The sequence below is a fragment of the Triticum aestivum genome, chromosome 1D, assembly GCF_018294505.1.
Source record: "Triticum aestivum cultivar Chinese Spring chromosome 1D, IWGSC CS RefSeq v2.1, whole genome shotgun sequence".
Taxonomy (NCBI): Eukaryota; Viridiplantae; Streptophyta; class Magnoliopsida; order Poales; family Poaceae; genus Triticum; species Triticum aestivum.
This window is the reverse complement of record NC_057796.1, coordinates 86,259,336-86,331,424: the sequence shown is the minus strand read 5'-3', so window position 1 is coordinate 86,331,424 and position 72,089 is coordinate 86,259,336. Positions and strand designations below refer to the sequence as shown.

At 43.2% G+C, this 72,089-nt stretch overlaps 1 protein-coding gene across 3 annotated transcripts; it reads right to left on the bottom strand.

The window, feature by feature from the left end:
* Positions 1 to 24,075: 24,075 nt before the first annotated feature.
* LOC123180487 (uncharacterized) lies at positions 24,076 to 57,683 on the bottom strand. Of its 3 annotated transcripts, XM_044592561.1 has the most exons (6): positions 57,165 to 57,683; positions 56,519 to 56,593; positions 53,177 to 53,248; positions 52,985 to 53,087; positions 24,788 to 24,920; positions 24,076 to 24,529 (listed from the first exon to the last, which is right to left on the bottom strand). In XM_044592561.1, exons 1-5 carry the CDS (start codon positions 57,275 to 57,277, stop codon positions 24,792 to 24,794), a joined length of 492 nt encoding a protein of 163 aa, XP_044448496.1. In that variant the 5' UTR covers positions 57,278 to 57,683; the 3' UTR covers positions 24,076 to 24,529; positions 24,788 to 24,791. The 3 variants fall into 3 exon arrangements, with proteins under 3 accessions (XP_044448496.1, XP_044448495.1, XP_044448497.1); XM_044592560.1 differs by lacking the exon at positions 24,076 to 24,529 and having other exon boundaries at positions 24,587 to 24,920; positions 57,165 to 57,682; XM_044592562.1 differs by lacking the exons at positions 24,076 to 24,529; positions 56,519 to 56,593 and having other exon boundaries at positions 24,587 to 24,920; positions 57,165 to 57,677.
* Positions 57,684 to 72,089: the final 14,406 nt, after the last annotated feature.

The window sequence follows — 72,089 nt, the reverse complement described above, 5'->3', positions numbered from 1 at the left end:
TGCGCCGGGGTCGCCGACCGACGCCGTGACCTGATTCACTTGCAGCCCATGGTTAGCGTAAGCCTGCTCCTGAGAGATTAGTGGTACCATGTAGTCGTTGTCGCTGGCGCGATCGTTGCGGTTCTCCGTCGGTTCTTGGAAGGCTTCAACTTCCAGCGTCCCTTCTTCCCACTCTTCTCCGAGGAACGAGCCAGGGTCGTCCTCCGGTGCGTACCCCTGGTCCATCATGGGGGCACGTAGGCTTCCGGGGCTGCCACCCCGAACACCTCGCCATAGTGCCCCACACTCCATGTTGCCCGGCCCTGCGCGTCGTCCTAAGGATGGTAACGCGGCATCCCACTGGAACCATGGGAGGCGACGCTTGTACTCATGCTCGTCGCGGGCGACATGGGGGCGGTGGATCCCCCAGCGCCGCCGGCCGTGCTGGTGTTGACGAAGCTCCCAGGCGCACCTGATGGCGCGTGGTTGTGGCGAGGCCCGCCGTGAGACCCCGGCGTGGCTTGAGAAGGAAGCTGATAGCAAAAGGGCGGCGCTCCAGATGCCGCCGCATCCAGCAGCTCGGCAACGCGCTCCAGCAGTGCATCCCGGCCGCTCTCCATCAGCTGGCACCGCAGCAGCTCTCGCGCCACCGTGAGCGCTGCTCGCTGCTACCTCTTGAGCACTGCGTTGGTTTTCCCTTGAAGAGGAAAGGGTGATGCAGTAAAGCAGTGTAAGTATTTCCCTCAGTTTTTGAGAACCAAGGTATCAATCCAGTAGGAGACCACGCACGAGTCCCTCGCACCTACACAAACAAATAAATCCTCGCAACCAACGCAATAAAGGGGTTGTCAATCCCTTCACAGTCACTTACGAGAGTGAGATCTGATAGATACGATAAGATAATATTTTTGGTATTTTTATGATAAAGATGCAAAGTAAAATAAAAGGAAATAAAAATAGCTAAGTGTTGGAAGATTAATATGATGGAAGATAGACCCGGGGGCCATAGGTTTCACTAGTGGCTTCTCTCGAGAGCATAAGTATTACGGTGGGTGAACAAATTACTGTTGAGCAATTGACAGAATTGAGCATAATTACGAGAATATCTAGGTATGATCATGTATATAGGCATCACGTCTGTGACAAGTAGACCGACTCCTGCCTGCATCTACTACTATTACACCACACATCGACCGCTATCCAGCATGCATCTAGAGTATTAAGTTCATAAGAACAGAGTAACGCTTTAAGTAAAATGACATGATGTAGAGGGATAAACTCATGCAATATGATATAAACCCCATCTTGTTATCCTCGATGGCAACAATACAATACATGCCTTGCTGCCCCTACTGTCACTGGGAAAGGACACCGCAAGATTGAACCCAAAGCTAAGCACTTCTCCCATTGCAAGAAAGATCAATCTAGTAGGCCAAACCAAACTGATAATTCGAAGAGACTTGCAAAGATAACCAATCATACATAAAAGAATTCAGAGAAGATTCAAATATTGTTCATAGATAAACTTGATCATAAACCCACAATTCATCGGTCTCAACAAACACACCGCAAAACAAGATTACATCGAATAGATCTCCACGAGAATCATGGAGAACTTTGTATTGAGATCCAAAGAGAGAGAAGAAGCCATCTAGATAATAACTATGGACCCGAAGGTCTGAGGTAAACTACTCACACATCATCGGAGAGGCTATGGTGTTTATGTAGAAGCCCTCCGTGATCGATGCCCCCTCCGGCGGAGCTCTGGAAAAGGCCCCAAGATGGGATCTCACGGGTACATAAGGTTGCGGCGGTGGAATTAGGTTTTTGGCTCCCTTTATGGTAGTTTGGGGGTACGTAGGTATATATAGGAGGAAGAAGTACGTCGGTGGAGCAACATGGGGCCCACGCGAGTGGAGGGCGCGCCCAGGGGGTAGGCGCGCCCCCTACCTCGTGCCTTCCTGGTTGATGTCTTGACGTAGGGTCCAAGTCCTCTGGATCATGTTCGTTCCGAAAATCACGTTCCCGAAGGTTTCATTCCGTTTGGACTCCGTTTGATATTCTTTTTCCGCGAAACTCTGAAATAGGCAAAAAAACAGCAGTTCTGGGCTGGGCCTTCGATTAATAGGTTAGCCCAAAAATAATATAAAAGTGTATAATAAAGCCCATTAATGTCCAAAATAGAATATAATATAGCATGGAACAATCAAAAATTATAGATACGTTGGAGACGTATCAAGCATCCCCAAGCTTAATTCCTGCTCGTCCTCGAGTAGGTAAATGATAAAAACAGAATTTTTGATGTGGAATGCTAGTTGGCATAATTTCAATGTAATTCTCTTAATTGTGGTATGAATATTCAGATCCGAAAGATTCAAGATAAAAGTTTAATATTGACCTAAAAATAATAATACTTCAAGCATACTAACTAAGCAATTATGTCCTCTCAAAATAACATGGCCAAAGAAAGTTCATCCCTACAAAATCATATGGTTTAGTCATGCTCCATTTTCGTCACACAAGAATGCTCTCACCATGCACAACCCCGATGACAAGCCAAGCAATTGTTTCATACTTTAGTAATCTCAAACTTTTTCAACCTTCACGCAATACATGAGCGTGAGCCATAGATATAGCACTATGGGTGGAATAGAATATAATGATGGGGGTTATGTAGAGAAGACAAAAAAAGGAGAAAATCTCACATCAACGCGGCTAATCAATGAGCTATGGAGATGCCCATCAATTGATGTTAATGTAAGGAGTAGGGATTGCCATGCAGCGGATGCACTAGAGCTATAAATGTATGAAAGCTCAACAAAAGAAACTAAGTGGGTGTGCATCCAACTTGCTTGCTCACGAAGACCTAGGGCATTTGAGGAAGCCCATTGTTGGAATATACAAGCCAAGTTCTATAATGAAAAATTCCCACTAGTATATGAAAGTGACAAAACAAGAGACTCTCTATCATAAAGATCATGGTGCTACTTTGAAGCACAAGTGTGGAAAAAAGGATAGTAGAATTGTCCCTTTTTATTTTCTCTTTTTTTGGGCCTTCTTTTTTTTATTTGGCCTTTCTCTTTTTTTTATTTGGGACAATGCTCTATGAATGATGATCATCACACTTCTATTTATTTACAACTCAATGATTACAACTCGATACTAGAACAAAGTATGACTCTATATGAATGCCTCCAGCGATATACCGGGATAGCAATGAATCAAGAGTGACATGTATAAAAAAATTATGAACGGTGGCTTTGCCACAAATACGATGTCAACTACATGATCATGCAAAGCAATATGACAATGATGAACGTGTCATGATAAACAGAATGGTGGAAAGTTGCATGGCAATATATCTCGGAATGGCTATGGAAATGCCATAATAGGTAGGTATGGTGGCTGTTTTGAGGAGGATAATAGGAGGTTTATGTGTGAAAGGGCATATCATATCACGGGGTTTGGATGCACCGGCGAAGTTTGCACCAACTCTCAATGTGAGAAAGGGCAATGCATGGTACCGAAGAGGCTAGCAATGATGGAAAGGTAAGAGTGCGTATAATCCATGGAATCAACATTAGTCATAAAGAACTCACATACTTATTGCAAAAATCTACAAGTCCTCAAAAACCAAGCACTACGCGCATGCTCCTAGGGGGATAGATTGGTAGGAAAAGACCATCGCTCGTCCCCGACCGCCACTCATAAGGAGGACAATCAAAGAACACCTCATGTTTCAAATTTGTTACATAACGTTTACCATACATGCATGCTGCGGGACTTGCAAACTTCAACACAAGTATTTCTCAAATTCACAACTACTCAACTAGCACAACTTTGATATCACTACCTCCATATCTCAAAACAATCATCAAGCATCAAACTTCTCTTAGCATTCAGCACACTCATAAGAAAGTTTTTTACTAGTCTTGAATACCTAACATATTAAGATCAATTCCTAATTTAAACAAATTACCATGCTGTTTAAGACTCTCAAAATAATATAAGTGAATCATGAGAGAATAATAGTTTCTATAAAGCAAAACCACCGCCGTCCTCTAAAAGATATAAGTGAAACACTAGAGCAAAAACTATATAGCTCAAAAGATATAAGTGAAGCGCATAGAGTATTCTAATAAACTCCGAATCATGTGTGTCTCTCTCAAAAGGTGTTTACAGCAAAGATGATTGTGGTAAACTAAAAGGCAAAGACTCAAATAATACAAGACGCTCCAAGCGAAACACATATCATGTGGTGAATAAAAATATAGCCCCAAGTAAAGTTACCGATGGAAGTAGACGAAAGAGGGGATGCCTTCCGGGGCATCCCCAAGCTTTGGCTTTTTGGTGTCCTTACATTATCTTGGGGTGCCATGGGCATCCCCCAGCTTAGGCTCTTGTCACTCCTTGTTCCATAATCCATCAAATCTTTTACCCAAAACTTGAAAACTTCACAACACAAAACTTAACAGAAAATCTCGTGAGCTCCGTTAGCGAAAGAAAAAAAAACACCACTTCAAGGTACTGTAATGAACTCATTCTTTATTTATATTGGTGTTAAACCTACTGTATTCCAACTTCTCTATGGTTTATAAACTATTTTACTAGCCATAGATTCATCAAAATAAGCAAACAACACACGAAAAACAGAATCTGTCAAAAACAGAACAGTCTGTAGTAATCTGTAACTAACGCAAACTTCTGGAACTCCAAAAATTCAGCAAAAATAGGACGACGTAGAAAATTTATTTATTGATCATCAGAAATTGGAATCAATATTTTATCAATTTCTGGTGATTTTTAACAATTATTTTCGTGAACAGAAAGTTTCTGGAATTTTCAGCAAGATCAAATAACTATCACCCAAGAAGATCCTATAGGTTTAACTTGGCACAAACACTAATTAAAACATTAAAAAAAACATCTAACCAGAGGCTAGATCAAATATTTATTCCTCAACAGAAGCAAAAAAGCAAAAAAACTAGAAATAAAATTGGGTTGCCTCCCAACAAGCGCTATCGTTTAACGCCCCTCGCTAGGCATAAAAGCAAGGATAAATCTAGGTATTGCCATCTTTGGTAGGCAATCCTTCAATGAGACATCTATCACCCTTAGGAGTTTATTTCTTTTTATTAATTATCAAACTTCTAGGCACATATCCGCAAAATTCATTTGTAGCAAATGGTTCCTTAATGATAGCAAAAAGATTGGGATGAATACTTATAGATTTGAGATCCGCAGTTTCCTTACTAGAGGATTCACCCTTATTTTTAGGAACATACATAAGCTTGGCAATTTTAGCTGGTGGACTTGGAGTATTCCTTATGGAAGAAAAAGCGGTTCCTAAGTTGGTAATGATACCCTCTAGTTTATCGATTCTAGTGGAATCCTGATTTATTCTTTCATTAACTATGGGTTCCTTCTCCTTAATATTTTTCAAAGTGACTCCTACCTTAGATCCATATTGGGTAATTCGGTTGTGGATCTTTTTATCCAAATTTTCAATTAACTCTACGATAGCAACTTTATTTTCAATAATTTCAAGTCTTTGCATTACATGCTCCAAAGTTAACATAGTTCCATTAACCAAAAGAGGTGGTGAGCCAAACAAATCTATCATAGCATTATAAGAATCAGAAGTATGGCTACCCAAGAAATTCCCTCCGGTAATGGTGTCAAGGATATATCTGTACCAAGGAGTAGCGCCTACATAAAAATTGCGGAGAAGAACGGAAGTAGATTGCTTCCTAGTAGATCTATTTTGAGCATTGCAAATTCTATACCAAGCGTCTTTTAGATTTTCTCCCTCCGTTTGCTTAAAATTAAGAACTTCATTCTCGGGAGACAACGGAGAAGATAGGGGACTAGCCATAACGACAAGCAAGCGAAAAAAAGGCAAACGAAAAAGAGAGGGAGAATAAAACGGCAAGGGTGAAGTGGGGGAGAGGAAAATGAGAGGCAAATGGCAAATAATGTAATTCGGGAGATAAGGGTTTGTGATGGGTACTTGGTATGTTGACTTTTGGGTAGACTCCCCGGCAACGGCGCTAGAAATGGCCCGTTGTCGGGAGTCCAAATCTTGACTTGACTTTGCGTAAGCCTCCCCGGCAACGGCGCCAGAAATCCTTCTTGCTACCTCTTGAGCACTGCGTTGGTTTTCCCTTGAAGAGGAAAGGGTGATGCAGTAAAGCAGTGTAAGTATTTCCCTCAGTTTTTGAGAACCAAGGTATCAATCCAGTAGGAGACCACGCACGAGTCCCTCGCACCTACACAAACAAATAAATCCTCGCAACCAACGCAATAAAGGGGTTGTCAATCCCTTCACAGTCACTTACGAGAGTGAGATCTGATAGATACGATAAGATAATATTTTTGGTATTTTTATGATAAAGATGCAAAGTAAAATAAAAGGAAATAAAAATAGCTAAGTGTTGGAAGATTAATATGATGGAAGATAGACCCGGGGGCCATAGGTTTCACTAGTGGCTTCTCTCGAGAGCATAAGTATTACGGTGGGTGAACAAATTACTGTTGAGCAATTGACAGAATTGAGCATAATTACGAGAATATCTAGGTATGATCATGTATATAGGCATCACGTCTGTGACAAGTAGACCGACTCCTGCCTGCATCTACTACTATTACACCACACATCGACCGCTATCCAGCATGCATCTAGAGTATTAAGTTCATAAGAACAGAGTAACGCTTTAAGTAAAATGACATGATGTAGAGGGATAAACTCATGCAATATGATATAAACCCCATCTTGTTATCCTCGATGGCAACAATAATATACGTGCCTTGCTGCCCCTACTGTCACTGGGAAAGGACACCGCAAGATTGAACCCAAAGCTAAGCACTTCTCCCATTGCAAGAAAGATCAATCTAGTAGGCCAAACCAAACTGATAATTCGAAGAGACTTGCAAAGATAACCAATCATACATAAAAGAATTCAGAGAAGATTCAAATATTGTTCATAGATAAACTTGATCATAAACCCACAATTCATCGGTCTCAACAAACACACCGCAAAACAAGATTACATCGAATAGATCTCCACGAGAATCATGGAGAACTTTGTATTGAGATCCAAAGAGAGTGAAGAAGCCATCTAGATAATAACTATGGATCCGAAGGTCTGAGGTAAACTACTCACACATCATCGGAGAGGCTATGGTGTTGATGTAGAAGCCCTCCGTGATCGATGCCCCCTCCGGCGGAGCTCTGGAAAAGGCCCCAAGATGGGATCTCATGGGTACAGAAGGTTGCGGCGGTGGAATTAGGTTTTTGGCTCCCTTTCTGGTAGTTTGAGGGTACGTAGGTATATATAGGAGGAAGAAGTACGTCGGTGGAGCAACGTGGGGCCCACGCGGGTGGAGGGCGCGCCCCCTACCTCGTGCCTTCCTGGTTGATGTCTTGACATAGGGTCCAAGTCCTCTGGATCACGTTCGTTCCGAAAATCACGTTCCCGAAGGTTTCATTCCGTTTGGACTCCGTTTGATATTCTTTTTCTGCGAAACTCTGAAATAGGCAAAAAACAGCAATTCTGGGCTGCCTTCGGTTAATAGGTTAGTCCCAAAAATAATATAAAAGTGTATAATAAATCCCATTAATGTCCAAAACAGAATATAATATAGCATGGAACAATCAAAAATTATAGATACGTTGGAGAAGTATCACCCGCATGTTTGCCTGCTCCCGCAGTGAATGCGGCGTTCTTGCTGTGGCGTGGGTTGCTGCCCTTGCAGCGGCTCGCACTTGCCGTGGAGTGAGGGTGGACGACGCCTGGCCGCGCCGCCCGTGCCCCGCAGCGTTGGACGGCGCTCGCGGCGCCTAGAGCGCGGGGTCGAGGTCTTCATGGGCAGGTGCCACCGCCCGGGCTGGCCAAGCTGCCCAGCGGTCGGAGTCAGCCCTTGGGTCGCCGGACATCGTGGCCACGGAGCGTCGGCAAGTTGATTGGAGGAGAAGAAGCTCTGGCGCACCCCTACCTGGCGCACCAAATGTCGGATGTGGGGTTCTGGCAAAACCCTTAAAGTTCGAACTCTGGGGTGCGCGCGAAGTTCTTTCCCTCCTACCGATCCACGCCTTAGCTCGCTAAGATCTCACTGATGAACTCGACGCGCTCGCAACCACAGAAAGACACGAGATTTATACTGGTTCGGGCCACCATTGTGGTGTAATACCCTACTCCAGTGTGTGGTGGTGGATTGCCTCTTGGGCTGATGAAGAACAGTACAAGGGGAAGAACAACCTCCTGAGGTTGAGGTGTTCTTGTGCTCTGTGGACTTGTGGATGAGAACTCGACTAGTTCAACCTCTCTCTACTGTGGTGGTTAGCTCTACTTATATAGGCCCTGGTCCTCTCCCCAAATATTGAGCGGGAAGGGAGCCAACAACGGCGGGCGAATTTGAAAGGGGATAGCCAGTACAAGCTATCCTGACAAAAGCGGTCTTCGCCTGCAAAAGGCTCTGGTGGTGACGCCGTCTTGGGCTCCATGGTGACCTCCGTCTTGCCGTCCTGTTGGTCTTGGTCTTGTTGCACCGATATGTAAACCTTTTCTTGATGCCTCGGTACTCCGCGCCTGCGCTTGCTTCCTTAGCACCAAAGAGGAAACAAGGACGCTGTGCGCGCTGGCGCCTGCCTGGCGCCCTCCTGGTGCCGATCGTCACGGCTCACGTCACGTGAGCCTCGTGAGGTTTGCTCTGCCTTGATATCTCCGCTCCTCGCGAGGCAGCCTGGTGAGGCCGCTCCCGAGGAGGTCTTGCACCGTCCGCCTCGCGAGGCTTGGCCCCTCGCGAGGGTCTTGAATGCTTTGTTGATGAAGATGGGCCGCACGGGCTCGCTAGCATAGCCACACCGTGGGCCGCAGGCAGGCAAGTCTGGGGACCCCCGTTCCCAGGACGCCGACATTATTGATAGTGGATGTACCGATCACATGACCGGAGATAAGGATATGTTTCGTGAGCTTGCTGAAAACGACGACCCTCGAAAGTATGTCACTTTTGGTGATAACTCAAAGGGTAAGGTGGTTGGCCTTGGTAAGGTTGCCATCTCACATGATAGCTCCATACAAAATGTTATGCTCGTTGAATCTCTTGGCTACAATTTACTTTCCGTATCTAGACTTGCTGACTTTGGCTTCAATGTCCTATTTACTGAAGTAGATTGCCAAGTGTTTCGTAGAGATAATCATAAAATGGTCTTTACCGGTATACGTAGAGGTGATATATACATTGTTGATTTCACTAAAAATGCTCAACCTAGAACTTGCTTAATTGCTAAATCCTCTAAAGTTGGTTGTGGCATAGAAGGTTAGGTCATGTGGGCATGCGAAATCTTGATAAGCTTATTAAAGGTGATCATATCCTTGGAGTAAAAGATGTTATATTTGACAAGGATAGATTGTGCAGTGCTTGTCAAGCAGGAAAACAAGTTGGAGGAAGTCACCCCAAGAAGAACATCATGACCACGAGAAGACCGCTCGAGCTACTTCATATGGATCTCTTTGGTCCCAATGCCTACAAGAGTCTCGGTGGAAACTCATTTGGTCTAGTTATAGTCGATGATTTTTCAAGATTTACGTGGGTGTTCTTTCTTGATGATAAATCGCAGGTCCAAAAGATCTTCAAGAACTTCGCTAGGAAGGCCCAAAATCAATTTGAAGTGAAGATCAAGAAGGTTTGTAGCGACAACGGAACGGAGTTCAAGAACGCAAATGTGGATACCTTTCTCGACGAAGAAGGGATTTCACACGAGTTCTCAGCTACGTACATGCCTTAACAAAATGGAGTTGTTGAGAGGAAGAACCGGACTCTTATTGAGATGGCAAGAACGATGCTCGATGAGTACAAGACGCCAAAACACTTTTGGGCAGAAGCGGTTGAGACGGCTTGTCATGTAACAAATTGCTTGTTTCTTCACAAGCTACTCGGCAAGATGGCATACGAGCTCCTCACCAGTAACAAACCCCAAGTTGGATACTTTCGAGTATTCGGCTCAAAGTGTTACATTCTTGATAAGCATCGTCGCTCTAAATTTGCTCCTAAGTCTCATGAAGGTTTCCTACTTGGTTATGGCTCAAACTCTCACACTTACCGTGTCTACAACAATTTCACCCGAAAGGTTGAAGAGATGGTAGATGTGAAGTTTGATGAATCTAACGGCTCGCAAGTAGAGCAATTGCCAATTGATGTAGGAGATAAAGACCCTTCGAAAGCAATCCAAGACTTGTCTATTGGCAAGATCCGTCCAACGGAGGTGAAGGAGAGTACCTCATCCGTCCAAGTGGAAGCTTCTACATCACGATAAGGTGAACCAAGAGTTGACATGGAAGCATCCACGAGTGGGACACACCAAGATGAAGAAAACGAGGAAGTATACCAAGATGAACCTCATCAACCTCCTTCTCCACCACGACAAGAGAACGACAACGTCAACAATGAAGAAGGCCAAGAGGAAGAACAAGATGATGAAGAAGATGGTCCACCCCGACCCAAGCAAAAGCTCTCACGAGTTCGAGCAAGAGTCTCAAGAGACCATCCCGTCAAGCAAATCTTCAATGATATCCAAACCGGGAGAATCACTCGCTCTAAAACTCGTTCGGCTAATTTTTGTGAACATTATTCATTCATCTCTAGCATTGAACCTATGAAGGTTGAAGAAGCATTGGAAGATCCGGATTAGATAAATGCTATGCACGAAGAGCTACACAACTTTGAGAGAAACCAAGTGTGGACATTGGTCGAGAAGCCCGACAACAACCACAACATCATCGGTACCAAATGGGTGTTTCGCAACAAGCAAGACGAAGATGGACAAGTCGTTCGCAACAAAGCACATCTAGTCGCCCAAGGCTACACTCAAGTGGAAGGTATGGACTATGGTGAGACATATGCCCCCGTTGCTAGACTTGAGTCCATCTGCATCTTACTTGCCTATGCAAATCACCATGATATTACTTTGTACCAAATGGACATTAAAAGTGCTTTTCTAAACGGTGAAATTGAGGAGGAAGTTTATGTTAAACAACCTCCCGGCTTTGTCAATCCTAAGAAACTCAACCATGTTTACAAACTTCATAAAGCTCTTTATAGTCTTAAACAAGCTCCTAGAGTGTGGTATAAATGCTTGACTAAGTTTCTTATTAAAAAGGATTTGAGATTGGAAAGATATATTCTACTCATTTTACAAAAAGGGTTAATGGTGAATTATTTGTGTGCCAAATTTATGTTTATGATATCATATTTGGTTCGACTAACCCTCATTTTAGTGAAAAGTTTGGGAAGCTAATGTCGAAGAAGTTTGAGATGTCTATGATGAGCGAACTAAAGTTCTTTCTTGGTTTGCAAATCAAGCAAACTAAGGAAGGCACCTTTGTTTCTCAAACAAAGTACACCAAGGACTTATTCAAGAAGTTCAACATGCAAGAAAGCAAAGGTATGAAAACACCCATGCCTACTAGTGGACATCTTGACTTGACCAAGGATGGCAAATCGGTTGACCAAAAGGTTTACCGTTCTATGATTGGTTCATTGTTATATCTATGTGCCTCTCGTCCCGTTATTATGCTAAGCGTGTGCATGTGTGCATGATATCAAGCGGCCCCCAAAGAATGTCATCTTAAGGCTGTGAAAAGGATAGTGAGATACTTGATTCACACACCAAATTTTGGCATTTGGTATCCTAAGAGGTCTTCTTTTGATCTTGTTGGCTACTCCGACTCGGACTATGCCGGAGATAAGGTTGATAGAAAGTCCACTTCGGGTACTTGTCAATTTCTTGGTAGATCTCTTGTGTCTTGGTCCTCCAAGAAACAAAACTCGGTATCCTTATCCACTGCCGAAGCGGAATACATTGCCGCCGGTTCATGTTGTGCTCAATTACTTTGGATGACCCAAACTCTTAAAGATTATGGGATCTATGTGAAACATGTTCCATTGCTCTGTGACAATGAAAGTGCTATTAAGATTGCTCATAATCCCGTGCAACACTCTCGAACTAAGCATATTGAAGTTCGTCATCATTTCATTCGAGATCATGTTGCTAAAGGAGACATTGATCTTAAGCATGTTCGTACCGATAAGCAATTGGCGGATATATTCACCAAACCGCTTGATGAGAAAGTATTTTGCCGTTTAAGAGGTGAATTGAACATCATTGATGCCTCAAACTTGGAGTAAGAACTCCATTTGGATACATGCAAGGCATGAGCCTATGACTAATCCTTGACTTCTCTCTTATGATGATGATCATGTGCCTTGGATATATTTGTACCCTTGCATGCTATCTAACCCTTGTAGGTACTTGGATGAATCTAAATCCATGAGATTGCAACTCACTCACATCTTGAGCAATCTCTACATCACCAAGTCTCTACACCAAGGTGGTTGAAAATAAGGAAGCATGAAACCCTTCAACATATCCTTTGACAAATTCTATATATCAAATTTCATGATTGTCATTTTGGATACACAAGTGCTATTCCTTGCAAAACTAACCCATGTAGGTAGATGAACTCAAACTACAAGAGGTGCTCCAAGCCAATGATGCGCTACATCAACCTTGAGCATCCCACACAAGTTCAACTACATGATCAAGTTCAACACCAGCACCCAAGGTATGCTATTCCATCTTAGAGAAGTTTTACCCCAAGTTATTGGTCAAAGCAGCTCAACAGGATGTGAATACATCAAAATGCTTAAACGAGAAATGGTAACCCCATTTTGAGCTTAAACGATGAGTATGACTTATGATCAAGTGTTCTCACTTGACTCCTCGGTCAATATACTCTAACATAGGTGACTTTGTCGCCGCCCAATTCTAGATGAAGTTCTCTAGTGTTTCTCTAAGTTCTTGCATTTGTTCCTTGCATATTTGTTTCCCTTCTCTTTCAAAAAAAACTTCATCTAGATTTTCTCTTCTTTTCTCTATTTTGTTCTACATTTCCTGCATCAAATTCATTGCAAATCCTTTAGTTAATTCCTTGCAAATCTTTGTGAGATCTTATCTGCCTAGTGAGCTGAGGTGACAAACGTTCTCTCTGTGCTGAACTCAGTCACACCGGTCTGTTACTTTCGGTCAAACCGAACCATTTCGGTGCAACCGAAGAATACAACTCGGTGTCACCGATTTCATTGCACAGAAGACAATTTGCCACTTGTTCCTGCATATTTGTTCCAGCTCCACTCAATGATTCTTGTCCTCTACCTGCCTCACATTCTACATGCTGCTCTGTTATGTGACTCAAGGACCAAACCTATTTTGACTCACACTCTAGAAGAACCCTTCTTGGAAATTGATGTCAAAGAGGGAGAGAGAGCTCACATCAAAGCTTAATCACATCGAAAGGGGGAGAGAGGTAATCACATCAAAGGCTCAGATGCTTGGTGTTCAAGAGGAGAGAACTCACATGTCTTTAGAGGGGATAGACATGTTAATTTGTGTTATGTTTCTGTGATCTGATCTGCTTTGCTCTGATTTTGTTTCCCTAGTTTCTCCCATTATCCAATATAAGATTCAGGGGGAGAAAGACTTCTAGGGAAGGAAATATTTGAATTCATTGCATATCTTTTACCTTTGGGGACATGTCTATATCCAATAGGAGTACCTGGTACTCATTCTCTACATGTCACCCCAATCTTGGTACTCTTGTGGCTCTTTCGTTTGCTTTGTCTAGTAGATGTATCTGTGTTATCTAACCTTGTTTACTCAGGTTCATCTCTTCCTAAGCCAGCTCAAGACCATGAGGTAAGTATATGCATCACACTCATGTGCATGAAGATCTCTTGCTAATCTACATATTTTTTGCAAGAAGGACCCATGAACATGAAGGTACAATTCCCATATTCACATCATTTGCTCTGATGCATATAGCCAAGATACATGTAACTCACTGCTTGCTCTGTCATGCTTATGCATTCACATGCCCTTACATTCTATATTTACATGATTGCATACATGTAGGGGGAGCCTATGCATGTTACATGTCTTTCCAAAGCTTTACTTGCTATTCCTTATATCTTTATCTAAGGCCTTGATGTATGTTGTCATCAATTACCAAAAAGTGGGAGATTGAAAGCACAAGTGCTCCCTGGGTGATTTTGGTAATTAATGTCAACATATCTCTTGTTGGACTAATGCTTTTATCTAGTATATTTTAGATAAGTTCAACAGATGGAGTGGCGTGGATAAGAGGATGTGGAACCCCTGCAAGATGCTAAGGACAAAGGATTGGCTCAAGCTCTAAAGCTCAAGACTCTGCATTTTCATTTTAGTGATCCAAGATCACATTGAGTCCTTAGGAAAGTCAATACTATTAAAAGGGGATGAGGTGTTGCTTAATGCTTGCTCAAAGTTCTTAGTGATATGCTCCAAAGCCCTCAACCACTTTCTCATATCCACATTTGTCCCAAACCAAAAGTCAAACTCGTCCCCACCGATTTGATCTATCCGGCGCCACCGAGTTCATTTGGCATAGCCACTGCCAGAAACCCTAATCAGTTCGGTCTCACCGATGGGATCTCGGTCTCACCGAGATGGGCTTGCAAACTCTCTGTTACATGTTGCAATTATTTCGGTCCCACTGAGATAAGCAATCGGTCCCACCGAGTTTGCCTGACCAACTCTCTTTTCGCTTATTACCAAAATCGGTCCCACCGAGTTTGTGTAATCGATAAAACCGAGTTGAGGTTTTACCCTAACCCTAGCACATCGGTCCCACCGAGTTGATCATATCGGTCCCACCGAAATGCCTAACGGTTACATTATGAACTAAATCGGTCCGACCGAGTTTTTTGATTCGGTCCCACCGAGTTTGGTGAATTGTGTGTAATGGTTAGATTTTGTGTGGAGGCTATATATACCCCTCCACCCACTCTTCATTCATGGAGAGAGCCATCAGAACGTGCCTACACTTCCAGCATACATTTTCTTAGAGAGAACCACCTACTAATGTGTTGAGACCAAGATATTCCATTCCAACCACATAAATCTTGATCTCTAGCCTTCCCCAAGTTGCTTTCCACTCAAATCATCTTTCCACCAAATCCAAATCTGTGAGAGAGAGTTGAGTGTTGGGGAGACTATCATTTGAAGCACAAGAGCAATGAGTTCATCATAAACACACCATCTATTACCTTTTGGAGAGTGGTGTCTCCTAGATTGGTTAGGTGTCACTTGGGAGCCTCCGTCAAGATTGTGGGGTTGAACCAAGGAGTTTGTACGGGCAAGGAGATCGCCTACTTCGTGAAGATCTACCCTAGTGAGGCAAGTCCTTCATGGGCGATGGCCATGGTGGGATAGACAAGGTTGCTTCTTCGTGGACCCTTCGTGGGTGGAGCCCTCCGTGGACTCGCGCAACCGTTACCCTGCGTGGGTTGGAAGTCTCCATCAACGTGGATGTACGATAGCACCACCTATCGGAACCACGCCAAAAATCTTCGTGTCTCCAATTGTGTTTGCACACTCCAATCCCATCCCTTTACATTCTCGCAAATTGCATGCTTTACTTTCCGCTGCTTATATACTCTTGTCATGCTTGCTTGATATGCATTGTGAATGTTTAAACTTGTGCTAAAACTCCACCTTAACTTGAAGAAATTAAAAACTGCCACTTTTCTTTGCTAAGAGTCTATTCACCCCCTCTAGACACCTCTTCTCGATCCTTTCACGGGTTAACTCAAGAAAATAATCAATCGAGAGCTAGATCAAGCATATTCGCTCCCTTGTAATCGAAACTCAAGCAATACAACTAGAGGCAGGACGTAGGCTTTTACCTCGTTGTGAGGGGCCGAACCTGGGTAAATCCTTTGTGTCCTTTGTCCCGTTCAACCCCTTCGAGCTAACCTACGTCGCGATGGCTCCACACCTAAGTCCTTTCATAAGGGCATCTGCCGTGACAAAACCACGACAGTTGTTGTGGCGTCGGCGATTGTCGGTGGCCAGCAAGGAAGCAGGGCAATGTCGGTGTTGATCCCCATTACCCGCAATAGGAAGATGGCCTCCGAACATCCTTCACAAGGATGCAACTATACGTTCTTCAATCATATCACCAAGTGTTGCACGAGTTTTTGGGAAATCATCCTCCACATTATAATGTCCATGCACACTCGAGTTGGATCCTGTCATGTTATGTTTCAAAAGTAGTGGACAAAGGAACAATATATGTGGAAAACACTCAGCTCACCTTCTTGCTTACCCAAATTCTAATGATTCCTTGGCGGCTGTGCGGTGGTAGCAAATCAGGAGTGGACGGGCGAATGAAAGGAAGGAAGCTGGTGGTTTCTAGGTGGATCTGGGTGGGGTAACAATGAGGAGGGCTAGTGCTGAGATCCAATCAATGCAAACCAAATGCACAAGCAAATTTTCTAGATCCTTACACCACGTTTGAGCTGCAACACTTGCCACTACAACTTCTGAAATTTCTCACCAAACTAAATATGATTTCACACTTGCTCAACACTTTCTCTTCTTTTTTTGCTTTTTTTTGCTTTTCCCCCTCTTTTTTTGCTTTTTTGCAGCACAATAGATCGAACAACCAGACTCAAAGAAAAACAGCAATAACTTTGGATAGAACTTGGTGCAAACACAAAGAGGAAAGCAAACAACTAGATCTCAGCAAACAAAGGCTTGGATTCTTTTTTTGTGGCTTTTTGGCTTTGGACTCTAGGATGGGGAAAACCAAACTAAAATGGATAGATCTAGCAACAAAGATAAAGATCCTACCGTGTAAACCTTGCTCTGAATACTAGATGATGCGACACCGTCTTCGGAGAAGAGGGTGTACAAGGGGCGATCCGATCTTCACGACGTAGGATCGATAAAGGAAGGGGATAACTAGTTGCAAGCAGCCGAAAAACGGAAAATAAGAGATTATGACCCGACGAGGAGGATGCTCACCGAAGCTTGCAATCCGAACATTCTCTGACCTACAACCCGCAATACGACCCCACACAACCACGCTCAAGTCGTGGAGCACGGGATAGGTGCAATCCGCAAGGGAAACCACGAACTCTAACCTACAAAACACGATCTAGTCATGTGATACATCCATTTTGCATCATGTTTTCCTACTGTTATTTATATTGTTTTTATGCATAATAATGCTTTATGGAGTAATTGTAATGCCTTTTCTCTCATAATATGCAAAGGTTTACACAAAGAGGGAGAATGCCGGTAGCTGGAATTCTGGACCTAAAAAAGCTACGTCAGAGATACCAATTCTGGACATCTCCAAATGATTTGAAACTTCATGGAGAATTATTTTGGAATGTATAAAAAATATTGGAGCAAATAAGTACCGGAGGGGGTCCACCTGCTGACCACAAGACACCAGGGCGCGCCAGGCCCCCAGGTGCACCCTGGTGGGTTGTGGCCAGCCCGGCCCACCTCCGGTTCCCATCTTCTAATACTTAAGGTCTTTTGACCTAAAAAATAAGGAGAGGACTTTCGGGACGGAACGTCGCCGTCTCAAGGCGGGACTTGGGCAGGAACACTTTTGCCCTCCGGCAGAGCGATTCCGCCGGTGGAACTTCCCTCCCGGAGGGGGTAATCAAAGCCATCATCATCACCAACAATCCTCTCATCTTTGGAAGGCCAATCTTCATCAACATCTTCAACAACACCCTTTCAATTATCTGTTACCGACAATTTCAGTGCTTGCAGAAACTATCTTGTTGAAAACCGCTTGTCATTTTCTTCTGCTTCTCGTTGAGTTCGACACTCTTACTTATCAACGGGACTACGATTGATCCCCTATACTTGTGGGTCATCATCGTGCAGCACGAATTAGAAGCATTTTCTCAAGGAATCACGAGAATAAGGATAATAAGAGCTCTCCAATCTCAGGAGGAGTCTATGTCTTTGGTCTTTGATAGAAATGGCAAAAGTACCCCACGAAGGGAAGGGCTAGCCTATTTATAGTAGGGACAACCCCCCTGGATAGGTGTGAAAGCAAACTAATGTAATGTACTCCCTCTCCCTCCGTTCTTAAATATTTGTCTTTCTAGAGATTTCGACAAGTGACTACATATGAAGCAACATGAGTGGATCTACACTCTAAAATATGTCTATATACATCCGTATGTGGTAGTTCATTTGAAATCTCTAAAAAGAAAATATTTAGGAACGAAGGGAGTAGACAGAATAAAACCAACCAATAAGATCAAACCCGTGAATCGACCTGTGGTTGGATGGTTAGAGGGACTGTGGTATCCCCAGCCCACCAGGGTTCAAGTCCTGGTGCTCGCATTTATTCCTGGATTTATTTCAGGATTTCCGACGATGCGCATTCAGTGGGAGGAGACGTTCCCGTCGATGACGAGGTGCCTACGGTGACTTCGTAAATTTCAAGATGATATGCCGGCTTAGTCTTTCGGAGGTGTTCATAGGGGTATGGTGTGCGTGTGTGCGTTCATAGGGGTGAGTGTATGCACGTGTATATGAGTGCTTGTGTCTGTACTGTGTAAAAAAAAAGATCAAACCCCGTCGTTTTACCCTTAGTAGCAACAATACAAATACGTGTCTCGCTACTCCTTCTGTCACAGACTGAGGACACCGCAAGATTGAAGCTACCACAAAGCACCACTCCAGCTGAAGGTAAATCAATCTAGTTGGCCAAACCAAATGGATATTTACACTACAAATCAACAACAACAAAAGTTCCTCAATGACTACAACTAATCTACATAGGCTAAATCAACACACATTATTTCAAGTTCCCATAGAAATTTTTGAATCAATTCAAAACTAGGGTTTCACCACAAACGTGAACAATGGGGAAGATTTTTGGGATAAAAAGAAGGGGATTGAAGGAGAATACCTTCTAGAAGAGGTTGGGACAGAAATCCACGAACAAAAACGTCAGATCTGCGAGATTTGGAGAGGGAATTGAGAGGGGGAGAGAAAGAGAGCCGCAACGCCGAAGCCTCTGTTTGAAGCGAATGGGTAGGATGGGGGAGGGCCTGGCGGCTGCGGTTACTAAGTCGAAGTGCAACACCTTTGGGCTAGGCGTTACACTTCGAACTATAGCGCCTTTGCTCTGGGCGCTGCACGACCAGAGCTGGGGCCAGACCTAGACCCGGGGTGCCACGCTGACCAGGTGTGCAGCGCCAGTCAGTTCGACGCTACTCGATGTAATGTAGAGCCGACCTGTCGGGCGCTACACAAAAGAGTCAGCTGGGTGAAAATGGTGAAATACTTTCACCCACGGTTCACTTTGTGAAATACTTTCGTCTTGAGGTCAATTCTGTCCATTTACCATTGTCTGATCCTAACACGGCAGCCCACATGCACGTCGTTGTAGCACAAAGAGTCCGCTCCTGGCCCTGTTGTGCATCGCTCCACCCCACCTGCAGTTCGGCACTACCTGTTGGATCCTACCGTGAAGGTCACTCGATCATGCCTCACTCGCTGCTTTGACCGCTTGGTGCTGGCTCCGCTGACTGCTTCTGATCTTCAAGTAATAAAAATAATAATAATAATAAGTACACTGTTTTCGTCCGGTACACATCTCCTTTGCTGCCCACTAACTCTTGGTGGTGTCCCTTACATAGGCTCCGCCTCGCATACACCTTTCTGCAGTGCTTGGTGCTCATCTTCTGCTGGCCGTCATGGTCGCTCTTTAACGACTCCTCTCGTGACCTCCGCACATGATGATTGTCATTTTACATCGACTGCTCTCACGACTTGCATCATTGATTGCCTCTTACATGTCAAATCTTCACTCACATCCTTCATCTCAATCTACTACTCCCTCCGTTCCTAAATATAAGTCTTTTAGAGGTTTCAATGAGAGACTACATACGGAGCAAAATGAGTGAATTTAGACTTTAAACTACGTCTACATACATCTGTATGTAGTTCATAGTGAAATCTCTAAAAAGACTTATATTTAGGAACGGCGGGAGTACATGCCACTCAATAACCAGCTACAGGAAAATAAAACTACTCCCTCCATTCCCTTATACAAGGCCACAAACTCAAATTACAGGTACCTAGGTAAAATTTAATGACTATTTTACAAGCCAACTTTTCTTCTTGTCATTTGGAATCATTAATATGTCTGCATGCATGCAACGAAGGAATGAGAAGAAAGTAGCACACTGTCATTATGACTACACGCATGCAAGTATTAAACAAGTTGCTACTATGAGAAAACATCATTAAATTTTGCTTCGGTTACTGTTAGTGGCCTTGTATAGATGCAAAATGTATTTTTCATAGTGGCCTTGTATAAGGGAATGGAGGGAGTACAACCTTTGTACCAAAATATAAGACTTTTTTTGGTTTGCATAGGGTATAAAAACGTCTTACATTTTGTTACGGTGGAAGTACAAAGCAGTATTTCAAAAATGAACACCAATGATTACTTGGGAATGCAAGACTGGACACATCTCTGAACTTTCTCCCTGTCATCAAACTCTCACCAGAATAAGATCAGCTGCAGGTAAAAATTCAAGCTAATGATTGACGTACACCAAATTTTTTTTAGTCACCCTCGCTTCACTGTAAGAAATATAGCCTAGTTCCACCATGATTATATGAAGCAAAACGACATAAACCGGCTTAGATCGAAGGAACCCAATGAGTCTTGCTGCAAAGATGGGGGAGAATGATTGGGAAAGCTGACCTTGGCATCGACCATCCCTGATGACTCCACCCGATCAGTGCTCCTCTCGTCTCCCTCCCATATTTTCTTCACCGGCGACCAATGCTCCTCCCTGATCGGTTACTCGCCGGCGTCGCCCCTGCGCTCCAGATCCGGCGAGGAAATCGGCTGGCCCGGCCTCCTTTCTCCCCTCCTGCTGCAGCCGCAAGGCTCCCCGGAGGAAGACGCGGAGGAGAGAGACGAGGAGAGGAGAGGTTGCTTGCAAGGACAGAGAGCGTGGACAAGAGAAAAGGGGTGGCGGCGGCGCTAAATCAACCGAGGCCATGAGCAGGGGTGGGGCGACGGCCGCGGTAACCCTAGCCGCCACTTAGGGAGGAGAAACGAGAGAGAGAGCGAAAATAGGAGACGAGCAGGGGATCGACGGTTCGACGCTTTTTACCTTTTTTTCTTCCTATATGGCACAGTAAATGCCAGGTGGATCACCCAGCGATCGCGCTTTGTGCGCACGTTAATGTTTTTAATATCTAAATAGTTCATCCCACTATCTCTAAACATGCAAGGTGTCCACGTTAGCATCTAGCCACGTCATCACTTCTCCATCAAGCAATGCGTCTGCATGCAGTCATGAGACATGCATACTTTGGGCCGTCATATCTGCCATGCAAAAAAAATCAAAAGAAATAGATTTCGGTGTGTTTTTTATAGTGAACACCGAAACCCAGACGTCTCATCAGCAAATCTATATCTATACCTATTAATAAAGGGCTATTGTTTCTTACCACCGTAATTTCGTCCGTTTTTGGTCCGTCCACCTTTTCCATATTATATTTTCTTTACCCGAGATGGTACTAATCTATGTAGCTGCCCATAACATCAAAAACATCACGTTCGTACCGACTTGGGCTGGCAGGCTGGGCCGTTGGCCCAACTTCAGGGTAACGCGAGAAGGAAAAAAATCAAGTGTGCGTGAGGACTCGAACTCGCCAGCCAACTGAACTAGGCCTACCTATACATTAACAGGTAGCGGTTAGTATTCTTATCAATAGTACCACCTCGCCCTTTGAAAGGCAGAACCATCAACTTATATACGTGGTCAAATTACCTATCATCAATCACCTAATAAGCCGGCTCGGAAATTGGTGATCGGAGGGTCAGGAGTTGGTACGCAGAAAGGAAGGAAGGATTCTCGAAAAAAAAAGAAAGGAAGGATTGTGTACGGAAGAAATATTGGAAGGAAGTAAGGATTCTCGAGAAAAAAAAGGAAAGGAATTATGGGCAATCAAATGGGGCAAAAAGGAATCAGTACTATTGTGGGATAATTAAGGAAGGGGATTCCTAATGCAAGCTTGAGAAATATGGTGGGTAATTAAGAGAGATTCTCCTAAGACACGCTTGCATGCGCTCTACAAAATAAAATTGAGTCCTACTATGCTATGTGGCAAGCAATAAAAGAGGAATCCTAAGAGATATACTTTTTATGGGTCCAAAAATTCTTTCGTAAAACAATTCATCTTTTTCTGGTTATTGGTTATCTCGTCCAAGCAAGCAACATACACGATGAAACATCACATTTCAATGAAAGACTGCATTAATTAATGCGAAGAAGCTCACTGTCTGGGTATACATGATGGTCCACTAAAGGCAGGAAGGAGGACCGTGGGGCTCAGGAGATTTTGATAACAAACATGGACGAGGCGACGAGAACGGGCGGAAATAGGTCAAGGGATGAGATAGGTAACAATGTCCCCCGTTGCAACGCACAAGCATTTGTGCTAGGGATAATGAGATGGGGAATGGGAAGAGAGACAGTGTGTGTAGTTCATCTCGCAACGACAATGTCTTCTTTTTCTGAGAGCGTGCGTGTTTGTGTAGGCAAATCCTTATGTTTGGTCCAAGCCCAAATAGTGCAAAAAACAATTACAAATATAATATAATTTTCAAAAATACAAAACATTCTTAAAAAAACATCTGTTAAAAAAAATTCTTTTTTAGAGAAATGTTCCAATTTAGTAAAAATGTTAACTATTCTTAAAAAAGTGTTCCAATTTTTATGTAAACGTTAAATTTTATTAAAAATAAGAAAATTTTCATGTTTAACCTTATCATCGACATTTATTAAAATTAGATATAAAAAATGATGCACAATGGCACATGAAGCAGGTTTTTTAGGCTAACCATACGCTTTATTTATTGCTCAATAATGTTGTAAGAATACACCTTTTTAGCACATGAAGCAGGTTATGTCCCTTTTCTCGCCCAGTGCAACGCACGGACATTTGTACTAGTTATTACTCATATGAAAAAAAGAAGCCCAATCGTCTCATCTAACTCTTGATGTCTATCTAAAACAAAAGGAAGCCCAACCGTCTAATGTTATTCCCACGTCCTGCTTCCGTTTCATCTTTTTCTCTTCTAAATAAAGAACGATCGATCTTTTACCCTGGCAGCTTTCACCTTGGTCTTCCACTCCTCTCTGTATCCAGTGGGATATGTACAAGAGTCATGTGATGGCATCCTTTTCAGTCTGGGGGACGAGTAGGTGGAGAGGCCGGCCAGCCGGCCAAGGTCTCGGCCGTGGCATGGATGTTCACGAAAACTGCTTCGTGTAGCGTTGATCATTCAATAGGGTGTGGCCGTGCGGCCGTGCCGGACAGGCCTTCCCTCTTCAGCCCTATGTTTGTCTCCGCGACACAATGGCAACAAAGTACTAGCATATCAGGATTCAGGATCCCTTGAATGGAATTCACATTGAAAACTTCCTGAAGGATTTCTCTGTTGATTGACACTGTGATCATAAGGTATTGTACTGTAGACAAAGATGTTCACTGTCCTTTAACTTCTGCCACTCATCCTTCCTATATTGTCATAGTGATTTTCTCTATTACTTTGGATTGTTCTTAACCTGCCTATTAATTTGATTTCAGTCAGATGCGTGTAGTTAGATTGGAGTGGGTACGTTAATTACTAGGTGTGCATGTTCATGCCACATAGGTGTTCTTTTGCATTAGTGCTTTCCTCCCATTGATTTCTTTTGCCATGCTCAGTGTATCATTCAAGTCAGTGGATCCTTTTTCATTCTTGATTCATGCATATTCGGTTGCTGCACTTAAGATCTTCTTTTAGCTTTTCACTAATCTTCATATTTGGATAATCTAAAAGGAGAACCTCTTGCAGGAAGGAGCATTGTATTTGTCGCCATGGTTGGGAATAATTACAAATGGGAAATATGGTCATATGATGAGTAACAGTTTCCACTTGCTTCCATAATGCAGTATTTTCATAACTATTAATCTTCAAGGTTAGTCAAATTTTCAATTTATACACATTATTATCTCAACCAACCTGTTTTAGCAAATTGTCCATATTTGCTTCAATTTTCAGAAAGGCAAGCTAGGAAGGTTCGAACATTCTAATATTTATTGGGATAGCCACATTACTACATATTAATCGGTAGTAATCCCAGACGACTTTTAACTGGATAATGTGATTTTTAGGACAAACATGTTAGGATTTTAGGTGCAAAAGATAAAAATAGTGAATGGCCAATACAATTGTTTATGGCTGTTTGTCAAAATTTTACATTGTTTTGCTCTATGTGCATCTCTTCAATTGGTTGAGCAAATGTTCCGCAGCAACGCGCGGGGAATTAGCTAGTCTTTACAATTCTTGGACCATCAGCACCTAAACGAGCAACTCCCATCAGTACCAACCATAGCTGCCAGCTTAACATGATTGTTGAAGTTAACTTGCCAAGGAAACTCGATGATAAGAGCTTGCATATATACAAAGGAAACAACATATAACAATAACCAAAACTACTACATATGTGGAATAGCAGAATTATACTATTTGTTTTTTTACCTGTAGTACAACCATTATCACCAGAATGGCCATGAAGAAGTGATTCCCGCTAGAAACCTTGAATATGTTCAGCGCATCTGTTTCATCGCATTGAACTCATCAAACAACTTAGAAAAGAAAGGTGACATGATATGTATACCCAACTATGTTAACAACATATACTTCTGTTCACATTCGATGAAACTATTAAATTAAACCGCTACATCAGGAGGTAGCTACTCCTGAACTATAAAATTCAGAATTTAAGCTTCTAATCCTGAATAAATGAATACAGTAAACGTGTACAGAAATTGCCAAGTTATGTTCTCTATTGGCCAAACACACGCCAAGACCACCTTATCAAAGGATCAAGGAGATACTAGTAACTAGCCAAGTTAGGAGGAAAGACAGCCATATCTTGCTTTGTTTCTTCAGATCCAAACGCACGCTAAAGGCCTTTCTTCCGGATAAAAACTGGTCTGTCAAGCCCTGAAATAGTTACGCTGTACATCAGATGTAGAAATACACATGTCACAATTGCAAGGACAAACATAACTGCTCCCCTCCTCAGTTTATCGCAAAAGATAAATTCCCTCTTTAATACATAATTAATTAATGGAGGCGGTATCCCAGAATAATCTCATACATAATGAAGATGCACGTGTGATGATTTATAAAATGGATTATGTTAACCTTTGAGTCCTTCATTTTCCATGCACGTGGGATTTCCCACAATTTATGCAGGGGCTAAAATATCATACTGTTGAGCACCAGAATCAGCTCTTTCAGTCCTCAGTTTCACAGAAACAATTTCATCTTATGACTGCCGTAAAATTCAGTACATACTACTAACGCAAATTTCACTCTCCAACTAAGATTTTTAATGAGGCACTCTTCGCTGCTAATATTATCAAGCATAATCAAATATCTCACAATATCAGCAGGCAATCAACAAGGTGGACCATCAACATGCATTTTTGGAACTAGAATGTGGCACAGAGAAATATGATCAACAACTAGGGAGTGGAAATTATGCTCTTCTATTACAAAGGGATAACAGATAGTACTTGGTACTCCCTCCGTAGTGATCTAAACACTTATATTTCTTTACAGAGGGAGTAGCATCTAAGGCCTAATATAAACAAAGGCTTGTGTGACTGACAGGCAAACAACAACCAATTAAAACAATATTTTTCTGCAGAACCTAAATATTGTACAAGGAACATCTTTACCTCTCGTGTGAAAGAAACCCTATGCACTCAAGGTTAGACAATTAAAAATACATAGTTTATATTACCGGAAGTAAAAGGAATGCACCTTTAGTTTGAAATGGAATATCTGAAAAGCCTACCTTACAGGGAGATTCAAAAGAATTATCATGGAACCTTGATTTAAATCTTTTCAACTTGCTGATTGCTGGACTATCAAGGAGATCAAGGAGAAGAGGGTTAAGTCCTCTTGGTTTGTGGGTTGAGTCGACCAAAAATTCAGCAAATATTGACAGTCTCTCATTGCAATGGAAATAAATCCATCTGGAAACTGCTAGGAGCCAAGCATTGCTCCAGACAACATGAAACACAGAACAAAGTTAAATTATTCATGTCATCAGATGGATAATCACAATAATTTTACTTGTGACATTGGGGTAGAGGTGAGATGCAAATCCTCACAATGGCAAAGTGTTGGTATGGCGCTAGCTAAGCTTGTAATTACTGTTGCTCCCCAAAAGCTCGAGACATTGCCGTTCAAATAAATCCAACTTGAATTCTGTGAAGTTGGCTAATGGCAACTAAACAAGAAAATTACGTGATGCACTGTATCTGGACTTCTGGAGTGAGCAGAGATTTGGGAGCATTACTAAAGAACATACGTGATTCTAAAGAATACACATGCAATGAAAAAGGGCCGAGAAACTCTGTCCTTGCCAGAATCTGTACCAGCCTCGAGGGGACGCAGGCCTTCCACCGGCAGGAAGATGCGATGCCCCAGGCCCTAATCCTCTGCAGTCGATTTCACACGCTGATGCCCACCCCCGAATCAACCGAGAGCAGAAGCACAACAGTAGGGACGCTGTAATGTGTTGCCGCGAAGCCGAGGCGCCGATTCTTCCGCGGCTGAAGCCAAGCGCCGACAAGGACACCCAACGCAAAACCGCCCGCTCGCGGCCGAAACGATCGACCCTCACCTCCGACCTCGATGCTGCTGGTAGTGGAGCCCGCGCTTCCCAGAAACTGCGGGGAGGCTAGCTCGCAATACCCACGACCAAATTTTCTTTTCCTCGCTACAACAACAACTAAGCCTTTAGTCCCAAACAAGTTGGGGTAGGCTACAGGTCAAACCCACAAGATCTCGCAACCAACTCATGGCTCTGGCACATGGATAGCAAGCTTCCACGCACCCCTATTCATAGCTAGTTCTTTGGTGATACTCCAATCCTTCAGGTCTCTCTTAACGGACTCCTCCCATATCAAATTCGGTCTACCCCGACCTCTCTTGACATTCTCCGCACGCTTAAGCCCCAACGAAAATCTTTTGGGTTTCATCTCCATAAGAGTGGCTGAGTTTTTACATTGGCTCGCCAAGCCTATCACAACCCTCCTCCTTTACCCGGCTTGGGACCGGCTATGTTGAGACAACATAGCTGGAGTTTTCTTTTCCTCGCTAACATAAAAAAAATCATTGTCTGCCAGCCGTGGTGGGAATTGTTTTTTTCTTTTGGTGGGGCAACCGAGCGGATACGAAGGGAGTCCGGCTCGGTGGGTCGTTTGACCGGGATGAAGAATAAGTTATTCTTCACCCAGGGTAATATATATTAAAGAGAGAGAGAGAGAGGCGGCTACGCCATTTGCTCGCTTCTCTGCACTTCCGCGGCTGCCGGGGTTCTGGTCCAAGCCAGAGGGGAGCAGCTGCCGTTTGAGGCGCCCTGACTTCCCTTCATATCTTCACCAGCCTGTGCTAGACAAGGGGAGATAAAGACCCACAGTTCCGCACCTGCTGCTCCTTGCGCCCCACGCTGACCGTTCCTCCACCCGCGATGCATGCATCGCCTAGAGCTCGGGCCTCGATGCTCCCTCCGCCGCTAGCCTAATGACCGTCCCTACGACCCTGAGCGTCTCCGCCAACCCTGAGTATGCTAACGACATGATCATCAATGGCGACGACCCTCAGTATATTGCCTTTGTGAAGGCACGTCTTAGTGAGCAGTTTCTTATGTTTGATTTTGGCCTACTTTCTTGGGATAGAGGTCTCTTCTACCTCTGATGGCTTTTTTATTTTTCAAGAAAAATATATCCAGAATCTTCTTGCTCATGCTGCTCTTACTGATGAGTGCACTGTTGAGACTCCCATGGAGCTCAATGTTCACCTTCGTGCTAGTGATGGTGACCCTTGTCTAATCCGACGTGTTATCGTCATCTTGTTGGGAGTCTTGTTTATCTAGATGTTACTCATCCAGATATCTCCTATCCCGTGCATAGTTTGAGTCAGTTTGTCTTTGCACCCACATTGGTTCACTATAGTCACCTCCTTCTCCTTCGTGTTCTCTGATATCTTTGTGGCACGATCTCTCACCGTATGTTCTTTCCCTGCTCTAGTTCATTATAGCGTCAGGCCTATTCAAATGCTACGTGGACTAATGATCCATGGGATCGTCGTTCACTTTTTGCTTACTATGTTTTTCTTGGTGGTTCTCTCACTGCCTCGAAGACAAAGAAACAGGCTACAATTTCACGTTTGAGTGCAGAGGTTGAGCCTCGAGCTATGGCTCTTTTGACGGCAGGGGTGACTTGGTTACACTGGTTAGTTCATAAGTTTGGTATTTCTGTCACTACACCTACTTTGCTCTTATTTGACCATACAGGTGCTCATAGTGTTGCGCGCGACCCAACGAAGAATGAGCTCACCAAGCATATTGGCGTTGATGCTTTTTTGTGTGTGCTGGTGTGCAAAATTCGGATTATTGCTCCTCAGTATGTGCCTTCGGAGTTTGGCACATTTCTTTAGGAATGCCCAAACTAGAGCACAACACGACTTCTATATCTATCTCTCCAAGCTCGGTGTTGTTGATCCACCATGAGTTTGAGGGAGGGGGAGTTAAGAGTTATATATTTAGTCGTGTACCCCTTTGTATTTTCCCCGCTCTATAAAGGTTTTTTTTGCATATTGTAAAACACTTGTACGTGTATACAATGGCATATGGCCACCTGGAAATACAGTTGCATATTTCCTAACAGGTACCTCCCTCCTTGTTAATGGCCAAAGACTTCTTAGCACTTTGTCCTTTCATGTTCCTCAACATACCATGCAGCTCATTTCTGGTGGTCAGATTGTTGACACTTGTTGTTGGGTAATTCTCGACTTTGACTCATGCTCTGTTTCGGACCGTCACACTGGTGTTGTCCTTGGTGCTGGCCCCCAATGTCATAACTCCCAGGGCCTCTGGGAGCTTGACTGGCTTCACTTTCCCTCCATTGCCACCGCCGCCAGTCTCTCCACCTCCATTGCCTTGTCTACCAGCTCTTTTCAGCAGTGGGGTCAACGCCTTGGTCACTTGTGCTACTCTCGTCTCTCATCCTTAGTTCGGTGTGGTCTTCTTGAAACGTGTGAGGCCTTAATGCACTGACTCGAACCTTTGCCCTCTGTGTTCGCCTTAGGCACCCCCTTGGTGATTGTCAACCGTATGTGGTCCTTTAGCTGATGCAAATCACTTTGCTTTCCTCCAAAAGCTGCGTTGCGCTCCTCGCAACCTGGTCATTGGGTCGTTACCGGTGACTTCAACTTGATCTAGCAGGTGGGGGCGGGTAAGAATAAAGCTAACCTAGAAAGAAGATAGATGGGCAGATTTCACCGTTTCCTTGACCTTGGGCTTTGCGAGATCAACCTCATCGGGCGACGCTACAGTTCGAGCAACAAGCGACGGTCACCAACGTTGGTGCAGCCAGACCGCTTGTTCTGCTCAACGAATCGGGGGTAATGACATCCTAGTTGCTTTTCCGCGCGGATACTCCATGGCAGTAGATTTAGCCTGTACACCAAGATTTTCATGCCTAGGGCTCACCAGTCCCACTTCAAGGATATCTGGCCGAATTTTGATGGCTTCCGCCAGGTGGTTGCTGATGCCTAGCATGTGTCGCCGCACCTTCACCAACTCTAGTGTTTGGGTGTCCTGCTGAAGCATATGGACAACACATTGCAGCTGTGGAGCAACCAGCATATTGGCAGCATCAAGCTACAACAGCTCATGTCTAAGGTAATCATTTTTCAGCTCAACGTGTTGCAAGACAACTGTCCCAAAAGCAGTTTAATCTACGCAAAGAGTTGAAGCTTAAGTTGCTTGGTTTGGCCTCCCTCAAGTGCATCATCCCCCGCCAGCCCTCCGCTTCCACTAGCTAGCCGAGGGAGACGCAAACACGTGCTACTTCTACATCCATGCGTGCCACTGCCACTGCAAAAATCACATGGTTACCATTGCCCGTGACAGTATTGTCGCCTTGACCCATGAGGATAAGGAGTAGACACTGGCAGACTACTCGTCCATCATGGGTTGCGCCATCCCTCGTAGAGTTGTTTTACCAACTCGCTTTGGAGATCATCAAAGATGAGCTTGCCGTAGTCGTCCACAAGCTCTATTTGCTTATACCGGGTTGCCTCGTCGAGCCTAATGATGCCCTCATCGTCTTGGTGGCAGAGAAGAAAAACTCGAATAAGGTCGCACAATTCCACCTGATTTGTTTGCTGCATACCTTTGGTAGGCTTTTCTCGAAGCTGCTTGCTCTTCACATCATGCCTCGGCTCCCAGAACTGATGAAGGAAAACTAGAGCTCCTTCATGCTCACCACTAAGGGCTTGCACATTAGACACATCGCAACCCTTATGCTCAAGGTTGACACTGCGAAGGCATTCGATTCAGTCTCATGGCCCTTCCGCCTATGGTCTCACGGCACGCCGGCACTGGCAACAGATTCAACGAGTTGGTGTGGATGATTCTACCGTAGACACCCTCAACAGGGTGCCCAGGAGGCATATTCTTCACCGTCATGGTGCTCATGCTCAGAAGGGTGTTGTTGAGCGCAAGCAGCGTCACCTTCTTGAGGCGGTTCGTGCGTTGATGATTGTCGCCTCTCTTCCACCTCACTTTTGGATTGAGGTAGTTTCTACTTCTACCTATCTCATCAACATTAATCCTTCCTCTGCTCTACAGACTGACATTCCTCTCGAGCATCTTTTTGGTTGTTCTCTTGACTACTCAACGCTTCATTTGTTTGGTTGCATTTGCTACATTCTTCTTGCCCCCCGTGAATGCACCAAACTAACTACTTAGTCTGTTGAATGTGTCTTCTTAGGTTACAATGATGAGCAAGGGCTATCTATGTTGGGATCCAGCCAGTCGTCAGATGCACATTTCTCGAGATGTGACTTTTGATTATTCTCGTCATTTATATCCACGTCCATCCTCTCCTTTGACCTCCCCCATTGAGGATATTTATTTCCTCACTTTTTCAAATACACCTATCACTCAAGGATTGCCCTCGTCCACCCATCCCATCGTGTCTTCCCATACTACTGTTGTAGACCCCACACCGTCACTTGCGGCTTCCCCACCTCGTTCATTACCTGAGGCTTCCCCATTGACCCCCCTCATCATCTTCTTTACTACACTGGTCATCCGCGTGTTGTGAATTCTTCTGATGAGCCATTTCCCTCGACTACTGTCTTCTTCTGTTGACAACGCACCGCCTCCAACTTAGCCTACTTATGTCTTCCGAGCTCGCCTACTTCCGCCTACTGACCGCTATGGTTATTCTAGCACCGCTCTTCTCGAGACGACTTATCATGGCGTTGTTGCTCATCCCGAATGGCAGCATGTGATGGAATCGGAGATTGATGCTCTTTCGCGCATTGGCGCGTGGGATCTCATTTCCCTTCCTCCTAGTGCTCGTCTCATCACTTGTATGTGGGTCTACAAGGTTAAGACTCTGATGGTTCTCTTGAGCATTACAAAGCTTGTCTAGTGGTGGGAACATGGTCATGACTACGATGAGACATTTGCCCCTATGGCCCAAATGACCACTCTTCGCACACTTTTCGTTGTGGCTTCTCTTCCTGATGACATGGTTTGTCGTCTTTGTTGCTCTCTATATGGCCTTAAGCAAACCCCTCGTGTCTAGTTTGAGAGTTTCATCTCAATAGTGATTGCAGCTGGTTTTTCGGCAAGTGCTCATGATCCTGCACTTTTTGTCTACATTTCAACTCGTGGGCGAACTCTTATTCCATATGTCAATCATAACCGACAACGATTCTAAGTACATTGCCTTTGTGAAGGCTCGTCATAGTGAGTTTCTTATGTCTGATCTTGGTCCTCTTTACTACTTTCTTGAGATTGAGGTTTCTTCTACCTTAATGGCTTCTTTATTTCCCAAGAGAAGTATATCCAGGATTTTCTTGCTCTTACTGATGAGCGCACTATTAAGACTCCTATGAAGCTCAACGTCCACCTTTGTATCCACCTCCGCTCCCTACCAGTCCGGCTGGGCATCCGTTGCCTGGTTGTGGGTTACTATGTGTGCTTCCTCGATCCCACATCTTGTCTTCCCTTGTTGGGCGGCCGCATCACCGCACACTCGAGCACCACCATCGGCGAGCAGGAGCACGAGCAAGCATCCTTTCGACCTTGTCCAGTCTGATGTCTGGGGTCCATCTCCCTTTGCCTTGGAAGGAGGTCATCACTATCTTTATAGATGATTTCTCTTAACACACATGGATATACTTGATTTCTTCCAGGCCTGAGCCCATGGGCGTGTAGTTCGTGCAACGGAACATGGCCAATTCCAGGGGCCATGAAATTCCTAGCACAAGGCAGCCCATAGCAAGCAGCAGCCAACAGGTCTGCTACTCGATATCCAGCATGGGCCCGTAAGCTGCCCCACTAGCGCTAGCGCGTCTAGCCGTCTAGGCTGCATAGTCTCCCATGGAGCCCAGGCGACGAGAAATCAAGGCATTGAGCCATCGAGGACACCAAGTCGAGTGGACGAGTCCTCTCCAACACCGCCTCCTGCCCTCATCTCTTGTCTGTTTGTCTCCTCTCCTCTTTTTCCAATAGGACGCTTGAAGCTCGGCGATCCTCCATCGGTCCATCCCCACCCAATTCAGCATGTGCTTCTATCAGCTGTCGGCCATCAATCCATGAGTTCTGCAGATCGCATTCCATCTAGCAATTTTAATATATGCCAATAGCTTGTTAATTCTGTTATTTTACATCTTTTCTCTACATGTTTCAAGATCCAAGTCATGTCTTCTCAGGATAGAGAACATGAATCCGGGTACCAAAAGCGATTGAAAAAAACAAAAAACAGAGAAGTTAGGTCGATTACAGAAAGGAGCCATGGATAAGTTTGTTGCGAAAGAACCACACGTGTCCTCTAATAATCAATCACAAGATCAAGGCTTCACGGTTGATAATAATGTTGACAATGATCATAGAGATGAACAAGCAAATAAAGAAAATAATGATGAGGTTGATGATGATCTTATTGGTAACACAAATATTGATATGGATAATAATGGTGATGACATCAGGACAACTAGTATTGATGTTAACTCAAATACTTCACCTGTTGCGGATGTCGGCGGTTCTTTTCATGTTGATATATTTGATCCAAGAAACTGGGGTTCTCTTGATCCTAAGCAGATTGACAATTTAGGACAAAAGGGCCCTCAAAGAGACTCACAATCTCAGAAAGGTCCTAAGGATAGATATTCTAGCAGGGTTTTCTGCACTATTCTATACTAGAATTATGTCAAATGGGGAGCATTGCGATAGAGATTGCCTTGTCTATTCTAAGGACCTGAATATACTATTTTGCTTTGGTTGTAAATTATTAACAAAAGGGCATAGAAAAGGTCAGTTGGCAAACGAGGGGTGTGATGATTGGACACATCTTGGCAATACACTTAAAAGAGCATGAGACAAGTGTAGATCATGTTTTGAATATGACCACTTGGTATGAGCTCTGTACTACTAGATTGCAAAAGCATCAAACTATTGATAAAGATGCTCAAGGTCAACTTGAGAATGAAAAGGAGCACTGGAGAAATTTTTTGTCTAGAATTCTTTGCATTATTAAATTTCTTGCCAAGCATAATCTAGCCTTTCGTGGTAGTAACAGCAAACTGTATGAAGACAACAATGGGAATTTCTTGGAACTAGTAGAGATGTTGGCTGAATTTAACACAGTTATTCAAGAGCATGCTTGTCGTATTACAAATGAAGAAACTCATGCTCATCATCTTGATCATAAGATTTAGAATGAGTTGATACACTTGCTTGCTTCAGCTATTAAATTTGAGATTGTTAAGAAAATAAAGAGTGCAAAATATTTCTCGGTCATACTTGATTGTACCCTGATGCAAGCCACCAAGAATAGATATCTTCAATTGTTAGGTATGTGGATTCATCTTCAAGTCATGTTTGTGTAGAAGAATCCTTTCTAGGATTTTGAGATGTAAATGGTACGACTGAGCAAGGACTTTTAGAAGTGCTAGATAATGAACTTAACTTCTTGATCTTGATAAAGATAATGTGAGGACAAGGGTACGATAATGGGTCAGATATGAAAGGAAAACATCATGGGGTACAAAGGAGAGTTTTGAATGTAAATCCTAGAGCTATCTATTCTGCTTGTGGTTGCCATAGCCTTAATTTAACACTTTGTGATATCATCCAACACATTTATATAACTTTCGCAATTTTTACGAAGAAATGCAATTCTATAAGATAACATAGATAGGAGTGACGCTCAAGTTAGTATCAGCAACACGTTGGGAGAGTTGTGTCAACAATGTTAAAGCTATCATATTTCAATGTGCAGCCATTTGGGAGGCTCTACTTTAGGTACCAAATATTTTTATATTGATTATTATGTAATTCCTTTGGCTATCTCCAACTATAACATATATTTCCTTTCTTTTCATTTTAGTTATCTGAAACTGATAATGATATAAAACGAGCAGCAAGGCAAAAGGTTTGGCAAATAATGAACCTGGGGAGTATGAACTTATAGTGGCAAGAGTAATTTGGTCTGAGGTATTATATGTTGTTAATTTAGTAAGCAAACACTTGCAAGCAAAGGATATGCTTATAGATGTTGCTATTGAGAAAGTGAAAGAGTTGATTATTATTTTCAAAAGGTATAGAGAAAGTGGCTTTTTAGAAGCATTGGAGATGGCCAAAAAAAATTGCACCTGATATGGTTATTAGTACAACATTTCATGGAAGACGAGGAATTAAAAGAGACATTTTGATGAGAACCCAGAGGACACAAATGTTCCCACATAGTCTGCAGAGGAATCATTTAGAAACGGTTATTTTACAACTATTGTTGATCAAGCAATTATGTCACTTACAAGCAGATTTGAACAATATGAGGTTAGCAAAAAGATTTTCGTTTTTTATTTACTTTCAAATCATTGTAGTCATTGGATAATGAGAGCTTGAAATCTTGTGATAATCTTGAGGCAACCCTTAAAAAATGGCAAATCTTACATTGATGCCAATGAACTGTAGTGGAGTTTAGGTTACTTAAAGATTCCATTTCAAAGGATGATATGGTCCAGTTGGAATTCTAAAGTTTTTAAAGTGACATGATTGTATTCCCAATGCAGGTGTTGCATACATAGTTCTATTGACCATTCCTGTGACTGTTGCATCAGTAGAAAGAAGCTTTTCAAAATTGAAGCTATTGAAGTCGTATTTGTGTACTACAATGACACAACAAAGGCTTACTGATTTGGCCACAATAGCACTTGAGAGTGAAGTGTTGGAGAACATTGATTACGAGGATATTGAAGATTTCATTTTAAAGAACACTAAAAGAATGTTGTTATTCAAGTAAAGACTATGCAACCAAGCTTCGAATAGGTATGATTTTTGAATATATATTCCTTGCTATGTAAGACATTATGATATATACACTACACATGTTTTAATTTTCTATTGTGGGGATGAGTTTCGCACAGGGACTCTGATTTTGTTGGCCCGGCCCTGATTTCTCCCATAGTGAGGTCTTATCTATATATAAGCATTTTGTTGCCATCGTTCACACTCAGTTCTCTACGCCTATTCGTGTGTCCTATGCTGACTCTACTGGAGAATATATATAGATGATTTATCTTGACACACATTGATATACTTTATTTCTTCCCGTAGTGAGGTCTTATCTAGATATGTGTTTTGCTGCCATGGTTCACACTCGGTTCTCTACGCCTATTCATGTGTTCTGTGCTAACTTTGCTCGAGAAAATATATCTCCAAGCTGTTACGTGTAGTCCTTGCTACGCAAGGTAATCTTGCTCAGTTCTCTTGTCCTGGTGCACATGCTCAGAATGGCGTGCCTGAGTGCAAGCATCGTCACCTTCTTGAGACAGCTTGTCCGTTGATAGTCACTACCTCTCTTCCGCCGCACTTTTGGGCCGTCTCTGTCTCCTTTTCCATCTATCTCATCAATCTTCAGCAATCCATTGCTCTGCGGGATGGCACTCCTTTCAAGCGTCTATTTGATTGTTTCTTGATTATTCAGCACTTCAATTATTTGGTTATGTTTGCTATGTCATTCTTGCCCCACATGAATGCACTAAACTGACTGCTCAGTCTGTAGAATGTGTCTTCTTAGGATACAACGATGAGCACAAGGGATATCGTTGTTAGGATCATGTTGGTCCTCAGATGCCTATTTCTTGGGATATGACTTTTGATGAGTCTCTTCCTTCTACCTTTGTCCATCTTCCTCGACCTTTCCAGTGGAGGATATCTCTTCTTTAAAATTTTCCCGACACTCGTTGCTTCTTCGATTATTGCAGATCCAACGCCATCATCTCCTATGATTTACTCACCTCGCTTATCACATGATTCTACACCTTCACCACCAGTGGCTTCCTTGTCTCTATCACCCGAGTTTATCCCGATGATTCCTGCTCGTATTCTTCCATCTTTTCCTCACTTTTATACACGTCGTCTACGTGTTGTGGATGCGTCTACAGATGTACCATCTTCCTCGTCTCGGCCTACTTATGGCTACCTTCCTCCTCCGCTTCGGACCGTTGATCGCCTTAATCTTCCAAGCGTTGGTGCTGTGGTTCTTGAGCCAACTTCTTATAGTAATGTTGTTCATACCAAATGGCACCTTGCCATGGCAGAGATTGCTGCTCTTTGAGCACATTGGCACGTGGGATATTGTTCCTCTTCCTCCTCATGTTCGTCCCATCACTTGGTGGGTCTACAAGTTTAAGACTCGCTCTGATGGTTCTCTTGAGCATTACAAACCTCATCTTGCGGCTCGTGGCTTTCAGCAGGAGCATGGTTCTGATTACGAGTCCTGATTACAATGAGACTTTTTGCTCCTGCAAACCATATGACCACTTCTCGCACACTTCTTTTATGGCCTTTGTTCGCCACAGGTCTGCCTCGGCTTGATGTTAAGAATGTATTTTTTAATGGTGAGCTGCATGAGGAGGTTTACATGCAGCCACCACCTGGGTATTGTACTCCTGACGACATGCAGCCACCACTTCAATGCTCTCTCTATGACTTTAAGCAATCCCCTCGTGCCTGGTTTGAGCGTTTTGCCTCTCTCGGATCATGAAGTGGTTGGGAGTGAGACTAAGAGAAATACGGTAAAGGAGAAAATGACTGGCAAATTCTCAAAAAAAAAATCTTTTTTGGCAAACATTAACCCCTACTTTCTAATAATAATTTGACCCAAACACCTAACATAGCATTGACCACAATTCTATATACATCACACCATGTCCTTAGAATCTACTAACAAGCAAGGTAAATTTCAACAAAGAGTTTGCGAATTCAATAAATGTTCACAAATTCAAAAAATATGTTTGCGAATTAAATAAATGTTCACAAATTCAACAAATGTGTTTGCAAATTCAAAAATTGTTCACCAATTCCAAAAAAGTTCACATATTCAAAAAGTTTGTGAATTAAAAAATGCTCACAAATTGAAAATTGTTCACAAATTCCAAAAAAAGTTTGTGAAAAAATGTTCATGTGTTCAAATCAAGTTCGTGAAATCCAAAAATGTACATGAATAGGAGAAATTGTTCACATATTGAAGAATATTGTGAACTCATAAAATGTTCACGTCGATTTCAAAAAATATGTGGATTCTAAAACAACTTACGCAAATTCCAAAAAGTTCACATATTCGAAAAATATTTACGTATTCAAGAAAATTGTGAACTCCAAAATGTTCACGAATTCAAAAAATGTTCATGGCGAATTCAAAAATTGTCCATGGATTCTAAAAAATGTATGCAAATTCCAAAAATTGTTCACGAATTTTAAAGTCCACGGATAGAAAATGTTCACAAATTTGAAGAAGGTTCAACAAAATTAAAAAGGAAAAACGAACCAAAAAAACAAAAAGATAGAGAAAGACAGATAAAAGATTAAACTAAAAACCGGTTGGAACGATCCCCAATCCCCGGCCGCTTCTAGAAAATTGAGTGATTCTTCGTCTCGTGATGCTTCTTCGTCGACCTCTTCAATTGAGCCCTGACTACGCTAGAGATTATACGATGTCAGTGTCTGGTAGCTGCTTCTTTTGGTTCGCCATTGACATGTTTTCAAGGTTTTGCTACTTATTCTAATGGTACCAAGAGACCACTTTACAATATCTGGTACACCTCCATGTAACCTTGGTCATACAAGTTATGATTCTTCCAATTTGTCCTCCAATCCACATACAGATTCTCCTATACATGTTCTTACTACCGATGGTACTTCCCTCCTAGTAGATAGTAAAGGCACTCTTTGGCACTTTGACTTTTCATGTTCCTCGACTTTACTACACTTGTGGTCCGCATGTTGTGGATTCTTCTAATGAGCCATCTCCCTCGACTATTATATCTTCTTTTGTCGGCAACACACTTCCTCCAGCTCACCCTACGTATGGCTTTCCAGCTCGCCCACTTTTGCCTATTGAACGCTATGGTTACTACGCAGCTCTTCCCGAGACGACTTCTTACCGTGAGGCCGTTCATATCAAATGGTTGCATGTGATGGCATCGAAGATTGATGCGCTTCCCGCATAGGCACGTGGAATCTCACTTCCCTTCCTCCTCGTGCTTGTCTCATCACTTGTAAGTGGGTCTATAAGGTTAAGACTTATAATACTCTTGAGTGTTACAAAGCTTGTTTAGTGGTGAGGACATGGTCATGACTACAATGAGACATTTGCTCTTATATATATGGCCCACACGACCACTCTTCGCACACTTCTCAATGTGGCTTCTATTCGCCGCTAGTCTGTCTCTCAGCTTGATGTCAAGAATGCCTACAAGTAGCCACCACCTGGGTTCTCTTCCTGATGGCATGGTTTGTCGTCTTCGTCACTGTCTATATGGCCCTAAGCAAACCCCTCGTGCCTGGTTTGAGCGCTTCGTCTCAATGGTGATTGCGGCTGGTTTTTGGCGAGTGCTCATGATCCTGCACTTTCAATCCACCATTCAACTCGTGGTCGAACACTTCTTCTACATGTCAATCATCACTGGCGACGACTCTTAAGTACATTGCCTTTGTGAAGGCTCATCATAGTGAATTTCGTATGTCTGATCTTGATCCTCTTCGCTACTTCCTTGAGATTGTTCATTATTGCCTAAGAGAAGTATATCCAAGATTCTTGCTCGTGCTGCACTTACTAATGAGCGCACTATTGAGACTCCTATGGATATGGAGTCAACGTCCACCTTTGTGCCCACCTTCGGTCCATGCCAGTCTGGATGGGTGTCCTTTGCCTTGCTGCGGGTTGCTATGAGCACTATCTCAATCTCACATCTTGTGTTCCCTTGTTGCGCGACACCATAACCACACGCTCGAGCACCACCAATGTGAGCAAGAGCTCGAACAGTCAAGGTGTACCTGGATTATGGACGGGATGAGCCAAGGACAAGGCGCTACCTAAAGCCGGGACCAAGGGCGCATAGTAGAACCTAGGGTGCGTAATCAAGTGCATGGCACACAACCCACAAACAGGAGAAGAACACCAAGCCAAATCGGCAGGGTACGAAGAGTGCACAGGTACGTGGGATGCTGGATCAAGTCCCTTTGCTGCCACCGCCCCGGTCTCAGACTCTGTTGCCTTGCCTACCAACTATTTCAGTAGTGGAATCATCGCCTTGGGTCACTTGAAATCTCTCATCCTTAGTTCAATGTGGCCTTCTTGGATCCTTCTCCGACGATGTCTCTAAACCATCAAGGTTGTCGACTTCATAAACAGGTCCAGTTACCTTATACTCATAGCGAGACAGTGTCTCGGGGTCCTTTCAACCATGTTCACTCTAATGTCGAGGGTCCATCTTCCTTTGCGTCGAAAGAAGGTCATCGCTAGTGACTTCTGTCGGCACACATGGATATACTTTATTTCTTCTCATAGTGGGATCTTATCAATAAGCCTTTTGTTTCCATGGTTCACACTCAGTTCTCTACGCATATTCGTCTATTCTGTGATAGACTCTGGTGGAGAATATATCTCTCCAAGTTGTTGCATGGAATCCTTCATGAGCACACTTCCGTTCCCTTATCCTGGTGCTCATGCTCAGAATGGCGTGGTTGGGCGCAAGCATCGTCACCTTGAGACAGCTTGTCAATTGATGTTTAGTGCCTCTCTTCCGTCGCAATTTTGGGCCGAGTCTGTCTCCACTTCCATCTATCTCATCAACCTTCATCAATCCATTGCTCTGCAGGGTGGCGCTCCTTTCGAGCGTCTATTTGATGCTTTCCTGATTATTCGACGCTTCAATTGTTTGGTTGTGTTTGCTATGTCCTTCTTGCCCACATGAACGCACCAGACTGACTGCTTAGTCCGTTGAGTGTGTCTTCTTAGGATACAACGATGAGCATAAGGGATATCATTAATTGAGATCATGTTGGGCGTCAGATGCCTGTTTCTCGGGATGACTTTTGATGAGTCTCATCCCTTCTACCCGCGTCCATCTTCCTCGACCTTTTCAATGGAGGAAATCTCCTTTTGTTAATCCAACACTCCTATCACTCCCTTATCCATTCGTTGTACTGCTCCCGCTTCTCAGATAATTTCAGATCCAATGCCATCATCTCCTATGATTTCCTCACCTCGCTTATCACAGGATTCTACACCTTCATCAGTTGTGGCTTCCTTGTCTCCATCACCTGAGTTTATCCCGATGATTTCTACTCGTATTCTTCGATCTTTTCCTCACTTTTATATACATAGTCCGCGTGTTGTGAATGTGTCTACTGATGTGCCACTTCCCCTCTCGGCCTACTTATGGCTTGCTTCCTCATCCGCTTCCACCTGTTGACCGCCTTGGTCTTCCAAGCGTTGGCGCTAATGTTCTTGAGCCGACTTCTTATCATGATGTTATTCATACCAAATGGCACCTTGCGATGGCAGAGGAGATTGTTGCTCTTGAGCGCATCGACACGTGGGATATTGTTTCTCTTGCTCCTCGTGTTCATCCCATCACTTGGTGGGAATGTTATGACTCACTTTGACTTTTTATATGTTCCTTCTTTTGCTCATGTTCCTCAACTTTACTACACACATGGTCCGCGTGTTGTGGGTTCTTCTGATAAGCCATCTCCCTCGACTATTATATCTTCTTTCGTTGGCAACGCACCGCTCCAGTTTAGCCTACTTATGGCTTTCGAGCTCGCCCGCTTCTGCCTATTGACCGCTATGGTTACTGCGCAGCTCTTGCCGAGACGACTTCTTGCCGTGAGGTTGCTCATCCCAAATGGCTGCATGTGATGGCATCGAAGATTGATGCACTTGCCCGCATCGGCACGTGAAATCTCATATCCCTTCCTCCTCGTGCTCGTTTCATCACTTGTAAGTGGCTCTACAAGGTTAAGACTGATGATCCTCTTGAGCGTTACAAAGCACGTTTAGTGGTGAGAGCATGGTCATGACTACGAAGAGACATCTGCTCCTATATATATGGCCCACATGACCGCTCTTCGCACACTTCTCAATGTGGCTTCTATTCGTTGCCAGTCTGTCTCTCAGCTTGATGTCAAGAATGCCTACAAGTAGCCACCACCTAGGTTATCTTCCTAATGGCATGGTTAGTCGTCGTTGTCTATATGGCCCTAAGCAAACCCCTCGTGCCTGGTTTGAGCGCTTCGTCTCAGTGGTGATTGCGGCTAGTTTTTGGCGAGTGCTCATTATCCTACACTTTCGGCCCACCATAAAACTCGTGGTCGAACACTTCTTCTACATGTCGATCATCACTGGCAACGACTCTTAAGTACATTGCCTTGGTGAAGGCTCGTCAAAGTGAATTTCTTATGTCCGATCTTGGTCCCTTTGGTACTTCCTTGAGATTGAGGTATCTTCTATCTCTAATGACTTCTTTATTTTCTAAGAGAAGTATGTCCAGGATCTTCTTACTCGTGCTACTCTTTCTGATGAGCGCACTGCTGAGACTCTGATGGAGTCAACGTCCACCTTTGTGACCACCTCCGCTCCCTACCAGCCTGGATGGGCATCCTTTGCCTTGCTGCGGGTTGCTACGAGCACTGTCTCAATCCCACATCCCGTGTTCCCTTTATGTGTGACACCATAACCGCACGCTCGAGCACCACCAATGGTGAGCAGGAGCTCGGACAGTCGACGCGTACCTGGATTATGCACGGGACGAGCCGAGGACAGGCGCTACCTAAAGTCGAGGCCAAGGGCGCACAGTAGGAGAACCTAGGGTGCTTAATCAAGCACGTGGCACACAACCCGCAAACATGAAAGGAACACCCAGCCAGATCAGTGGGGTACGAAGAGTGGACAGGCAAGTGGGATGCCGGATCAAGTCCCTCTAATGCCAGTGCCGCCAATCTCTGCCTTGTCTACCAGATATGTTCAAGAGTGGCATCATCGCCTTGGGTCACTTGTGATCTCTCATCCTTAGTTCGACGTGATCTTCTTGGATCCGTCTCCGATGATGTCTCTAATACATGGTCCAGTTACCTTATACTCATAGCGAGACAATGTCTCGGCATCTCCTTTAGACCTTGTTCACTCTGATCTCGAGAGATCATCTCCCTTTGCCAACGCTACTGACTTCTCTCAACACACCTGGATATATACTTTATTTCTTCTCGTAGTGAGGTCTTATCTATAAGCCTTTTGCTGCCATGGTTCACACTCAATTCTCTACGCCTATTCATGTGTTCTATGGTGACTCTGGTGGAGAGTATATCTCCAAGCTGTTGCGTGGAATCCTTGCTGAGCAGACTTTGGTTCTCTTATCCTGGTGCTCATGCTCAAAATGGTGTGGCCGAGCGCAAACATCGTCACCTTCTTGAGACGGCTCGTCCATTAATGGTCACCGCCTCTCTTTCACCGCACTTTTGGGCCGAGTCTATCTCCACTTCCATCTATCTAATCAACCTTCAGCAATCCATTGCTCTGCAGGGTGGCGCTCCTTTCGAGCGTCTATTTGATGCTTTCCTGATTATTCGGCGCTTCAATTGTTTGGTTGTGCTTGCTATGTCCTTCGTGCCCACGTGAACGCACCAAACTGACTCCTCGGTCTGTTGAGTGTGTCTTCTTAGGATACAACGATGAGTATAAGGAATATCATTATTGGGATCATGTTGGGTGTCAGATGCCTATTTCTAGGGATATGACTTTTGATGAGTGTCATCCCTTCTACCCGCGTCCATCTTCCTTGACCATTTCAATGGAGGAAATCTCTCTTTTTTTAAATCCAACACTACTATCACTCCCTTATCCATTCGTTGTATTGCTCCTGCTTCTCCGATAATTGCAGATCCAATGCCATCATCTCCTATGATTTCCTCACCTCGCTTATCATAGGACTCTACACTTTCATCAATTGTGGATTCCTTGTCTCAATCACCTGAGTTTATCCCGATGATTTCTTCTCGTATTCTTCCATCTTTTCCTCACTTTCATATACATTGTCCGCATGTTCTGAATGTGTCTACTGATGTGCCACTTCCCCTCTCGGCCTACTTATGGCTTGCTTCCTCGTCCGCTTCCGCCTGTTGACCGCCTTGGTCTTCCAAGCATTGGCGCCGGTGTTCTTGAACCGACTTCTTATTGTGATGTTATTCATACCAAATGGCACCTTGCGATGGCAGAGGAGATTGTTACTCTTAAGCACATCGGCACGTGGGATATTGTTTCTCTTCCTCCTCGTGTTCGTCACATCACTTGGTGAGAATCTCATGACTCACTTTGACTTTTTATATGTTCCTTCTTTTGCTCATGTTCCTCAACTTTACTACACTGGTGGTCCGCGTCTTGTGGATTCTTGTGATAAGCCATCTCCCTCAACTATTATATCTTCTTTCGTTGGCAACGCACCGCCTCCAGCTTAGCCTGCTTATGGCTTTCGAGCTCGCTCGCTCCTGCCTATTGACCGCTATGTTTACTGCGCAGCTCTTCCCGACACGATTACTTGCCGTGAGGTTGTTCATCCCAAATGGCTGCATGTGATGGTATCGAAGATTGACGCTCTTGCCCGCGTCGGCACGTGGAATCTCATTTCCCTTCCTCCTCGTGCTCGTCTCATCACTTGTAAGTAGGTCTACAAGGTTAAGACTCATGATACTCTTGAGCGTTACAAAGCTCATTTAGTGGTGAGAACATGGTCATGACTACGAAGAGACATTTACTCCTATATATATGGCCCACTTGACCACTCTTCACACATTTCTCAATGTGGCTTCTATTCATCGCTAGTCTGTCTCTCAGCTTGATGTCAAGAATGCCTACAAGTAGCCACCACCTAGGTTCTCTTCCTAATGGCATGGTTTGTTGTCTTCGCCGTTGTCTATATGGCCCTAAGCAAACCCCTCGTGCCTGGTTTGAGCGCTTCGTCACAATGGTGATTGCGGCTAGTTTTTTACGAGTGCTCATTATCCTACACTTTCGGTCCACCATTCAACTCGTGCCCGAACACCTCTTCTACATGTCGATCATCGCTTGCAACGACTCTAAGTACATCCTTGGTGAAGGCTCATCATAGTGAATTTCTTATGTCCGATCTTGGTCCTCTTCGGTACTTCTACCTCTAATGACTTATTTATTTTCTAAGAGAAGTATGTCCAGGATCTTCTTAATCATGCTACTCTTACTGATGAGCGCACTATTGAGACTCCTATGGAGTCAACGTCCACCTTTGTGACCACCTCCGCTCCCTACCAGCCTGGATGGGCATCCTTTGCCTTGCTGCGGGTTGCTACGAGCACTGTCTCAATCCCACATCCCGTGTTCCCTTTATGTGTGACACCATAACCGCACGCTCGAGCACCACCAATGGTGAGCAGGAGCTCGGACAGCCGACACGTACCTGGATTATGCACGGAATGAGCCGAGGACAGGCACTACCTAAAGTCGAGGCCAAGGGCACACAGTAGGAGAACCTGGGGTGCTTACTCAAGCACGTGGCACACAACCCGCAAACATGAAAGGAACACCCAGCCAGATCAGCGGGTACGAAGAGTGGACAGGCAAGTTGTAACACCCCGGATGTAACTTTCCATATTTGTAACCCCAACTCTTGCCATTTTCGGCCATGTGTTATGATATTCCCTTCGTGGTCGGGTTTTGTTTGTCGTTTTGTATTTTGTTCATGTCATGCATCTCATACCATGTCATCATGTGCATTGCATTTGCATACGTGTTCGTCTCATGCATCCGAGCATTTTCCCCGTTGTCCGTTTTGCAATCCGGCGCTCCCACCTCCTTCGGCGCACCCCTCTTGTTTCTTTTCGTGAGCGGGTGTTAAACGTTCTCGGAATGGACCGAGGCTTGTCAAGTGGCTTTGGTATACCACCGGTCAAGTTTCGTTCCATTTGGAGGTCGTTTGGTACTCCAACGGTTAACCGGGTAACCGCAGATGCCTTCTGTGTGTTGCAGAAAACCCCCCCTCTCTAAACAGCCCAAAACCCACCTAACTCTCTTCCATGCTCTAGGTCGTTTGATCACGATTGTGTGGGCGAAAACCGCACCACATTTGGACTCTCCTAGCTCCCTCTAGCTATATATTTGCATCCCCTCCCGAAAACATTCGCAGTCCAACCCTAGCCCCGCTCCCTCTCCGCCGCCGGACGTGTCCGGTCCGCGCCGGACACCTCCCCGCCGCCGCGCCCGGCGAACCGGAGGCCGCCACGTCAGCGCCCCGGTCGCCTCCACCGCGCCGGCCCGCCGCGGGCCCTCCCGGCCTGTACGCCGCCGCGCGCCCTCAGCCGCGCCTCCTCCTCGCCCCGCGCCGCCGCCGCCGCTCCGCCGGCGAGCCCCGCCGGCCCCGCGCGACCTCGCCGCCGCCCCGGTGCCCGCCGGCGCCGCCCGTCTCCGCCATCGCCCTCCGTCGCCGCCTCCTTCCTCCACCTCGCCGCCCCGCCGTCTCTCTCCTCCACGCCGGACGCCGGCGACCTCGAACCTCCGGCCGCTCGTCGAGCTCCCTCGGCCAGATCCCGATCTGGTCAAACCCGAAGGTTGACCCCGAGATCCCCCGAAATATTTCTGTCTTAGATTTTCACAATATGTGCACCTGTTCTACGCATCATAACTCTCTGCATATAGCTCCGTTTCGCGCGTGTAATATACCTAAATGTTCGTCTCATGATGCTCTTTATTTTGTTCCATTTCACCATGTTCATTTGAGTCCATCTTGATGCCAAAATCTCTAGTGCAAGAGTGCTAGTTGCTGTTGTCTGCTGTTACTTAGCAGAACTTGAGGATTTGTTATTTTTGTATCATTTAATCTGTGCATCTTATGGGCATGAGCTCTACATGTGTTTTGTTGTATGCCATGCCATCTTTCCAGTGGTGTATGCCATGTATTTTTGTGATCTCTGTGGTGACTAGCACAAGCATGCAAACTAGGCCCCATAATGTTTCTGATTTCAGGGACTTAGTGAATTCTCTAAGTCTTTGTCTGCTGTTATTTTGTTGCCATGTAAACTTGATGCTACAGAGAGATCGATGCTTATTTTGGAGATATTCAGTAGGATGTTTTGTAGCTATTGTTGTAATTGATCCATTCCTGCCTTGGTTTGCAATTATGGAGTGCCATAGCATGACTCAATCTTGCTCTACTTTTGCTATAAAATATTTCTGGCAGATTGTTAACATGATATTCAATTTTGCCAAGCTTATTGTAGTTGATCCATACATGCTATGTACTTGTTCTTGCCATGGATGGCTTCATAAACATCCATCTTGCTGTAGGTATGCTTGTTTTGTCATGCATTGCTTTGTGGTGAGTGCATCAAGCTCATCAAGATGCCTTCATATTACTGTTTCTGCCATGCTCTGTTTTCTGCAAAGTCTGAAACCTGTTAACGAAACTTGCTATGTTCACATGGTTGCCATCATATTTTCTGGTCCTTTTTGGCTTATGGTCAGTAAGGGACTTTTGTCATATGCATTTAGTAGAATACTTCCATGCCTTGTTTTGCTATGTTAAGTTCCTGGTAACATGTTGATTTCGTGCTCTGAAAATTGCTACCTGATGCTGTTTCAGGCATGTCCAGTAATTTCACTAAGTCTGTGAACCTGATATCTTTTGCACTTTTGCCATGCTTGTTTGAGCCTGTTATGTTGTGATCTAGCCGTAGCTCAGTGTTCATCTTTTGTCAAGCATCTCCTGTAGCTTACTGCCATATGCTTTGTTGCTATGTTGGAGTGCTGTAGCATTGTTACTTGTTGCATTCTAAGTGCTATCATGCTGTTAATCGCAGATTCGTGTCATTCTTGTTTTGCTTGCCATTTGCAAACCGTGCATCCGTTTCCGGTGATCTTTATATCGATTTCAACCGAAATCATCTCATCTTTCCAGTGGCATGCTTGGTTTGCCAAGTTACTGCCTTGTTCATCATTTTTCTTCCGGATCACGCATATGCATCGCATCTCATATCTTGCATATCATTCATGTATTGCATCATGTCGCTTGTGCATTTCCCGTGTTTGATTGTGGTTCCATTGCTTGTGTTCTTGTCTTGGGTAGAGCCGGGAGACGAGTTTGCGAACGAGGAACCTGTTGAGTACGCTTACGAGGATCAAGCTTTTGACAACTCTGAGAACCTTGCAGGCAAGATGACCACCCCTCGAAATCACTTCTATCTTTGCTTTGCTAGTTGTTCGTTCTATTGCCATGCTGCGCTACCTATCACTTGCTATATCATGCCTCCCATATTGCCATGTCAGCCTCTAACCATCCTTTCCTAGCTAACCGTTGTTTGGCTAAGTTACCGCTTTTGCTCAGCCCTTCTTATAGCGTTGCTAGTTGCAGGTGAAGTTGAAGTTGTTCCATGTTGGAACCGGGATATTTTGAGATATCACAATATCTCTTATTTAATTAATGCATCTATATATTTGGTAAGGGGTGGAAGGCTCGGCCTTATGCCTGGTGTTTTGTTCCACTCTTGTCGCCCTAGTTTCCGTCATACCGGTATTATGTTCCTTGAGTTTGCGTTCCTTACGCGGTCAGGTGATTTATGGGACCCCCTTGACAGTTCGCCTTGAATAAAACTCCTCCAGCAAGGCCCAACCTTGGTTTTACCATTTGCCACCTAAGCCTTTCCCCCGGGTTTTCGCGAGCCCGAGGGTCATCTTATTTTAACCCCCCCCCCCGGGCCAGTGCTCCTTCGAGTGTTGGTCCGAACTGAGTAGACTGCGGGGCCCCCTCGTGGAAACTCGAGGTCTGGTTTTACTTGTAGGATGTCTTATCTGGTGTGCCCTGAGAACGAGATATGTGCAGCTCCTATCGGGATTTGTCGGCGCATCGGGCGGCTTTGCTGGTCTTGTTTTACCATTGTCGAAATGTCTTGTAAACCGGGATTCCGAGACTGATCGGGTCTTTCCGGGAGAAGGTTTATCCTTCGTTGACCGTGAGAGCTTATGATGGGCTAAGTTGGGACACCCCTGCAGGGTATTATCTTTCGAAAGCCGTGCCCACGGTTATGAGGCAGATGGGAATTTGTTAATGTCCGGTTGTAGAGAACTTGTCACTTGACCCAATTAAAATACATCAACTGTGTGTGTAGCCGTGATGGTCTCTTCTCGGCAGAGTCCGGGAAGTGAACACGGTTTGAGTTATGAATGACGTAAGTAGGAGTTCAGGATCACTTCTTGGTCATTACTAGTTGACGACCGTTCCGCTGCTTCTCTTCTCGCTCTCTTTTGCGTATGTTAGCCACCATATATGCTTAGTGCCTGCTGCAGCTTCACCTCATTACACCATCTTTTCCTATAAGCTTAAATAGTCTTGATCTCGCGGGTGTGAGATTGCTGAGTCCTCGTGACTCACAGATTCTACCAAAACAGATGCAGGTGCCGACGATGCCAGTGCAGATGATGGGATCGACCTCAAGTGGGAGTTCGACGAGGAACGTGGTTGTTACTATGTGTCTTTTCCTGATGATCAGTAGTGGAGCCCAGTTGGGACGATCGGGGATCTAGCATTTGGGGTTATCTTATTTTCATTTGGATCTTGACCGTAGTCGCTCTATGTGTGTATTTTTGGATGATGTATGATTCATATTCATGTATTGTGTGAAGTGGCGATTGTAAGCCAACTCTAGTTATCCCATTCTTGTTCATTACATGGGATTGTGTGAAGATGACCCTTCTTGCGACAAAACCACAATGCGGTTATGCCTCTAAGTCGTGCCTCGACACGTGGGAGATATAGCCGCATCGTGGGCGTGACACAAGTGGGATGCCGAATCAAGTCCGTCTAATGCCAGTGCCGCCAATCTCTGCCTTGTCTACCAGATATGTTCAAGAGTGGCATCATCGCCTTGGGTCACTTATGATCTCTCATCCTTAGTTCGACGTGATCTTCTTGGATCCGTCTCCGATGATGTCTCTAATACGTGGTCCGGTTACCTTATACTCATAGCGAGACAATGTCTCAGCATCCTTTAGACCTTGTTCACTCTGATCTCGAGAGATCATCTCCCTTTGCCTCCGCTAGTGACTTCTCTAAACACACCTGGATATATACTTTATTTCTTCTCGTAGTGAGGTCTTATCTATAAGCCTTTTGCTGCCATGGTTCACACTCAATTCTCTACGCCTATTCATGTGTTCTATGGTGACTCTGGTGGAGAGTATATCTCCAAGCTGTTGCGTGGAATCCTTGCTGAGCAGACTTTGGTTCTCTTATCCTGGTGCTCATGCTCAAAATGGTGTGGCCGAGCGCAAGCATCGTCACCTTCTTGAGACGGCTCGTCCATTGATGGTCACCGCCTCTCTTTCACCGCACTTTTGGGCCGAGTCTATCTCCACTTCCATCTATCTAATCAACCTTCAGCAATCCATTGCTCTGCAGGGTGGCGCTCCTTTCAAGCGTCTATTTGATCGTTTATTCGGCGCTTCAATTTTTTTGTAGTGTTTGCTATGTCCTTCTTCCCCCTCGTGAATGCACCAAACTGACTTCTCAGTCTGTTGAGTGTGTCTTCTTAGAATACAACGATGAGCATAAGGGATATCGTTATTTGGATCACGTTGGTCGTCGGATGCCTATTTCTTAGGATGTGACTTTTGTAGAGTCTCCTCCCTTCGACCCGCGTCCATCTTCTTTGGCCTTTTAAGTGGAGTATATTTCTTCCCACAATTTTCCCGACACTCCTACCACTCCTATTGAGCCCTTATCCAATCGTCGTACTGCTCATGCTTCTCTGATTATTGTAGAACCAACGTCATCATCTCCTATGATTTCCTCACCTCGCTTATCACATGATTCTAGACCTTCATCACCGGTGGTTTCCTTGTCTCCATCACCTGAGTTTATCCCTCGATGATTCCAGCTCGTATTCTTCCAAAAAAATCCTAACTTCCAGCTCGTATTCTTCCAAAAAAAAATCCTAACTTCTAGATAGGTCGTCTGCGTGTTGTCGATGCATCTACTGATGTGCCATCTTCCCCGTCTTGGCCTACTTATGGCTTGCGTCCTTGTCCGCTTCGGCCTGTTGACCACCTTGGTCTTCCAAACGTTGGCGGTGCTATTCTTGAGCCGACTTCTTGTTGTGATGTTGTTCATACCAAATGGCACCTTGTGATGACACAGGAGATTGCTGCTCTTGAGTGCATCGACACGTGGGATATTGTTTCTGTTCCTCCTCGTGTTCGTCCCATCACTTGGTGGGTCTACAAGGTTAGGACTCACTCTGATGGTTCTCTTGAGCATTAGAAAACTTGTGGGTCATGGCTTTCATCAGGAGCTTGGTCCTGATTATGATGAGACTCTTGCTCCTACAAAACCATATGCTTGTGGCCTCTGTTCACCACCAGTTCGTGTCTAGGCTTAACGTTAATAATGCCTTTCTTTAATAGTGAGCTGCGTGAGGAAGTTTACATACAACCACCACCTGCGTATTCTACTCCTTATGACATGCTAAGTCGTCTTCATCGCTCTCTATGGCTTTAAGCAAGCCTCCCGCACCTGGTTTGAGCGTTTTGCCTCTACGGTGGATGTTGTTGGTTTTCAGCGAGTGCTCAAGATCCAACGTTGTTTGCCCTCCTTTCTGCTCTTGGTAGGAATCTTCTTCATGTTGATGACATGATCATCATCGACGCAGACCATGAGTATATTGCCTTTGTGAAGGCATGTTATGCAGTTTCTTATGTCTTATCTTGGCCCTCTCTGCTACTTTCTTGGGACTGAGGTCCCTTCTTGCTCAAAAATAATAATCCAGGATCTTCTTACTCGTGTTGCTCTTACTGATGAGCGCACTATTGAGACTCCCATGGAGCTCAATGTTCACTTCCCTGCTACTGATGTTGATCCATTGGCTAATCTAACGCTTTATCGACATTTTGTTGGGAGACTTGTCTATCTGCCTGACACTCGCCCAGAAGAAGAAACAAAATGCTGTGCCCCCCGTTCGAGTGCACCTCTTCCCGCGGCGCCGTCGCTCCACTTTCCTAGTCTACCCTCCACTATATGCTCTGCGGCATTGTCGTCGTGGCCAGGATGGTGGCAAAATCACTAGCGCCGATGCCTCTCGCATGATGTTGTTAGAGCCTTCATCCTCTCAAGTGGCATGAACAACCGAAGGGGACAATGTTACCATGGATGTTGTCATTCCCTCTGTTGGATCGTAAGTCTTTGGGAGTGAGACTAAAAGAAATACGGGAAAGGAGATGATGCCTAGCCTATTAGCGGATTGAGGCCTAAACAAAATTGTTGAGATGAGTTATAGGCCTGCTACCAAAATGGTTGGTGTATCTTAACCAAGGTGGGACACGCGTTTGAGTGGGATAAAATCATACTCTATCAAGCCCAAATGATAATCTTCTTTTTTTATCTTGCTTCCAAATAATAATGACCCAAACACTAAACATAGCATTGACCATAATTCTTTATACATCACAACATATCCTTCAAATCTACTAACAACTCAGGCAAATTAAAAAAAAGAGTTTGCGAATTAAATAAATGTTCACAAATTCAAAAAATATGTTTGCGAATTCGAAAAATGTTTGCCAATTCCAGAAAAAGTTCATGTATTCAAAGAAAGTTCACGGATTAAAAAAAATTGTGAATTCCAAAAATGTTCACGTATTCATAAAATGATCACATATTAAAAAATGTTCATGTATTCAAAACAAGTTCATGAATTCAAATAAAGTACATGAATACGAAAAATTGTTAAATGTTCACGTCGAATTCAAAAAATGATCGTGGACTCTAAAACAATGTTCACAAATCCAAAAATGTTATTGTGTTTGAAAAATATTCTCATATTCAAGACAAGTATGAATTCCAAAAATGTTCACGAATTCAAAAAATGTTAAGGAATTCAAAAAATGTTCACGGCAAATTCAAAATTGTTCATGGATTCTAAAAACTCTTCGCAAATTCCAAAATCGCTTACGTATTCGAAAAATGTTCAGATATTCAAAAACTATTCACCATTGGAAAAGGTTCAAAAATTTCAAAAAATATTCACGAATTTGGAAAATATTTGATAATTCAATATTTTAGAAAATTGAAAATTGTTCACAAATTTGAAAAAGGTTCAAAAAAATTAAGAAGGAAAAAGAAAAGGCGAACATAAAGAAAAACATACCGTTGACCATAATTCTTTGTACATCACACCATATTTTTTAGAATCTACTAACATGAAAGCCGTATACAAAAAGAATAAATCTACGCATGTAATTTACATGTACCATTATAATTATATTGTTTTAGAAATCCTAGGTAGGTTTGTCTAGATGTCTAGACCCATGTCTATACTCTACAGCACCTTCTATACTCTACAACAATGTATGTTTGGTGTGGGTTAATTTATCACCATTGTCTCGACGGTAATCTCTATTCCCAACCTAAGGGTGTGCATTACACGATGGGGAAAAAAAATCTCTGAACTTCGCCAATAAGTAACTCAAATAAACAGTTATGTATGTGATTTCAAAAGAAAGATATAAATGGCAAGGTGTTTAACAAATCTGCATGCATGTTGTATCGTGCTTATTGAGTGTGAACAAACAAATATCAGGATAGAAACTAAGAAACAGAATGCATACCACCAGGAACACAGCCACCACTAGCTCTGTCACAGAATATTGCGTGATAAAAGCCCGCCATGCTAACTCAGCAGCTTCCTCAACTGACAAGTTGAATTTGTAACTGAAATGTAAAGCACAAACATAAGGGATGCAACTTCAAGATAATATGAACTGTGAGCAAAGCAACATATAGAGGTATAAAAAACATACCCCTCATCCAAGATACCATAAGCATACAAAGAACTACAGAACCAGCTGCTTCCCTTGAGCCTTGCACCCTCACTATCAACATAGTACCAAGACCAGACCATAGAAAAGGAGCAGAATTGTTAGACATAGACCTAAGTACTGCTTAATAACACTAACATATGTCAAAGGGCCACTCGCAGTTCCATCAAATCCAACAATCATTGTACCGATTGGAAGTACCATCCCACGGTATGAAAATAAAGGATATTAGCCAACGGTCTTTAAAGAACCAGCAATAGAAATCCTTTGCTTGTTGATGAGCTCATGAACCTCTTAAGGAAGAAACTATTGTTATTCCTACTATCTTTACTATTAAAGGGGAGTGCGGTTGTGATGGTAGGTTGTGGTACGTCGATTCGCATGTTCGTGTGTCGCTTCCTCGCCTCCTCTCTCAAACAAATACTCGTCGACGAGTGGACCCGCCAGCTCTCTTCCCTGCCTCATCAACCCGCTAGCCCCGATCTGATTTCTTCTTCCTCTCTCGTTAAGAGCGAGCGCGACCACAGCTAGGGTTACTATCGCGTCCAGCCGTTGCCGCCTCACACCGCTGCCCGGGTTTGCTACCTGACACACCAACCAAGAACTGCAGTGTTGAACACGAGCCTAGGTCGCCCCCGTGTGTGATGGATAAGTCTATGTACTAAGGTCTTTGTGGGGCTGCAGCACATGGTCCTTTGGCTGCAGCACATGGTCCTTGTGGCAGTTAGGATAGAATCCCTGACCATCAAGGACTGGCAGTTAGGATAGCATCTTAGACTGGCATCTTAGCAGCATCTTAGACTAGCATCTTAGCATATGCTTGGCTGGCTAGCAACCTATAAGTATGTATCCCCAACCCCTCAGGTTGGCATGGCATTGTGTGAGAAATAAACCAACGAAAATTGTCCCAACTCTCCTAGTGTCATCCACAACTATGAAATGCTCAGGCTGAAAGGTCTAACAGTGTGTAGATGCAAGATGTAGCTCGCCATCTTCTATGTCACGTACGACCTTCATCTCTACCTGCTTCCCAGCGTATCGAACAGAGGCACCGTGGCAGGACTCAAGGTGCAGCAACTACTCCAGTTGTACATGAGCCATGGGTTCAAGAGAGGTTCTTGGAGTTCTCATGGTCCCTGCTTGGGCGGACGCCGAAAGGGTGAGAGTCGATTTGTTAAGGCTTCCCTGGTATTTGTCTTCAATACCAATGCATTATTTTCTCATCACTAAGCTTTTGACTCGCTCACTACTTGTTTCTTGCACTATATGGCCAGATCTAGCTTCTTCATTTATCCATGATTTTTCTTTAAAGTCCACCGACTAAACATACAAGAGCTTGGCAATTCTTTCTGGCTGCAGCTAAAACTTTATATTAAAGTGAACTTTACTTTTGTTGGTTTCTTGTTCATAGAAACCGGCAGCAAGAAATAAGGCTAGATTAGCCACGGCAACATGAGCCAAGTTTATGAGCATGTACCTGGACCCTCCTGTATGGCAGTTGATCCACCTTACATGAAGATTAAAGTCATCTACATCAATATATTAATTTTGCTCCTGGTATGCATCTCTTGGAGAAATCTTAGGGCAAATATTTTCTTATTTTTGCTTTCTTTAGAAATCTTGGAGAAATTTAGTGTAGGACCTTCAGTTCTATAACATAGTTGAATGAAATTACTACAATAAGCACTGCATCACAATAGTGGGCTAATTCTGTAAAGAAATGCAATGGTGTAATGTTCTTGGTTAAACTTCAGTTATATATTATACTTAGTAATGCAAATTCAAGAATTAAGTTTGCAGGCATGTCGTCATTGTAGTCCTGATAGATATTTTGCTTTTCTGTATTTATGTGCATTAATAGAGTTACTAATATTGTTTCGATATTTCATTAGTAGAGACTGGATTGTGTCTACAACCAATGCGATCCAAAAATAGGCAATTCGAGGTGGATTTCACTTGTGGTAGAGAGAAACCACACAGTTCAGATAGCAACGTGGGACTTTATGGTCACAGATAGATTGTCGTGGAATAACTCAACTGATGGGATGTAGGATTCACATCGGTGCAGATTGCCGAGTACCATGCAAATGAAATGTTGGTTGCAAAATTAATGATCTGCCTCTTTGTCGAGGTAAAATTGATAAGAGTTATAAACTCGGGAAATATTTTTTCCATCGATCTTTTAGTCTAGCAAGTAAATATTTTTTTTGTCATTCTTTTAGCTCGATGTAAACAATATAATTGTTTGTGCAGCCACAAGTATGCTACCTTCCGTTTCATAAACAGATGTCCTACAACAAAACATGCAGTAAAAAAGATAGCTCAATGTAAACAATATAATTGTTTGTGCAGCCACAAGTATGCTACCTTCCGTTTCGTAAATAGATGTCCTACTATGAAACATGCAGTAAAACATATGTAAGTTTGACTACTACAATATAAAAGATGGTTCACATTTGTAAGACAAAAGTTATTTTTGATTTATCATGTTCTGGGTTTATCATGACTGTAAATTACAGAACTATTTCTGACCAAGAGAGAGATATGTGAAACTCATGATTTAGCTCATTTAAATATCACAAAATTATTTTAGGAGAGACCATCTAGCGTACTCAATTATGGCATTGGTCGTGCTATTGTTTTATGAGTTTATTTTGATGTCTACTTATTTATTTTAAAATTAAATCAATATTATGGGTAGCAGCACATTCACTGGTGATGCAAGAACATTCCAGCTTGCCTGAAGAACAAAAAGTTCTATTATTTTGTGAGTCTATACAATTGTTTCCTTGCATTGTATATTAAACTTCATGTGAATTTGCATCACTTGCACCCTAATCCTTACCGGATATATACCTATACTAACTGCCAACCTCAAGAAAATTCACACGCTAATTATTAAATAAAAAGATCTGAATCATGATTATTTTTTGTCCATACAAGATAGTTAGAGTGTAATCAACTGTACATAGACCCTACATTATCAATATATGCAGATGAAGAATACAAGACTTGCACTCAGTCCTGCTTGGTTCCTTTCGTTTGTGCCACATCCATTGGAAGTGAGTTTTTAGCTGTCTTTCTTTGTGATAAAATGTGGAAGATTCAAATCCAATGTTGATATCTTCTTTCCAGAATGATGCTTTGTTGGTCTTTTTCACCTATTGTCTCACATGTTGAATATCTAGAGCATACTTAGATTTGCTATTTCTGTATTTTGTTTTTGTAGACTTAGTATAAGGAGTAAGGACACAGAGAAATAATATTTGAAAGGTGCAGGTTGAAATATAATTGACAAAAAACATACAAGGAAAAAGGTCTTACTAGAGATAATCATTTGTGATGTCAAATTCTCTCCCCTCAAGATTCTTGGCTTGTTGCCTTAGGCTGATGACCCACCTAATAAAAATAACTAATAATTTGAATTACAACGCATAATGTGAGTTTTATCTCTCCGTCAAGACATGTATCCTTCAATAGTGCACTAGACCTTATGTAGAGAAAGAAAGATAGAGAGGACTAGTTCTTGTTATTTTTTTTCAGAGAGATGGAGAGACAAACATGGAAAGATGGGAGATTGGAACATCAGGGGGACTTCGGTGCTGCTTCTTGATCTGCTCGGTGAGTGAGGAGGTAAGAAACGGGGACATAGAGGAACATTGGGCTTAAAATTTATAGAAACTCGAAGATTGACAGCTGGAAGCCATGCTGCTTCCTGTTTCCATCGAATTTTGTGTGCGCAATTCGGTCGGGCATTACGTCAAACATGTGGAAGGCATAACACACATGTATTATGGATCACCACCTATACACAGCAACTCCAGCGGCATGCAGTAATCAAGAGATTTAGAGCAATGGCATGCAGTAATCAAGAAATTTAGAGCAATGGCATGCAGTAATCAGAATATTTAGATCAAAAGAGGGAATCAATTGATGACCAAGAAAACAGGTCAATGATGATGAAACTTACATCTCGTCGTGGCTTCGTGCTTGGAGATGAGGCGTGCAAAGAAACACGAGAGGAGAAACGCTGGACGTCGCTGAGCTGATGCGATTGTTTCCCACAGGGCTCAGTTTGTCCATCGCTCTTGTATGAGGAGCCGGCAGATGGCGGCGTAGCGCCCCCACAGCCTGCGCTAGGAGAGAACACAGAAGAGCACAGAGCCGTGGACGTCGAGGGGAGGCGGCAGATCGGACGCACGACTCGATTGCGGATTTGGGGAAGGGCGGCGCCCCGGCTCACACCGTCGAAGCCGGCAGGCAGCGAGAGCGCACCGCGAACGCAGCTTGTCCCGTGAGGAGGACTGCAGGCCGGCAACCTGTCGTGGCGCCGCCGCAATCCGGTCTGATCAGGAATTTCGATCGAGGGACCAGTGGCGGATCCAGGAATTTAGAATTGGGTGTTCAAATTTTTTTTTCACACTAACAGAGGAGCCAATTCGTTCACAGCAATACAAATTGGTCAGTAGCAACAACATCTGTATCAATAAAAGCAGAAGCAAGCAACTGAAACAGATGAGTCAATTCTGGATCGGCCTTAACAGAGGAGCCAATTCGTTCACAGCAACAGCAATACAGATTAAGGAAATTACAAAATAGATAAGAAAATTACAACTCGACCATACGCTTTGTCATGGCTTGAAAACGAGAAATGACAACATCATCCTTCACTTCAAAAAAGAATTCCCTCTCAATAAATGTAACCAAGCAATCATTCAAGAGTTGATTCCCCATTTTATTCCGTAGCTTGTTTTTCACATAAGTCATTGAAGAGAACACTCTCTCAACACTAGCTGTTGCTACTGGTAGGATTAGAACCAATTTGAGAAGCTTGTAAACAAGGTTATAAGTGACACTCTTGTTTGTCTCGACAAGCATAATAGAAAGGTCGACTATGTTTTTGACCTTTCTAAACCTCTCATCTCTACGCATATCAGTAATGAAGTGTGTAAGTTGATAAGGAATATGCATCAGATCTTCCTCCGTGAAATCCAAGGGATAAAGATGCGCAAGCTTAACCAAGTTTTCCTTATGATAAGCAGCAAAAGAATTTACCGGACTGAATGATCCCATGTAATGAAGTAATTCAGTGTTTACCTCATCAAATCTATCTCCAAGCTCTCGAAGTTGCCTATCAATAAGACCCAAAAACATCTCAACATGGAAGCGATGGAGATTCGTGAGATTTTTGTAGAATCTTGAGGGTCTTCCAGGTGGCTTGTACTTACCACCCATTTGAGGAACTTTGACTTTATGCTTGACACAATAAGAAGTGACCTCTTCAAGGAAAGTTTCCCATCCACCATCATCTCTCAACAATTGCAATTGAATCTTTGTCAAATGAATGAGTTCAACAGCATTAACAATGTCTTGATCTTTCTTTTGCAAAGCACGACTTAAGTCATTGGTGTGCCCAAATATGGTTTGCAACAAGTGTGCCATGAAAACAAAGTCAAATGACTCAAAATATGTCAACATAGTTTCAGCAAGCATAGCCTCATTGCTTTGAGTTGGGTCTCTTACTAACTTGTTAAGAACTAGCCGGATTGAAGGATACATGCGAAGAATATGCATAATAGTTTTGTGGTGAGATCCCCAACGAGTGTCACCCGGCCTACTCAAACCCATCTCTTGATTCATGCCTTTACCGGTTTCAATTTCCTCCAATTCCAATGCTTTAATGATCCGTTCAGCTTGAGCCACACGAAGCATTCTAATCTTCTTACAAGACATCCCAAGAACATTCAATAGATTAGCAAGTTGTTGAAAGAACAAAACACAATCACGGTTCTCCTTAGCAACAGCAACTAGAGATAACTGAAGTTGATGAGCAAAACAATGCACATAATAGGCAGAAGGGGACTCATCCATAATTAGTTTCTTTAGACCATTGACATGACCCTTCATGTTGCTAGCACCATCGTACCCTTGCCCACGTACTCTAGAGAAGGTCAAACCATGTTCCATAAGCAAACTCTCAATTGCTGTTTTGAGTGTCAAAGATGTGGTGTTTGCAACATGTAAAATACCAAGAAACCTCTCAACCACCCTTCCGATTTTATCAACATAACGCAGACAAAGAGCCAATTGTTCTTGTAGATACACATCACTTGATTCATCGGCAAGTATTGAGAAACAACTATCACCTAGCTCTTCCATCATAAGCCTAGTAGTTTCTTTGGCACAAGAGTTGATGAGGTCTGTTTGTATTTCATGAGCTATCATTTTGTTGTTCTTTGGAGCATTCTTAAGAACCACCTTATTCACTTCTTCAAAATTCTCTGCTAGCCAATGTAGAAGCTCAAGGAAATTACCTTTATTAAGTGAAACTTCTCTTTCATCATGTCCACGAAAAGCTAACCCTTGACCCAAAAGAAACCTCAGGCATTTAAGAGAATATGTCAAGCGAGCTATATATAGAACCTTGTCTTGTTTGGTGGTTGAAGAAAATGACTCTACGATTGTTGTTTTGGGTGCAATGAAGAAATTGTATTTCTCTTGTGCTTTGTTGTGTGCACTATTGATCCCACCAACATGTTTCCCAAAACTAGCCTTGTGATTCCAATTTCTAAATCCTCCATTCACAAAGCAATCCCCACCAACATGTGAATTATCCTTGAAAAGATAACATACAAAGCAGAAAGCAGCATCTAGCTCTTTACTATACTCAAGCCATTTATAAGACTTGAACCATTTAGCTACAAATCGACGCATACCTCCAACAGGGTGTTGTGGAAAAGCATACTTTTTTGGTCGACAAGCCCCTTTTGCAATGTATCCTCTTCTAATCCTGTTCTGGTCATTAACATCATAATCTGCAATAGCAATCCTCTTCCCAGGATCAGGTTCAAGCAGCTGAACATCGTAAACTGCATCTTCAGTGTCATTCTCTTCCTCTATATTTTCAGATTCTTCGCTTGCTTCGTGCTCAATCTCAGGTTCTGCAATTGGACTTGTGTTCGTGGCACCAACAATCTGTAGCTGCTGCTGATTTTGAACTGAAGGGGAGCTCATAGTGCTATGAAGTTGATTCGATGGGGAAGTGTTCTGCACCTGCACTTGCTGCTCAACCTGAACATGTTCTGCAATTGGACTTGTGTTCACTAGAGCCCCTGCACATGCTCTAGATTTCTTCCCAGCTCTACTCCATAAAGTTTTCAAATCAATGGCGATGCTCTTCCTCTTGAGTTTTGAATTCTGTACTGCCTACAATTCAAATACAATTCCTTTGTTATTTTTATGCTAATAAATCAACAGTTCCTAACTCCTTGATGACATCTATAGCTACTTCTCACTGAATCAAATAGAAACTACACATTCAGTTCGGATTTCACAATGAATCAAATCAAAGAATGAAATTTCAGAGTTGGAACTTGAAACTTGAAAGGGGATTCACCTTAGGCTTAGAGATTGAGGTTGTTGGAGCAAATTGCTGCACTGGAGGTACGCTCCCCTCCGCGGCATCAACAACTGCGGCGGCCGGCGGTGCCGGCGGCGTGACCCACTGTCTCTGTGGCTGTGATGCGGCGCCGTGCCCCGCACTGGGACTGGGTACTAGCTCCTGCTCCTCACCGGCGGCGGCCGCGTCGGCGATGGCCCTGGTGAACTCCTGCGCCGGCGGCTGGCTGTGGCTCGCCATGCCCTCGCGCCGCCGCTCCTGTATCTGTTCGTGGGAATTGGGGAAGGAAGCGGCTGGCCGGGTGCGTGTCCAGGCTCTCGTGCGCAGTCAGGTAATACCTAATGGCCTAATGGGCTGCTCGCCTGCTGCCAAAGTGCACGTATTGGGCCCATGTAGGATCGTATTCCTATACTCTGCCATATATGCCTATATGTAAAAAAATATTTGCATAAATTTTCGGGTGTTCATCTGAACACCCTTGACCCATGGTGGATCCGCCCCTGGAGGGACTCGAGTCCTTTCTATAGGTGGTGCCTTCGGCTTCCACAACATGCGAGAGGTGCCCATGACGGGAACCATGGAAGCGGGCTTGAGCAGAGTTCATGGCGGCGGTGGGGACTGGGAGGAAGGAGGGGATCAAGGTTGCCGCCTGCGTTGGGGGCTTTCTTTTTTAGTCAATTACATTGATGGTGTTAGAACTTGACGCAAACGGTCACTCTGATGTTAGAAGTTGTGGTGTACATCGAAGTGGTGCAAAAACTTGGCTCAAACGTGCAAATACAGTGCTAATCGTGTTTATACGGAATCTGCGCTGACTAGGCGCGTGGGTCTCACTGTCAGCCAGTAGACCTGGAAGAGGGGGGTGTGGCCTGTTTTTTTAAACCTCGGAATATATCTTTTTGCAAAAAAAAGATCCATATATGGACGTGTCATTTTTCATCTCTAAACAGTGGGTCCCGTCGGTCAAAATTAACAAGAAAAAGGGCAGACCAAGACTCGAACACACGACCAAGGCTAGAGAGCAAACCTGTCCTACCGGTTCACTATTCCTGTTACAACGTCATTAATGGATAACTAACCTATATGTATTCAGAAGGTTCTTTATGGCAACATGTATTTAACAGGGTTTTTTTTTAGAGAAACTCGCTACCTTTATTCAAGCAAAGCAAAGGTCATAGGTACAAGGTTTGGGTCATGAGGATTGCCCAACCAAATATGTGGACCTACACCTAAATTATGTATCTAACAGGTACGCATCTGAAGTTTGGATGGGCTGCAGATATTGCGGCCCATTTTGCACGAGCTATTTTTTAAAGATATATTTATAAAATGTAAGTTACAAAATTATGTACCGCTCAAAAAAAAGTTATAAAATTATGTTTTAAATGTTTGTGTGCTATAAATGTTTATACAAACAAACCATGATTAGTAAATAAAAAATTAAATACACATGCATGCACTATATAAAATATCTATTTAATACAGAAATATAAAATGTATATTAAATAAAAATGTTCATGTGTTATTTTCTAAACAATGGTATATTTATTTTAAAAATACCATGCATCCCAACGAAATAACTTATTTTTAAAACTTGTTCATGTATTATTTCAAAACACATTCGTATATTTAAATAATATTATGAATTGTAAATATATTTATATAATTTAAAATGATAAAATTTATTTTAAATTACATTTGAAAATATATTTTTATTATACAAATATTTAAATAATTATAATTACATTTGTATAGTTCAATTTTTATAACTAAAAATATACATAAGTCATGAGTAAAAACTATACTATTAAAAACTGTTGATATGGATATTGAATTGTGTATAATATTTAAAATATATACTGTTTTCGAATATAAGTCATTAGTAAAAAATATACACCTGTGAATAATTATAGTTGTTAAGTAAATGTTTGTATTCATCATTATAAAATTTAAATATATGTCATGAGTGTATACTTTTTTTTATTCATTAAACATTGTATATAATACACATTTTAAATGTCCATAATAACTAAATATTTTATATATACACGGGTATATATTTCATTGTTTTTTATTACAAAGTATTGATAACAAACAAATATTGGAACATAATTTTTATTACTTATGTTTTAAAATATCTTATAAAAATAGCTTGTGAAAAATGGGCTGCAATATCTACAGCCCACTTAAGCTCCACATGCGTCTTCGCTAAATATTTATACGGTTATGATCATTAGAGAACTAGACAATGTTTATGTTGGAGTGGTTAGCTGGTTGTTTAGGTAACCTGTGGTCGCCCGATCAAAACCTGGGTGAAATCTTTTATTTTAATATTGATAGGCGGGGCCCACTAGGCATAGAGAAGAAAAATGCCACGTCCATATGGTCTTTTTTGTCAAAAATATATATTAGGGATTTTGAAAAAAAACATTCTGCCTGGTTCACGGGCTGACAGCGGACCCCACGTGCCTAGTCAGCACATATTATGTATACAAAATGGGATATGCACTGTATTTGCACGCCAAGTTTCTGCACCACTTTAATGTACACCGCAACTTCTAGCACCAAAGTGACCATTTACGCCAAGTTCTAGCACCACCGGTGTAATTGACTCTTTCTTTTTAGAATCCTGCGTTGTGGGCTCCGACGGTTTCCATTACAGAAAATCGACCTAGCAGAAAACCGGGCCGATGTACAGCAGCATAGACACGAGAGAAGGCCCAAGTGGATCGCAGGCCCAACCAAGCGACAACCGCAGCGGACGACCAATTGTAAGGAATTTCCTATATGATTTGACAGTCGTTCGTATTTTTTAAATATGATCACTTTTTTAAAGGAGTGTTTCAAAAAATCTTCACCTTTTAATAAAAATGCTCAATACTTTTAAATTTAGTTTAGAATTGTAAAAATTAATCACAATTTCAAAAAATTAAGATTTTTTTTAAAATGATCACATTTTTCAAAAATTGTTCATGCATTTTCAAAATCCGCGTGGTTCAAATATTTTTTTCGAAAATTTCTTGGAAATCATGAACTATTTTTCAAAAGTTAAATAATGTTTGAAAAGCCGAACATTTCTTGAACAACATGAACAAAATTTTGAAATTCCAAACTTTGGCTAGCGACAGTCCTTAACCAGTGAGAGGTCTTTAGTTTGATTCCTTGTGCGTGACTGCTTTTTGTGAATTTTCGTTGCGCTACAATACCAACAGGTCGAACGGGCGTGCACGCCAATGGGTCGGCCCAGTCGAGGGGTCAAATAGGAACTCCCTAGTTGTAATGCAAGCTCTGTCGAACAACAACGAAAAAAGTGGTCGTTGGTGTTGCCTTTTCCCTCTCTCTAGGGTTTGTCTCTTCTCTCGTTGCTCCGCCAGTGTTTTAGTTTATCTTTTCTCCTCCCACCTGCGGTCCTGTTCGGGCTGACCAAGGGTTGCACTATAGTACCAGCAGGGCGAACGAGCGTGCACGCCAATGGGCCGGCCCAGTCAAGGTGTCAATTAGGAGCTCCCCGATTGTTACACAAGCTCAGCCGAATGATAACGAAATAAGTAGTCGTTGGTGTCGCCTTTGCCCTCTCGCTAGGGTTTAACTCTTTTCTCATCGCTCTTGTCGGCATTTGTGTTTATCTCTTCTCCTCTCATTTGCGGTCTTATTCGGGCTGACCAAGGGGTGGTCTCGTACTCTCATTTGACTTCCGGCCTTTGTGAGCTATGGTTTGGATTATGAGGAGGGAAGTCAGCGGGTTTATTCGATCTTGGGTAAGAGTGCTCGCGGTAGGTGCTCTCATGGCACCGGGTGATTGGGCTTCATCGTTTGAATTGTCAGAAAAGGAAAAACATGACGCCATGATGCGGGATTTGGATCTTTTGGAATATAGGCTTTCGCCCCGCTTTATAGATAAAGTCAATGTCAAACAACCAAGTACAGACACAATAAAGGTACAAATACACCAACATCAAGTCTGCTGGGGGCACCAGCTCAATAATAAACCCACACACACAAGTTAAAATAGAGGGTACACTAATCCGGATTCGAAGAAGGTTGTGGCATCAGGCACTGAGCAAGAGACTCAATCTAACTGATAAGTCGTCGATAGTGTCACGCTCCTGTTGCTTACTAAGGACCTTCCATTTGATTTGTCCCTTTAGTGATCCGGTAAAGGAGCATAAAGGATTCTTGGTTTTTTCCCCATTGGTGACCCTGATTTATCGAACCCACGAGAGGGCAGTGCCCTTTAAGCAAGGGTTTCTAACAAGCTTTTGCAAAAGACTAAATCTAGCTTTTGATATGACACTAAAAACACTTATAACAAAAATAGGCATGGGTATGAGAACTTATGCTTACAACTATATGTTTGTGTCGGGATCATTATGATATTAATTTGTGCCCTAGAAGTCATCCGTCGAGATGTGCTCGCTATGTATGGAAGTGAGGGGTGTGTGCAAATTACGTCTTGACTGACACACGTCCTTCATCAAGAGTCAGTTGTCCAACTGAAGGCCTTATCCGTCGCGCGGTGTTGCCCCAGTAATTAAGATAGAAATAATTAAACAAAATCATTGGTAGTTTAAGGACTGCACCTCTTGTATCCCTAGAGATAGGGTCCATGTTACCGTATTAAGGGCCAGTTCTTTTGCTGCCTTCTAGAATAAGCTGAAATAATCTGCCCCTATACCCAGCTTATTCAATAAGCCCAACCAAATTTATATTTTAAAATCCTACTCATTAAGACTTGACTAGTAGGCTTCTAAAAAATATTTTTGGTTGGGCTTCTAGAATAAGCTAGGTTGGGGACCTTATTCTAGAAGCCTTTCTAGAAGCCCAAAAGGCCACTAAAAGAAATTGCCCTAGACCTTTACGGGGAGCTTATTCTAGAAGCCCAAAAAAGCCACCAAAAGAATTAGACCTATACCTTTATATCACTGGTGTTTAGAATAACACATCACAGTCTCCTTGCCCTTAGCCTTTTTGTGGCTCGCTCTCCATGATCCTGGGTACGTGCATGGATGAAGAACGCGAACGAGACAAGAGACAACTACAGAATAACTTTATGCTACACATACATGATGTTAATTCAAAGTACTTCCATTGATCCCTCCAACAAATACATTAGGTTGAAAGGACCTTTCCTCAACCCATGACCTTTCCAAACTACTCACACATGGAGATCGGCTAACACGAAGAACTCATTGAAGAACACATCATAAAGATTGATTGATTGGTAATATGCCTTACAATAGGTGTCAGATGCGATGCATGATTAAAAGTATGGCTAGATGGCTAAGAAGTATGGTCGTGATGATGGTGGTGGCTATGGAGATGGGAAATGGCGGTGGCTAGGGTTGGTGGAGATGGTTTATGTGAAGATGATGATGTTCTCCTATGTTATGTTGTTCATTTGGCGTCGGCTCCTTTATAAAGGTTGTTCAGGTGGATCTGACGCCTCTGTTGGCATTCCATACGACCGCCTATATGAGCACGCGCGGTCGTATGGAACACCATCTTTTTTCTCTAGTGCCTCTGCTGCACCTCCCACTTGATCTCCTCTATCTCTACTTTACTCATTTCCGTGTATTGGCTTGATTTCGTCCATAAATAACCCTTTTCATGTGGCAACAAAATAAAGATAGGATATTTGGAATCCTTTGCATTCATTGGTCATTAGTGGCAATATTGAAACTAATATCTTGGTTTTAATGAAATGTTTTGGTTTAAACTCAGGTTAGAGGAGTGTAAAAATAATACTCATCAACTCCCTGAAGTTTAAACTTGATCGACCTCGAGCAACATAGAGAGAAATCCAAATCAGAGGAACTCGGTTATTTAAAATGAAATAACGAGAATGTTTTGGTTCACTTATGATCGGTACACCTAGATAGTCCTCCTCTTCTTGACATGTAAACTTAGTATAGTTGTAACGGTGGCATGGTTATTATGCAAGTGTTAATGAAGCAAAGATATTCAACTCAAAGGTCTTGCTCAACTAGATAAAATAACATGGTAGCACTTAATTCTATTTCCTCTAGGTATTGTGGAAAACTAGTACAAATAAATCCAAAGAAAAATACCTATCGACTGTAATTTTGGTGCGCCAATGACCCTGAGTATTGATGGACTTATTCGACAAAGTACAACCAATCTCTAGGAAAGGCGCATGCTCAATGACCATATCGTTTCCCCACTAGCAAGACAAACAAATCGATTGAAGATTCGTCGAGGCGATGTGGAGGCTACTGAACCCGTGGATCTCCCCAAGACGAGGGCACTCGAGGGTAGTACAACAACAGAGTAGGTGCTCAATAGCCTCCTTCGAGATTCGGAACTCGAAGAGCTTGAGCTGCTTGAGTTGAGGGAGAAGAAGAGCGGGCGCGACATTAATCTCGGGGAAACAATAGGACATAAACCTGGCGCGGTGTAGCACCGGCGCGAGTGTGGATCACGAACGGTGGCAATGAGCGCTGATGTCTAGTTGCAAAACAGAGCTCCTAGAGTTGATCTAGGGCAGGAGATCTGAACCATTCGTCAAACTTGGCTTTAACCTAGCAATTGGAATGGAAGCAATTGATGACAAGGCATCTGGCTGGCCTAGCGTGCATGGTGATGATCTGGGACAATGCATCCATACGTTCGCCATCCCCGTCGGGGAGCTCGGTGTTGTAGATGAAGTTGAGGGGGATGCAGCGCTAGAGGGGGCGCCACCGCCGGAAGAGGACGGTTGTCTGCATGCCAAATTTGAAGGGGAGGAGGGAGATGATGATGAGCAGCATCTCATCGAGGAGGCTGCTAATGAACTCCAGGCTTGCCGGAGGCTCTTGCGGTTCTGGCTCGATCCGCCTCCGCTTGTTGGACGCATCGTTCTCCGTCTCATTCGGGGCGACACAGCCAACCCCGCAGTCTCCTCGGTGGTGGCACTTTCTGGGTGTGCGGCACTGCGACACGTGATGAAGCAGATAGGCAGGAAATATGTCCGCCGGTCGAAAGGGAGCTCGCGGGTTTGCCAGGCATTCGATGTCTTTTTAAAATTCCTACTATTTTCCTGTGGCATAAAACACTCCTTGCTAATCCTATTAGATTTTAAGTGGATATGCCACTCCAATCCTATACTTTCCTATTCATGTATTTTCATAATCCTGTGAATCAACGGGCCCTAATATTTGAATTGGGAACCATGCATGGCTCCCGTAATTCATATCTAGAAGACACGGTTTGAACTTGCAAATTCATGTGAAACATGATTTGAAAATCCACATACACTATATATACGAGGTCACCATCACGTATAGGGTAGTTAGTCTTTTTTAGGGGTTTGAGCTCACCGGACGAAATATAATATGTTTTTATGTAAAAATTATCCAAGTATCAATGGACATCGTCCAGTTTGTTTAAATTTGCATCAAATTGGTTCACTTTCATCACATTTCGTATGAAGTGTAACTGGACATCTACAGCTAGCTTTGGACTTCAGCTCCCGAATTAGTGTCCACGTACTAGTCCCACACGGGCGGATGCGGCGTCCACAGTTCTCGTGGGAATTGGTCGGCGTTTATCTTTGGTGGATCCACTTGGATCAGATCTTCATTTGTCCGCGTATGTGTGTGCGCAGATTGGATCCTTCTGATCTACACTTCTCTTCATCAACGAGAATTGTTGTCGTTATGTGTTGGTCATACGGGGCCTTAACACGACGACTTCCCGACTATGTGCTATAAGAATGTTTACCCGACGCTGATGAGGGAGGTGTGATAATGGTGGCGCACCTTCAGCTCGCGGAATGCTTGTAGTCGTCACTAGGTGATATACGAACCTTGATGAAATTTTCAGTTATGGTATTACCTTCGCAGATGATAAATAGACCGAAAGTTTTCTTAGACCAAAAAGGAAATATAATATATAGGTTTAAGTATCAATGTTCACTACATTAAAAATCAAAATATGACTACATTTTTTTATTAATATATGGTATTGGACTCTAGGAAGATGTTATGGTGTCTTTAAATCAAAACATAAAAAACATGCCAATTACTTTGCAAGATAAAAAATCTAGAAGGCGACTCTAGACTGTCGACCTAGTAGGAGCCAGGGTAGCATGGGCCTTCTCCTGCGACCCAAGAAGCGACAGCCGGAGAAGGCTCAAGAGGTGGCCCAGCCATGGGAGCCGGGACGTAAGACACCTCGCGAGGGCCGGGCCTCGCGAGGACCCCTGCTACCTCTTGTGCACTGCGTTGGTTTCCCTTGAAGAGGAAAGGGTGATGCAGCAAAGTAGCGTAAGTATTTTCCTCAGTTTTTGAGAACCAAGGTATCAATCCAGTAGGAGGCCACACGCAAGTCCCTCGTACCTACACAAACAAATAAGAACCTTGCAACCAACACGATAAAGGCGTTGTCAATCCCTTCACGGCCACTTGCAAAAGTGAGATCTGATAGAGATGATAAGATAATATTTTTGGTATTTTTATGATAAAGATTAAAAGTAAAGATTGCAAAGTAAACAAAGAAAGAGATATCTTGTTGACGGGAGATTAATATGATGGAGAATAGACCCAGGGGCCATAGGTTTCACTAGTGGCTTCTCTCAAGATAGCATAAGTATTACGGTGGGTGAACAAATTACTGTCGAGCAATTGATAGAAAAGAGCATAATTATGAGAATATCTAGGCATGATCATGTATATAGGCATCACGTCTGCGACAAGTAGACCGACTCCTGCCTGCATCTACTATTACTCCACACATCGACCGCTATCCAACATGCATCTAGAGTATTAAGTTCATAAGAACAGAGTAACGCATTAGGTAGGATGACATGATGTAGAGGGATAAACTCATGCAATATGATATAAGCCCCATCTTTTTATCCTCGATGGCAACAATACAATACGTGTCGTTTCCCCTACTGTCACTGGGATCGAGCACCGCATGATTGAACCCAAAGCTAAGCACTTCTCCCATTGCAAGAAAGATCAATCTAGTAGGCCAAACCAAACTGATAATTCGAAGAGACTTGCAAAGATAACCAATCATACATAAAAGAATTCAGAGAAGATTCAAATATTGTTCATAGATAATCTTGATCATAAACCTGCAATTCATCGGATCTGGACAAACACACCGCAAAAAGAGTTACATCAAATAGATCTCCAAGAAGATCGAGGAGAACTTTGTATTGAGATCCAAAGAGAGAGAAGAAGCCATCTAGCTATTAACTATGGACCCGAAGGTCTGTGGTAAACTACTCGCACATCATCGGAGAGGCTATGGTGTTGATGTAGAAGCCCTCCGTGATCGATGCCTTCTCCGGCAGAGCGCCGGAAAAGGCCCCAAGATGGGATCTCACAGGTACAGAAGGTTGCGGTGGTGGAATTAGGTTTTCGTGGTGCTCCTGGATGGTTTTGGGGTACGTAGGTAGGTATATATAGGAGGAAGAAGTAGGTCGGTGGAGCCACGAGGGGGCCATGAGGGTGGAGGGCGCGCCCAGGGGGGTAGGCACGCCCCCTGCCTCGTGGCCTCCTTGTTGATTGCTTAACGTCCACTCCAAGTCCTCTAGATGACGTTTGTTCCAAAAATAACTCTCCCGAAGGTTTCATTCCGTTTGGACTCCGTTTGATATTCCTTTTCTGCGAAACACTGAAATAGGCAAAAGAACAGCAATTTGCACTGGGCCTTGGGTTAATAGGTTAGTCCCAAAAATAATATAAAAGTGTATAATAAAGCCCATTAAACATCCAAAACAGAATATATAATAGCATGGAGCAATAAAAAATTATAGATACGTTGGAGACGTATCAAGCATCCCCAAGCTTAATTCCTGCTCGTCCTCGAGTAGGTAAATGATAAAAACATAATTTTTGATGTGGAATGCTACTTAGCATATTCTTCAATGTATTTCTCTTTATTGTGGCATGAATGTTCAGATCCGAAAGATTCAAGATAAAAGTTTAATATTGACATGAAAATAATAATACTTCAAGCATACTAACAAAGCAATCATGTCTTCTCAAAATAACATGGCCAAAGAAAGTTATCCCTACAAAATCATATAGTCTGGCTATGCTCTATCTTCACCACACAAAGTATTAAATCATGCACAACCCCAATGACAAGCCAAGCAATTGTTTCATACTTTTGATGTTCTCAAACTTTTTCAATCTTCACGCAATATATGAGAGTGAGCCATGGACATAGCACTATAGGTGGAATAGAATGGTGGTTGTGGAGAAGACAAAAAGGAGAAGATAGTCTCACATCGACTAGGCGTATCAACGGGCTATGGAGATGCCCATCAATAGATATCAATGTGAGTGAGTAGGGATTGCTATGCAACGGATGCACTAGAGCTATAAGTGTATGAAAGCTCAACAAAAGAAACTAAGTGGGTGTGCATCCAACTCGCTTGCTCACGAAGACCTAGGGCATTTTGAGGAAGCCCATCATTGGAATATACAAGCCAAGTTCTATAATGTAAAATTCCCACTAGTATATGAAAGTGACAACATAGGAGACTCTCTATCATGAAGATCATGGTGCTACTTTAAAGCACAAGTGTGGAAAAAGGATAGTAACATTGTCCTTTCTCTCATTTTTTGGGCCTTCTTTCTTTTACTTTCTTTGGCCTCTTTTCTTTCCTTTTTTTTGTCCGGAGTCTCATCCCGACTTATGGGGGAATCATAGTCTCCATCATCCTTTCCTCACATGGGACAATGCTCTAATAATGATCATCACACTTTTATTTACTTACAACTCAAGAATTACAACTCGATACTTAGAACAAAATATGGCTCTATGTGAATGCCTCCGGCGGTGTACCAGGATATGCAATGAATCAAGAGTGACATGTATGAAAAAATTATGAAGGTGGCTTTGCCATAAATACGATGTCAACTACATGATCATGCAAAGCAATATGACAATGATGAAGCGTGTCATAATAAATGGAACGGTGGTAAGTTGCATGGCAATATATCTAGGAATGGCTATGGAAATGCCATAATAGGTAGGTATGGTGGCTGTTTTGAGGAAGGTATATGGTGGGTATATGATACCGGCGAAAGGTGCACGGTATTAGAGAGGCTAGCAATGGTGGAAGGATGAGAGTGCGTATAATCCATGGACTCAACATTAGTCATAAAGAACTCACATACTTATTGCAAAAATCTATTAGTTATCGAAACGAAGTACTACGCGCATGCTCCTAGGGGGATAGATTGGTAGGAAAAGACCATCGCTCGTCCCCGACCGCCACTCATAAGGAAGACAATCAATAAATAAATCATGCTCCGACTTCATCACATAACGGTTCACCATACGTGCATGCTACGGGAATCACAAACTTTAGAACAAGTATTTCTCAAATTCACAACTACTCAACTAGCATGACTCTAATATCACCATCTTCATATTTCAAAACAATTATCAAGTATCAAACTTCTCTTAGTATTCAATGCACTTTATAGTTTTTATCTTGGATGCCTATCATATTAGGACTAATTTTATAACCAA

Bases quoted from the DNA above. Each gene is read 5' to 3' on its own strand.
- LOC123180487 (XM_044592561.1), bottom strand. From the start codon at position 57,277: ATGGACAAACTGAGCCCTGTGGGAAACAATCGCATCAGCTCAGCGACG. The intron at 53,088-53,176 runs GTATGTTTTTTA...TTTACATTTCAG, and splicing joins TATGGTATCTTGGATGAGGG to TTACAAATTCAACTTGTCAG. The intron at 24,921-52,984 runs GTATGCATTCTG...TAACTATTTCAG, and splicing joins TGGTGGCTGTGTTCCTGGTG to GGCTTGACAGACCAGTTTTT.